General features: G+C 36.6%; 2 protein-coding genes across 4 annotated transcripts in view; both read left to right on the top strand.

Moving 5' to 3' along the window:
* Positions 1–3,951: 3,951 nt before the first annotated feature.
* On the top strand, positions 3,952–32,786 carry hrh1 (histamine receptor H1). Of its 3 annotated transcripts, XM_046875312.1 has the most exons (4): positions 3,984–4,068; positions 4,208–4,238; positions 4,356–4,404; positions 30,716–32,786. In XM_046875312.1, exon 4 carries the CDS (start codon positions 30,807–30,809, stop codon positions 32,400–32,402), a length of 1,596 nt encoding a protein of 531 aa, XP_046731268.1. In that variant the 5' UTR covers positions 3,984–4,068; positions 4,208–4,238; positions 4,356–4,404; positions 30,716–30,806; the 3' UTR covers positions 32,403–32,786. The 3 variants fall into 3 exon arrangements, with proteins under 3 accessions (XP_046731267.1, XP_046731268.1, XP_046731269.1); XM_046875311.1 differs by lacking the exons at positions 4,208–4,238; positions 4,356–4,404 and having other exon boundaries at positions 3,952–4,068; XM_046875313.1 differs by lacking the exons at positions 3,984–4,068; positions 4,208–4,238; positions 4,356–4,404 and adding an exon at positions 16,475–16,524.
* Positions 32,787–39,414: 6,628 nt separating this feature from the next.
* Positions 39,415–62,902, top strand: part of atg7 (ATG7 autophagy related 7 homolog (S. cerevisiae)) — a 114,233-nt gene continuing 90,745 nt past the window's right edge. Inside the window, exons 1-9 of the mRNA XM_046875725.1 lie at positions 39,415–40,202; positions 40,633–40,833; positions 41,881–41,935; positions 47,537–47,654; positions 53,143–53,220; positions 53,307–53,423; positions 57,815–57,961; positions 61,092–61,180; positions 61,548–61,669. Coding sequence (XP_046731681.1) covers positions 40,196–40,202; positions 40,633–40,833; positions 41,881–41,935; positions 47,537–47,654; positions 53,143–53,220; positions 53,307–53,423; positions 57,815–57,961; positions 61,092–61,180; positions 61,548–61,669 — 934 coding nt within the window. The 5' untranslated portion in view covers positions 39,415–40,195. The remainder of the gene's footprint in view (positions 40,203–40,632; positions 40,834–41,880; positions 41,936–47,536; positions 47,655–53,142; positions 53,221–53,306; positions 53,424–57,814; positions 57,962–61,091; positions 61,181–61,547; positions 61,670–62,902) is intronic.

The following is a 62,902-nucleotide window of genomic DNA, read 5'->3' as shown; positions in this document are numbered from 1 at the left end:
ATACACAAGGCACATTTAAGGCTTTAACACTGTACCACTACAAGAAAATAAACTTAAAACTATTAAATGTCTTATAAAATCCTGGATTTCATAATGTCTCACTTTCAACATTTGATATGTTATCTATATTCTATTGTGAATAAAATATATGTTTATGAGATTTGTAAATTATTGCATTCCTTTTTTATTCACAATTTGTACAGTGTCCCAACTTTTTAGGAATCGGGTTTGTTTGTGTATATATATATATATATATATATATATATATATATATATATATATATATATATATATATATATATATATATACAGGGAGTGCAGAATTATTAGGCAAATGAGTATTTTGACCACATCATCCTCGTTATGCATGTTGTCTTACTCCAAGCTGTATAGGCTGGAAAGCCTACTACCAATTAAGCATATTAGGTGATGTGCATCTCTGTAATGAGAAGGGTGTGGTCTAATGACATCAACACCCTATATCAGGTGTGCATAATTATTAGGCAACTTCCTTTCCTTTGGCAAAATGGGTCAAAAGAAGGACTTGACAGGCTCAGAAAAGTCAAAAATAGTGAGATATATTGCAGAGGGATGCAGCAGTCTTAAAATAGCCAAGCTTCTGAAGCGTGATCATCGAACAATCAAGCGTTTCATTCAAAATAGTCGACAGGGTCGCAAGAAGCGTGTGGAAAAACCAAGGCGCAAAATAACTGCCCGTGAACTGAGAAAAGTCAAGCGTGCAGCTGCCAAGATGCCACTTGCCACCAGTTTGGCCATATTTCAGAGCTGCAACATCACTGAGTGCCCAAAAGCACAAGGTGTGCAATACTCAGAGACATGGCCAAGGTAAGAAAGGCAGAAAGTCGACCACCACTGAACAAGACACACAAGCTGAAACGTCAAGACTGGGCCAAGAAATATCTCAAGACTGATTTTCTAAGGTTTTATGGACTGATGAAATGAGAGTGAGTCTTGATGGGCCAGATGGATGGGCCCGTGGCTGGATTGGTAAAGGGCAGAGAGCTCCAGTCCGACTCAGACGCCAGCAAGGTGGAGGTGGAGTACTGGTTTGGGCTGGTATCATCAAAGATGAGCTTGTGGGGCCTTTTCGGGTTGAGGATGGAGTCAAGCTGAACTCCCAGTCCTACTGCCAGTTTCTGGAAGACACCTTCTTCAAGCAGTGGTACAGGAAGAAGTCTGCATCCTTCAAGAAAAACATGATTTTCATGCAGGACAATGCTCCATCACACACTTCCAAGTACTCCACAGCGTGGCTGGCAAGAAAGGGTATAAAAGAAGAAAATCTAATGATATGGCCTCCTTGTTCACCTGATCTGAACCCCATTGAGAACCTGTGGTCCATCATCAAATGTGCGATTTACAAGGAGGGAAAACAGTACACCTCTCTGAACAGTGTCTGGGAGGCTGTGGTTGCTGCTGCACGCAATGTTGATGGTGAACAGATCAAAACACTGACAGAATCCATGGATGGCAGGCTTTTGAGTGTCCTTGCAAAGAAAGGTGGCTATATTGGTCACTGATTTGTTTTTGTTTGGTTTTGAATGTCAGACATGTATATTTGTGAATGTTGAGATGTTATATTGGTTTCACTGGTAAAAATAAATAATTGAAATGGGTATGAATTTGTTTTTGTTGTTGCCTAATAATTATGCACAGTAATAGTCACCTGCACACACAGATATCCCCTAAAATAGCTAAAACTAAAACTACTTCCAAAAATATTCAGCTTTGATATTAATGAGTTTTTTGTGTTCATTGAGAACATGGTTGTTGTTCAAATTAAATCCTCAAATAAAATTAATCCTCAAAAATACAACTTGCCTAATAATTCTGCACTCCTGTATATATATATATATATATATATATATATATATATATATATATATATATATATATATATAATGACTGTGTGTGTGTGTGGGTGTGACTGTGCCTGATTGGATATATGCCATTGTCTAGAATGTCTTTTCTTAAGTTGTAACTTTTGCTTCACTTGATCTAGGGGGTCCAAACGTTTTTCAACATTGCATTGCCTCTATGTGCCAAGCAAGGATCATGAAGACATGAAATGCCAAGTTAGGTTTGGAAGAACCTAAGTGGCCTGCACAGAGCCTTGCAATCAATCGTTGTTATTCACTTATGGAATAAATTGGAATTCCAGTTCTGTGTCTGTGGCAGGATATGAACAAAGGATTAGAATTCTACATTTAACACGCTATTTAACATGTTATTTATATAAAATGTATGTTGCCATTTATAGTTACCATTTAAAATGTACACAAACACTTTAAAATAAAATTTTTTGACAAGTCACTATGTAATTTTTTAATTATTATTATTATTATTATTATTATTATTAAAAAAATAATTATTATTATTACATACTTGGAAATGAGCTGTTTGGAGAGAACAGAAGAAGCCCTTCCACAAAATGCTTTTCAGGAACAAGCATCATTAGAGCTGTGTCTTGTGGTACAGGGTAAAACTGACTATTTTGGAAATGCACAGCACTGGTATGTTCTGCATAAAAAAGAATTGAGCACTTAAACTCACTGTAAAAAAACATTTATACATTTTCCAATGAAAATATATACTCATCGTCCACTTTATTAAGAAAACCTGCACATTCTTGCAGTTATCCAAATAGGCAATTACAGAAGCACAATATATAAAATCATGCAGATACATGCCAAGAGCTTTAGGTAATATTCAGAATGAGGAACAATGTGAGTTCTGTAACTAACTTTGGCATGGTTAGTGGAGTCCAATGAGCTGGTGTGAGTATTTCAGAAACTGATCTCCTGGGATTTTCACACACAACATTCTCGAGAGTTTACACAGAATGGTGTGAAGAAAGAAACATTCTGTGTGAGGATGGCCTGCAAGCTGAAACACCTTGTTGATGACAGAGACCGGCAAAGAATGACCAGATTATTTTTAGATGCCAGGAAGGATATACTGGATTAACTCATGTAATCACTCTTTTCAACCATGGTAAGCAAGAACACATCTCAGCACTCACAAAAAGAAAGGTCAGTGGATGTTTTACAATAGGAGAACAAATCAGTTTTCTCTGGCCTCTCTTCTTAACAAGGCTTTTCCTCCACAGAACTGTCTCTCACTCACTGTTTTTTATTTTCTGCACCTGTATAAATTATGGTGTGTAAAAATTCTCAATCGTACAAAGATAACAAAGATTACACTTGTTCTTGATCTGTATTGGCATGATTTTATGATACCTTACTGCCCATTCTCATTGTGTGTGTGTGTGTGTGTGTGTGTGTGTGTGTGTGTGTGTGTGTGTGTGTGTGTGTGTGTGTGAGTCTGTGTGTGTGTCTGTGTGTGTCTGTGTGTGTGTGTGTGTGTGTGTGTGTGTGTGTGTGTGTGTGTTGGTGGGTTGACATTGTAGTGTTAATGGGACTTGGATGCATCTGTCTGAACACGTTATTATGTCTTTGGGGGATCAAATGGACAGTTTTAGCCTTGTGGCTGCTTTTTATTTATTTGTTTGTTTGTTTGTTTGTTTGTTTGTTTGTTTGTTTAATAACTGGGCTGTCTATAAGAGTAACTTACACTTTATAAGGTTATTGGGGTTAAATGGGTGAAGGTGTAGCCAATGCATTATAATGTCAATTAAAGGTCCTTCTTAGTATGCAAAGGTGTGTATGTCTCTCTCTCTCTCTCTCTCTCTCTCTCTCTCTCTCTCTCTCTCTCTCTCTGTGTGTGTGTGTGTGTGTGTGTGTGTGTGTGTTTGAGAATTCACAATATAAGGGGTGATCATTGTTAATTTCCTGGGTGTGTAAAACATTAGTTAAGTAAGCAGGTCCTGGTGTGTGTGTGTGTGTGTGTGTGTGTGTGTGTGTGTGTTTAAGAGGACTTTAAGGGACCCAGTAGCAGCGGCGTTTCCTTCAACACACACACAGTCAGAGAAGAGACAGAAACACAGAGAAAGAGAGAGAGAGAGAGAGAGAGAGAGAGCGCGCTTAGCGCGAGACGTGCGCGAGCGCTGGTTTCCTTCCGACTCCACTGCTGTCCTTCATCTACACGGTAAGGGGGATTATTTGATTTATAAGTAAGGTCATGAATAAACTGATAGTTGTATTAATGACTGAAGGAGAAAGTCAGGTCATTAGAGAGGTGAAATACTGTCAAAAAGCTCAGGTTTGCTTGTGCACGCGCTCTACAGGTGGCGGCTGGAGTTTGGAGGTGACTCTCCGGTACGTTGCGTCTGCAGTTGTTTAATATATTTAAGATAACGAATAGATACTACCTTTTTAATATTTGTATATTATTTATGAATAGCATTGCATAATCCATAATATTTGCATGCACAGGTGTTGGGTGAAGTCAGATTTTGAAGTGCATGCCTTCCCTGAATAAAAGGTACTTCATCATTTGTACCTTCAGTATGTCTACTTCATTGGACATGCACAGTGCACAGTGTGTACATAAAAAAAAGATTTTAAACACATAAATGGACATTTATAGGTAAGGTGCAATCTTTAAATTTACACTATATATGTAACCTAATTGAGAAAACCACCCTTGTGACATGGCAAGGGTTTTATTTATTTATTTGTTTATGGAAAATATGAGAAGTATTGAAAAACGTACAGTACGGAATTAACACACTTTCAGGGCTGAATTCTGTGTTAAGTGTGAATACCAGCAGTGCTCACTCGATACGTTACAAACTTACACTCATATAGAACATCTTATTCATTTTTATCACCACATTATCTGTGTAAAGCTGCTTTGGGACAATGTTCATTGTTAAAAGCGGTATACAAATTAAAATTAATTTAAAAAAATGTATTGAATTGAATTAAAAATAAAGGAAATGTATTTTTATTTGTTGTGGTTTTGGATCCATGATCTGTATTTTCTACCTGATAGTTTATCTGGGAAGATAGATATAGTATTTTGATTATTTAGTGATTCTTAAAGTCTGGTTATATTTTATTTGGAATGATCTGTAAATTTTTGCTGGTTATCAGGTGCAAAATAGACACAAAACAAACAAAAAGTGCAGCCTTGATAGCACAAATCTAGCAACGAAGACAAATACAGTTGCTTCTGACAGTGGGTTGAAATAGCTTTTACAATATTTACTTTAAGAGAGCTTTATTTTGCAGCTTGTCTAATCAGGGCCCCGGTGGTTTTGGCACCGTTTTCTATTATCTCTGTAGAGTCTATGGACTAACATGAAGAAAAATAGCGTTATAAGTTTTATTACTTTGCATTTTATATTTCAAAGCTATAAAGTATCTGAAAAGATGTGTAAACTCTGGACCTGTTTATGGGACCTGTTATCTGAACTTCTGAACAGTCAAATAACTTAGACAATCATTAATCAAATAATGCTACCAGCACTTGATCATCATGAGGGCATCAACGATGTACAGTTGAGCTGTAGTACTTTAGTTCGGGGACAGTAAGACTACATACATCCAATCTTTTGCAAATCTTTTTCTCTAAGTTTTGCTCTGCTGTCCCCACTGAGATGTCTTGAACATGACTTTTAACTGAAGTTTTTTTGAAAATGCTAAATTTATAATTATAAAAAAAAAACCCTTGTGTTGTAGTGGGAACTGATGCTGTATATGTAGACCCATTCAGCTCAAAACAAACAAGATGTAGGATGATGATGATACTGTAGTTGTTGTGCCTGCAATCCAGTTTGATAGCATTGTCAGATTGCTTTTTTCAAAGATGATGGAGTGTTCACTTGCAATAGCATTCATTCAAAGAGATGTAAAATAACCAAACGCCTGAATGGAACGTCACAGATAGGCGTCACATGCAAGCACAGTATTGGGATTTTGAAACGTTTTAGCATGTCAATAAGCAGTTTTTGTATGAAAAAGTATGAAAAAGGTATATACATAAGGTATATCAAACTGAAGTTAGCATGTACAGCACAGACTTTGTGGACTTACTTTATTCCTTTTAAAGGCATAGACAATAATATGCAGTACCACAGATGAGTAAATAAATACTTATCTTAATACAATGCATACTAAATAGGCATATGGGGATATAGATTATTATTCTACCCTTAATGTTAATTCAACATTATGAACTAATTCACCTTGAGAAATAATTTTAGACCCATTCGTTTTGCTGCATTATTTTCAGTACCAGAAGAAGATGAACAATTATGCTCATTATCATTTGTTCACCTGCAACTCTAATGTGAGCTAAATGTTTAGTGGTTGATGTCCAAATTCATCCGTGCCCAGTTCAATTAATGAATGCAGCGAGAGACAATGACAGTAGTGAACTGTATCATGGAGAAAAGGCTATCGCATTAGTCTGGCAGGTGTAGAATGTCCTTAATCATTTCATTTAACATAATTAATATAGTGCAAAAGATTTCTGAGATAAGGCTTCATCGTGATGCAGGATGTTATTTTTTTTGCTCACATTCACCTCCTGAGGAGACTTGGTCCCATGCTTGTATTACTTTGAAGAAAAACAAAACAGATATGCTCAATCTCAAGTAATTCATCACCACAACAAAACAGCAGGTGCTCTTTGGTAGTCCTTTGAAGCTAGCATCACTTGCACAAGCAACTTGCACAAGCAACAAAGAAGAAAAATGTTTGGATCAGAATTACATTCAGAGCCCCATTGAAATGCATAGAATGCATACTGGAGATTCAAAGCAAACATAGCCAAGAACTATTGTACGCTTAGGGCTAATAATTGGAAGTTTATAGAGTAATATATATGCTATACTGATACAGAAACCAATTTTCATATTTATAAAATCTGGATTTTTTCATAACTGCAAAGGTCAAGCAATTTACATTTATTCACATTGGAACATACAGTGGTCTCTGCAAATGCATCTTGGGTAGCATGTAATACATTTTTCATGAAAAAAAAATCATATTTGTATCTTATCGTAAGATTCTGCTCTCACATCTCATGCATTGGCCCATTACATACCCACACACATCTCCACGCTCATGTTTCTCCAGAATCATTATTATATGGCCACAGCTTCCTGTCTTTGTGGTTATTTTTTGGTTCCACCTTGGACCCAAATAACTTGTTTTTATAGCTTCAGTGTTGCACTGTGTAGGGGTGAGGTCTCATTTCTAAAAGATGGTCTTCTTTGGCTCCCTTTTAATAAATGTGTCAAGTGCCGACAGCATATGCTGGTGCCCTGAACCCCCACTCTCACTTTGCTTATAATAGGCACTTTTTGGTATCATATTGTTGAAACAGTTAAACCCACAACAGTGTCACACCCAAAATAAACTGAAATACATACATGCATGTATTTATAAGTTGAAATATTATACTTCCACATGCACATCGGCATGTGCCGTATGTATTGCTTGCGTCGGAACACCTCTGCGGTGTCTGTCAAGCGCCGACAGCATGCTAATGAACTACATACTCTAATAAGTAATAAGTACTTTGGAGAGTTCACAGTTTCAGCTGTCAGAAGAAGTCAGTTTCTAATAAATAAGGATAGTCTGACAGTCTGATTAGAAACTCTTATAGCAGATGTTGGTGCCTTCTGTGCACATAAAAAAAAAATTTTTTTCAATTAGTTATTCTTTTTATTTATTACTTTGTATATTAATGTAAACAGTGCAACCGTTTCAAACATTCCATTCACATAGACTTATTCAAACCATTTCCTCTGAGGCTCAATTTCCACGTTTTGAAGACTTGCACATGTCAAAATTGCTCTATATAAAGCGCTATAAGCACCAGCAAAAAAATTGCTAGTGTGAGATGAGGGAAGTTGGCAGGGCTTCAAATTGGACAGTGCAAAACATCTGCACAAATGTCAAAAGACTCATGCTCACATTCTTTTCAGACAAAAAAACACACTTCCTATGGTGTATTCTGGAGTGCACTGGAACTTAGAATTAAGAGCTCTTACCTGAAGTGAAATTGGCAGGTCTGAATCATTATTTTCAATATTTTCAATATTTCTTTTTAGTATTTTTAATTGTAGCTGTCACCTATGTCCCCATGCAAGTCCATCACACTCCACTAGAGAGGCTTATCCCAGATATGAAATACCTCTGCATGACTACATAATCATAGATCTAATGCTCACCCTCATTACAGGGTTCAAATAGCTATTACATTAGCTTTCAACCAGTGATTATGGGTTAATTAAGACTAGGGTTGGCTGGTGGGGGGTATCAGGGCTACATTCTCCCAATGTTTCAAATAATAACTAGACAAAATAAAGCTTGGCTTTACTTTCAGGCATCTTCTTATTTGCTTGGAATAACTGAATTATTTTTTTTTTTTTTTACTTTTGTGGAACCAAGATGTACATATGTATAGCACTACTACTAGACTGACATGACATAGTATGAAGATGTCAGACTCTGGCTGATTTCTTTTCAACAGAGATTGTAGATTTAGGCATTCTAACAGTGGAGGTCATGATAAGTGATTACACAGAGTGAATGCCCTCTGGATTTGTTGTCCATCAGATCTAATTGAATTAATGTATGTATTGCTGTCACATTCATACCATGTCCAAATCTATGATTGAGAATATGCATGTACAATTTAATAGCTGTAATAACTAGAATAGCAATAAACATGAATAGTATGACTGACTTTCTTGATCACTGATTATTTTTAAATGCCTCTGAAAGAGAAACTAAAATTAACTGGGCTTTGCAAACATTGTGCCTTCAAACCACTAATTGTTTTTTAGTTACTTAAACAAAATAGCTGGCTAATGGCAAACACATCTTTGCTGTTTTTCATGCTTGGAAAACTTTTTTCACTAACTAGTTAGATTAGTAGATATTTTAAGCAAATTAAGCAAACTTAGCCGGCGAAAGACGCTAGTTTAGCAATGATGCTAACAAAGAAACCTGAGTTGATAAAATGTAGAATGCAAAGATGCTTAATTTTACGAATTTTAATAATTTGAAAGTTTACGTTCCCTCTTCATGATGTGTGAAGTGCGTGAAGATCTGAGTCATGGTGTGAAATCTCTTTATGAAGCATGGATTTGTCCAAACAGCATTAAATTAATGTCCTCATGAACACAAAGTCAACAGTTTGAGCAGAGCAGCTACGTGGAATGGTTTGGGCAACAAAGGTCAGGAAAGAATGATTGATTCTATTTTGATTTTTGACTCATAATGTAGATGGAATAAAGCATAATGCAGCTTAGCAGGAATCAAAATTAAGGAAGCACATCTATACTGTATGCATATTTCTATGCACATTACTACTAGAGCCATTTTAATGAGTTTCTGTGTTCTACTCACTTACTTACAATGACATTTTTTTTATTTTAATAAAAGCTTTAAATATATAAAATTGAAGACTGTATAATGTACATTTAAACATACTTAACCATTACACTTAGGGTTGCCATCTTAGCAAGCTTGTCAATATTTTAGACCCGTTTCATGACTCATTTTAAATTAACTTAGCAACAATATTTTAGAAAAATATTAGGGACTGTTAATCTTTTTTTTTTTTTTAAGATTTTTTGTAGCATTGTCCTGTTCCAGACGCTACACAGCATTTTAGCTCACATCTCAGCAGCTGGGTGAGAGATTTGAGAGAGCAAGATCTGTTCACTCACCACTAGCCAATACTGCAAAAAAAATCTTAGCAAGAGACATTTACTCCTTTTAGACGTATTGACTAAAAGACAGGAGGTGGAGCTGGAGGTAGCAGAGCTGAAGATTAAGTTTTTATTGGGAGTGATTACAGTTTATAAGGGGGACTGCGCATGTAGGACGTTTTGGAGACAAAGTGAGAGGATAGATTGAGATGTTTTGGACATGTGCAGAGGAGGGACATGGGGTATATTGGTAGAAGAATGATGAGCCGCCAGGAAGAAGGAAAAGTGGAAGGCCAAGGAGGAGGTTTATGGATGTGGTGAGGGAAAACATGCAGGTAGTTGGTTTAAAAAAGGGCTGATGTAGAGGACAGAGTAGTATGGAGACCAGTGGCGGGTGGTCAGGGCCAGCAAATCCTTCTCTCCTGGCCTAAACATTATCAGAAGCACTGACCTACATTTACAACCTAAATTCTAATATTTTGTATTGTATTAATTTATTCGCAACTATTTACTTCATTTCGTAGCATTTCTATTGGCTGTACAGCTTCTAGTACGTGTACGTGGATGTTTAGATTTTTTGTCCAATCAGATTTCAACCTCTATGTGCTGCCATGTCAATCTAATTTGCACAGGGCCTGCAAAGTTAATATTGCTGCCTCTTTGACTATAAAAAATATTAGCAACGAGTCTGTTTCTTTAGTCAATCAGATTTCATATTCGCCTCACAGGGTCAGCTAGCTGGCACAGAATAGCATCAGCATTTTTCATTTCTTTGATTGGTTTGGTCAGAGAGAAACTGTTAAAGCCAAGTTTGACTGGCAAAACATGTGTAGCGCTCTGTACACAGTAATACATCTGAGTTACACTTTTTTTTATGCCTACGGAGGAAGAGAAATTGATTTGGTAATATAGTGGTTGTATTAAGAGGTGAATTAAGTCGGGTAAGTCCTCACTGAAGGCCCAGGTACCAAATGCACGTCCCGCCAGTGATGGAGACAGATGATCCAGAAGGCTTCTTTCATATGTACTATTTCTCTGTTCTATTAACAGATCTATTGTTCTATTCTATTCAATTCCATTGTGTTTATAGATATAAACTTTCTTTCGGCTTCTCCTGTTAGGGGTCGCCACAGCGGATCCTCCGCACGTTTTGATTTGGCACATGTTTTTACGCTGGATGCCCTTCCTAACGCAACCCTCCCCAATTTATCCGGGCTTGGGACCGGCACTGAGAGTGGCTGGGGATGGTTCCCTGACCGGGAATCGAACCTGGGTCGCAGCGGTGGGAACGCTGCGTCTTAACCACTAGACCACCAGGGGACCTATTGTGTTTATAGATATAAATGCATAAAATGATCTATCCAGGCTATTTCAAGCTAGAAAATAGTAAACATTTTTTAAATATGTTTAAATAATCTTATACTTGGTTTGTTGCAATCTTGTTATATAAATCTGACTGAATTTCAGATATTTGTACTTGCTAAGATGCCATTTTTTGCAGTGATGGGCCCTCAAATGAGCAGTCACTAATCACCATTGTTTTCATCTACCAATCACCGATCAACATTGGTTGTCCACCCACACACTTCTTTGTTCTTTGTTTTAAACTCTTTTCTTGGTGACAAGTAATACAAGTGAGCTATTCCATCTGTAATCATTCCCTTTCAGGCAATTTCCCAACTTCTCACTGACACTGCTTCATTTTGCCTGTGTTCCTTATAGCACAATTTTGAAAAAAATAATGGAGTTCATTATAGAATTTAGAAGACATAAATAGGTTATGATGCCATTATTAGTGGCATGGATACTTTCTGAGGAATAAGCTTTAACACAGTTTTTTCTATAGTAAATCAATTAAAATAGTTTATTCTATTCTATTCTCAAATTCATGTGCCTCAATGTGCAATGCCTATATGTTAACAATGTTGTCAAAGCAAAGAATATAGGGAAAATATGTAGCCAATATAACAACAAAACACAAAACACATTAAAATAACCTGAACATTAATTGAAATGAACAGATGTATTACAAAAGGTTCAGCATGCATACTTAAATGTGTATGTTGGAAATAGCATTTCCTGTTTTTAATTTGTTTCTCTATTTGGGTTAAAATTCAGTAGATGAATATGAAATGTGAGAATCAGAATTTCATATTGAATTCCTGGACATATTTACAACCTGGTACATTTGGTGGCCCAATTTCTTGGTGAACAAAAGTATAGGAACAGATTGACAAAGTAAATTCAAGTGAATAACAATTATTATCTGCTTACAAAAACTGAACCCAGCCATTGGGGTTGCACAAGCCAGTGCACTCTTAGTGCCGGTCCCAAGCCCGGATAAATGGGGAGGGTTGCGTTAGGAAGGGCATCCAGCGTAAAACATGTGGCAAATCAAATATGTGGATCATGAATCAGATTTACATACCCGATCGGTCGAGGCCCGGATTACCAACGACCGCCACAGATATCGTTAGCCAACAGGGTACTGGTGGAAATTGGGCTACTGTTGGCCGAAGTAGGAGAAGGGGAGAAGGAAAACATGCAGGTAGGTAGTTTGAAAGAGGCAGATGTAGAGGACAGGTGTATGGAGACGGATGATCCGCTGTGGCGACCCCTAATGGAAGAAGCCGAAAGAAGAAGAAAAAGATCTGCTTGCAAAAACTGCATGAAGCCGGTGGATGTAATCCACTGACATCACCAGACTGTTTCCATCTGCTCTTGTGACACTTTTCCAGCTTACACTGTAATAATAAAGTGAGAAAGCTATACCCATAGATTTGCAATAAAAAGGAAAACATCTAACATTAAATTTCCCAAAGGTTTTATGGCAAGAGTGTGAAAACATATCCGAAATGGAAACACTGCTTTTGATTACATCGATAACACTTTGCCGCTTTTCCCCTCTGAGAAATACAAGTTTCACTTATTTTCAGCTTTCAGAATTTTGAACTGTCTTATGCTTTCTCAGAACATGAAAATTTAAAAATGCACATGTGCTAGAGAGACCTTTGATACTCATTGATATTTACTGATTAAAAGGACAAAATAGGCTTATGATCAGTGTTGGCTCACCAATTAAGATTCTGCACTTCTGATCAGTAGGTTAAGTTCATATCCCATGATCCTATAAAAACATTGTTGGGCTATAAGAGCATGAGCTGTAATGTCAACACTTTACCTAATTTATTTTTATTGTAGATTATTAAATATAAATGTCATGACATTTAAATGAACATTGAATATGTCTATAAGGTTCTGGAGTTGATTAGACTTTTATTAGGAACCGAAAGCAGCTAAATGTATTCACAAATATGAGGGGATAAAAGAACACTTCCAAACACAAATGCAACAAGTTACAAGTATCTGTCCCTGGAAAAACTTAATGCTATGAGAATTTGATCAGTATTTGATTGGATTTGGTATACTATATGATAGTGTTTTTGTGCTAAAGCCTAAAAAGGCTTCTGATTTAGTTGTTTATTGTCCTATGTACACGAAACGCTCTGTTACAATACAATGAAGTTCATATTCTGAGAATCCTCCAAACTGACATAATTATTCCAATTATTATTATCATTACAGTGGAACCTCGGAGCTCGCGAGGGTTAGGGACCAAGACCGGTCGCAAGTTCCGAATTTTCGCGACCTTTTGATACGCCCCTTCCAACCCAGTAAAAACCCAAAGAACACTATACGAAATCGATTTAAATGAGTAAATAACACTATTTCACTCCATAACACTTAATTATTAGACTATTTTAACAATACTTTATGTAAATTAACAGCAATTACAATGCTTAATTAAAAAAAATAAAGTACAGGTACAGTAAAGTATGCAGTAGAGAAGTACAGAAAATACAGTACAATACAGTACAGAAAATACAGTAATGGGTACTCACTTTATTTAGTATGCTGAAGTGTGTTTTAATGAGATAAACCTTGATTAGAAATGTTAAAACTAGCGTTTTGAGCAGCTCGCGGTTGCTCACGAGCCGATCTGAATGAGAGTCGCCGGTCGGAATGAAAGTCGCGAGCATGCGAGGTCGCGAGCGCTGAGGCCGCGAGCTCCGAGGTTCCACTGTACTCATTAAACTTTTTTTACAATCCATTTATAACAGGTGTTTTATTCAATAGTTTTATTTTGCAGAGCACAGACATCTGATTTTAAGATTTGGGAGTTTGGGTATAGCCCTATGTACAGGAAACACTTTCAATTCTGAGAAACCTTCCAGCAACATCTGACATTATTTATTCAGAACATTCAGGGGTCGCCACAGTGGATCCTCCGTCTCCATACTCCCCCTGTCGTCTACATCTGCCTCTTTCAACCAAACTACCCGCATGTCTTCCCTTACCACATCCATAAACCTCCTCCTTGGCCTTCCTCATTTTCTCCTTAATGGTGGCTCCATCCTCATTCTCCTACCGATATACCCCATGTCCCTCGTCTGCACATGTCCAAACCATCTCAATCTCGCCTCCCTCACCTTGTCTCCAAAACTTCCTACATGCACTGTCCCTCTAATAAACTCATTTCTAATCCTGTCCATCCTCCCAACGAAAACCTCAACATCTTCAGCTCTGCTACCTCCAGCTCCACCTCCTGTCTTTTAGTTCATGTCACTGTCTTGAAAACCATACAACATCGCAGGTCTCACCACAGTCCTATAAACTTTCCCTTTAACTCTTACAGATACCCTTCTATCACAAATCACTTCTGCCACTCTTCTCCACCCACTCCGTCCTGCCTGCACTCTTTTCTTCCCTTCTCTAACACACTCTTCATTACTTTGCACTGTTGACCCCAGGTACCTGAACTCCTCCACCTTCTCTACCTCTTCTCCCTGCAACTGCACCACTCCACTGCCCTCCCTCTCATTTACACACATGTACTTGGTCTTACTCCTACTGACTTTCATTCCCCTTCTCTACAGTGCATACCTCCACCTCTCCAGGCTCTTCTCAACCTGCTCCCTACTCTCACCACAAATCACAATATTATCCGCAAACATCATAGTCCATGGAGGCTCCTGTCTGACCTTGTTATTAAACCTGTCCATCACCACTGCAAACAGGAAAGGGCTCAGAGCTGATCCTTGATGCAGTCCAACCTCCAGCTTGAACCTGTCTGCCGTTTCTACTGCACACTTCACTGCTGTCACACTGTCCTCATACATGTCCTGCACATCCTCACATACTTCTCTGACACACCTGACTTCCTCATACACTACCACAGCTCCTCTCTCGGCACCCTGTCGTACGCTTTTTTAAATCCTTCTGACCTTCTTTATACTTCTCCAACATTCTCAAAGCAAATAATGCGTGTGTGGTGCTCTTCCTCAGCATGAAACTATACTGTTGTTCACAGATGGTCACCTCCAATTCCCCTGTAGTTACTGCAGGTCTGCACATCTCCCCTATTCTTAAAAATCGGTACCAGCAGACTCCTTCTCCATTCCTCAGGCATCATCTAACCTTCCAGAATCTTGTTAAACAATCTGGTTAAAAACTCCACTGCCATCTCTCCTAAACATCTCAATGCTTCTACTGGTATGTTATCTGATCCAACCGACTTTCCACTCTTCATCCTCTTAATCACTGCTCTCACTTCCTCCTTACTAATTCCTGCTTCACCATCTCCATATCATTCAACCTTCTCTCACTTTCATTTTCCTCGTTCATCAGCTGCTCAAAATACTCCCTCCATCTTCTTAACACACTCTCCTCACTAGTCAACACATTTCCATCTCCATTCTTTATTCCTCTAACTTGCAGCACATCCTTTCCAGCTCGGTCCCCCTGCCTCGCCAATCGGTACAAATCCCTTTCTCCTTCCTTAGTGTCCAACTTCTCATACAGCTCCTCATACAGCTCATACAGCTCCTCATACAGCTTCTCATACAGCGCCTTTTCCAGAACATAAAGAAATATAAATTTAATTATTCACAAATGTACCTGAAAAGAAATATCAAAAAAGAATCATACATATCTGTAAAGTATACATATGCAATGTACTGTATGGTATAAAAAGGATGCCTTTAGCTTGTGCCACACTGATGGTGATATAGCTGATTTATAATGTTGCATAAGCAAACCACCACATGATTAGAAATTAGCAGAAACAATACAAAATTATTCAGAATGAACATATAATATGTTTCAAATAAGTTGCCCTATCCAGAAAATTTTTGAAAGTTTAGACATGTCTGGTTGAGAGTAGGTTTGTTTAATGAGACTGGAATCCTGTAGGACAAAATAAAAAATACAACAGTAAGAGATATAAAGCCTAACCCTTTTTTGTTTTTCAAAGACTAAATTTGTAAAAAATATTAGCCTTGTTGTATTAACAAAATATAACTCTTTGAGGCACATTAAATAATTAGTTGCTCACACTGGTTTATGAAAAGCATTTCACTGCATGTCGTACTCTGTATGTATGTCTGTGTATGTGACAAATACAATTTTAATTTTAATTTAAATTTGATTTTAAAAGAAAACATATATATGGATATCAGAATGGGTTTTGTTGTCAAGTGTGACACAAACATAAGGGATTTGTCTTGGTATAAATACTGTCTAGATACAACACAAGAATATTAATAATAAGAAAGATTTATACACAAGGCAGTGTCAGAATGTGATATCCAGGATTTGCAGGTTTTAAATACAGATTCGTGCAAGTGGGTAGTCAAAGGCAATTGTGGCAGTGTAGTCAATGTAGTAAATAAAAGAAAATAGAAGAAAGAAAACTTTTTCATTTTTCATGTATATTGCACATGAATATGTTTACAGTGTTGCCATTCACATGAATCGATTTAAATATTCATGAGATGGATGACCTGGGGGAAACAACTGTTCTCCTGCCTTGATGTTCTGAAGCTTGGTGCTCGGTAGTTGTGGCCAGATGGCAACAGTTCAAAGAGGTGGTGGGTCGTGTGTGTGATGTCAATGGTTATTTTAAATGCTTATTTCCCCTTTCTGGTGGTGTACTGTTCAGAGAGAGTAGCCTGAGGAGCACCAGTAATCTTCTCAGTAGTCTGGACAGTCCTATGTGGTCTGTTAGTGTCTGATTTGGTAGCTGAAGCAAACCAGACAGTAATAGAAGTGCACAGCATAGACTCAATGAGAGCCAAATAGAACTGCATCAACTGTACCTGTGGCAGGTTGAACTTCCTTAGCTGGCGAGGGAAAGACAATTTTTTTTTTATCCTTTTTTAGAATTGAGTTAATGTGTAATACCCACTTTAGGTCCTGAGAAATGGTATATTCCCAATACCTGTATATTACAGCTACAGGACTGTTCAGGATGGTAAATGGTGGGGGTTCATTAGGGTTTCCACTTAAATCCACAATCAACTCTACTGTTTTGAGCATGTTCAACTCAAGCTTGTTGTGCACCAGACATTCAACATTCTGCCTGTATGTGGTAAACTGTGAATCTCTGCTTATGACGAGGGACCCAGATGTGATCCTTTAAGGATCAAACAGCTTTAGATACTATAGTGGCATTGCATTATACCTCTAAGAAGAAGTTCAATGTATGACATGGTATTTACTACAAGTCATTCTGTGGCTTTATTGGAAGGTCTCACCTTGCACAGGAAGGATTTTAGTGACTCTCACTGTTCCTGCTGATTTGAAGGGGTCAAAGAGTTGTTTAAGGCCTTTTGAAGACATTTGTGTGCAAAGAATTAAGTGGTTGGTTGTTATATAAATGGACACCCAAACTGGAAGGGGCACTAAAATTGGCTAATGCTTATAAATGTGGATCTTGGCTGTGTTATCACATATGGGATAAGACCAACTGCCTTTTGTTGATACACGCTCAGATGACACTTTAGATTAGCTAATCTGGGGTCAAGCTTCAAGCTAACTAATCTAAAATAATCCATCCAATTAAGTAACTTATCTTTAGTATCCTAAAACAATTGCAGTTATTATGATTTTGAACTAGGATAAGATTAGATCAGTATTAGACATTGGGTTGTTCTTAGTTCTCTGATAGCAGTATTACATTGAGAATTTAAAAAGTTTCAATAAGACACGAATACAAACTTATTTTACATATTTTATATGTAGACAGAGATTAGAGTGGGTAGCTGTCAGGCGGAAGAACGTGCCGGAAACCGAAGTGCAACAAACAAAGGTTTTAATGAAAAGCAAAAAGGCAAAGGGCAGAAAACGGCGAACCAAACAGAAACTCCAGGTTTGACTAAACCTGGTAAATACAAAGAGTAAAGAGTTCGTAGAATTTATAAAGTCCAGCAAACCTGTAATCCAACACAGAACAGGATATCCGTAGCTTGGGTAGTCCAACATGGTTCTTCAGCCTAAACTGTAGAACGGACAATGAGCTAGTGGGGGAACGGAGGTTATATAGGGTGGTGGTTGATGAGTGCCAGGTGAAAAATACTCTGAAAAATAAGTGCAGTAGTTAGTAGTCAATACAATAAAAATTAAAAACATTAATTTTTGAGTCAGACCGTATAACTAGTAGTACCGTATAACTAAAGTATAGCTAAAGCAGTACTAGACCAGCTTTAATTAAAAAAAATAAATAAATTTGATATAAAACAGTTAACAATTAGAGCTACTTGTGCTTCAGAGGATATACGTTTATATTTTTACCATGATGTCCTCGTTAATGGAATTATTTTCATTTAACAAAAAAGCCACACATTTCTACTCACATCCTTAGAAATTCACAGCCGCCAGGCACAAACTCGTATCAATAAACATAATTCAATCCTTTACTTTATTTTTTCCAAGTAATAAAAATTTCTTTCTCAGATGTGAAAGTGCCTGTACACATTTATTCCATACGGAAATAGTCTCATAGCATTATTTTTTATTAATGTTATATCCCATGTGCTGATATTAGATATCTTAATAAATTCTCATGTAATACTCTTAATATCTTGTAATGAAATTAAATTTGTATTTGACACCAGAACTTGTAATTAACACTAAAGATGCTACAGCTACAGGGTCTGCAGTAGGTTTATTTCTTCCTGAGGTTCAATGCATGTTCTCACAATGTCCATGAAGGTTTTCTTAACACACTCTGGTTTCCTCCCTCATCCCAAAACATGCCAGTAGATGGGTTATCTAAGCTAAATTACTTCAAACGTCTAAATTAATCAGCCTCACAATGGACTGATGCCAAAACCTCATCCCTGTGTTTCTTAGATAGTCTCTGTATCCTTCAAAACCCTGACCATAATAAATTGGTTATTAAAGATAAACGAATGCATTACTCTGCACGTAATTCTTTGAATGGTTTGAAATTACATTCTATTATTTATATTTAAATATACTTTCGAAGATTTTAGTCAGGCAGTGAACATAGTGGATGAATGAAGGCATAGTGGTTTCAATATTTATTATCGAGTGATCAGGAACACACTGCAGGCTTTTATTGTACTTATTTTGAATCCCTTTACATTGATAAGATGAAACATAATGTAGTGGAAAGAAGTATCAGCAGCAATACGCATTTAAATGTGAAGGAGAAGAAAACCACAGCAGGCAAATGTCATTGCAATGACCTAACCTCTTCAGGAAGGGAAACTTCATCAATCACTGTCTCATGCTCATTATGGTATAAATAACAGGACCACAGGGTATTGATGGTTAATGAAAAGAAACACAGAGGAACAATTTGAGGATGGCACGGCACCTTCTTCGTTCATTTCCATCACGCTTAAAAAGTAGACGAAGGGTAATGGCAACACTCTTTGAATCTCAGAGTAAAATCAATCTATCCATGTTCAGTACAAATTAGGTTGAAGAAACTAATTACACTGTTGCACAATCGATCATATTTTAAACCTTGATACAAGGTTCTGTTTTTTTTTCATGATTTAAATACCATTAGATGTGATTGCTTGAAGCTTTTATGCTCTTTTCTCTTCATGATGTAGCACAGGGGTACCCAAAAAAGGCTTCACAATATATTATGGGGTCACTTGATTTACAAAGGGGGTTTCGAGATAAGCTACATAATATGATATTTAATGTGTAGTTTTATTCATTTATTTTATTATCGTAAGAAATTTTGTTCCAGCTTATTTAAAAGACTTATTAAAGACTATATTTTGTGTGCTGCTGCTTTGAAATGTCACTGGGAGTCATATTTTAATAAGCCACATTGAAATCACATTAAGGGTAGTTTTACTTATTATCATTTAGACGTGTTGCACTAATAATAAGAATTCTGAAATAAAACTGATACATTTCCCCGTACTTCTCTGTTCTTCTGCAAATGTATTAGTCTAGTCTGTTATTGTCATGTAATAAGGGTGGAGACAGATGCAAGGGCAGATGTTTATTTTATAGGTGAAACCATGCCATGAACTGAAAAACCTGAATCTGGCATACAGTGTAATCTGAAAATCTGATGGACATGAATGTTTTGACTATGTAGGGAATGTTGCATTTAATCCTGTAGATGTAAATAAGATAATTAATAGATCAAATAAGAAAAATGCTGTTTTCTTTGCCACTGCCGTTAAGGTTACATGCCAAGCATAAACCAGGTCCCTTTGCTTTGTGTTGGTCCATTTTACTCTTTTCTAGCAGGGTTTATTTTCCTTTATCCTTCTGTTCATGGTTTATTCATGATTTATTCCTTATGTTTTAAAACTTAGATGTGACAGCCGAAAGATAGTCACCTTTTCAAACACACTTCCTGGCCTTTTTTTAAAAAGATGTCAAGAAATGCAAGTGCAAAGAACATTATTTGTTTTCTTTTTCCATTCCTATTCAATAACTTATGCTACTGTTGTAATAAAATAAACAGAGGTCCTGAAATATATCACACACAGAAATTTGAAAATGTCTATTTGCGGACATTTGCAAAAAAAAAAAGTTAACGTTTACTACATATATATATATATATATATATATATATATATATATATATATATATATATATATATTTCTTTTTTTTGTATATTGTGGTGGTGTTTTTAACTAATTTACAATTATTCTTGGTTATTTTTTCTATTTTAATTATTGATGCAAATCGAGTATATATTTGGCAACCCATGTACTCGGACCATGAAATAACCAGAAAGCAAACTTTACTATACCAGACCATCTCTCTAGCTCATGTTGTGGTTCTTTTACATTTTGCTTAATGGTTTTGGGTTGTGTAGCCCCAGTCAATAATGAAGTACGAAGTGTAGAGTAGCAATTTACTTGCTGAGAGAGTGCTGTGGCACTTGGAATTATGCTCTTGAGTTTAAGTTCTTAGTGAAAATATTAGTAATAATACAAATAATTTAAGTGTAATAAATTATACTTATATTTGCTATATACTGTGCATAATATATCCATGTATTTGTAACTACATACATACATGAAAGTGAAAGGAAGCCCTGGAATGAAGCATAAGTTGGCTTTGATTGTTGTACATTTTGTTACTGTTTTTCCTTATGCTTTTGGTATTTCTGTATTTTAATACTGTTTACTGCACTCTATTTTCAAAGCTGAATCATAAAATGTATAAAATTCCCGTTTGATTGATATTATAGATAACGGTGGCATGAACAAGTGGTCTGAGAGTTCATCAACTGGTAAAATGTCAAGAGTCCACTTTAAAGTTCAATTGCGTTGTGTACACCAAAATCTCTTGGTTTCCCCTTTTACTTCCTGAGTGTTCTATGACAACATTTTAGTCAGCTGTGTTCTGCCAAAATATTTTAGCAAAAAATAAATAAGTTGATGTATACAGTCTTTTCCTAACCCTAAATATGAACAATGAGTAAATTGTTTGTTTCTTTAGTTTCTATTGGAGTCTATTAGTAATAACAAGCAAAGTATGTTTACAGCCACCATTTTAGCATTGTACAAACTGCATACTTATTACACGGCTCAGACAAATTGTTGAATTGCTCAGTATCTCAAAAAGTTATGTGGTTCTGGCACACTGTAGGATATTTGACAAGGCAGTTCAGAGCTTCTCAGATGATACAGAGGTAGTTAGTGTAAAAGTCCACATTATTAGGGAATAATTATCTCACATGCATAGGGGAAGATTAAAACAATTCTTTTATCTGATCATTTTTTAATTTCGTATTAACACTGTCTGTTTCTGTCTATGCTTGGTCTGCATGGTCATTAGGTTCCCTCTGGGTTCTCTGGTTTTCTCTTATTTAAAACATTTCAAACATATTCTAGGTGAATTGTCTGTGTTAAATGTTCCCTATAGTTGCGCATGTGTGGGTATGTTTCCCATTCAGTGTATAACGAATGAATGAATGATAATGAAGGAACACCATCTGTTAAATCTAACATGCCAAATGTCTGTTAAATGAAAATGTGCATAAGGATTTACCTTTATTATTTTATTATTGAGGGTAGTTCCAATATAAATTGTATATTTATTTTCTTAATATAAAACTACTTTCGAACAGTACAAATGCGATAACAAGGCAATTTCTTGTGGCAGGAGTTTGATGATCAAACGTGCTAAATGTTCCATGATACTTTGCTTCTTATCTACAAGAGCCTAATAGCAAGGTAAAGAAATAAACTTAACACAAATTTGTTGGGCCATGTGTTTCTTTCAACACTAATCCACTACTCTTCATTGGCTCATTTATTATTTTATTTTTTTGGTAATAGGTAATAACTTGCAGTTCCTGCAATATATTATTAGATTACAAAATATTAGAGTAAAAATATTATTAGATTAGAATTAATATATGATTTGAAAATGTAGTTTCAAATCACATTTACTGCTTCAAGTATTTTTACTAACAAAAAAAAAAAATTCCATGTGTCAAACCAGGTATATGTTATATTTTTTACACAGCACTTTTACTGAACCCCCGTTCTGTTGTTGTGGACAGTACCTGCGATTTTATGGGAATGACTAACAAGTTTTTCCTCTGCTCAGACAGGAAGTGACATCCGTTACAAGCTCATGAGTAAGAGAAACTGTATTCTTAGCTTGTAGCCTAGATAGCAAGTGTCTAGGCATGCAAATCATCATGATCACACATTACCTGCTAGTTGAAACCTCGTGCTGCCTCATCTTGATATGCATGGTCTACAAGTATTTACCTACTACCAGGAACCAATTATAAACTAATATATTTATTCATATATTGTCGAAAAAAATCTTTTTGGAATACCATATGTATAAATTTTGGTATACTATTTGTATATAAAAAAAAATAAAAAATTATACACTTACAAATGTTATCAATCGTTTCATTTATTGTAATTGTTGCATAATTCTGTTTTGCAGAAGGTACTTTTTTCTGTTTTTAGGATAGGGTAGGGGTGGTATTATATGTAACTTCTTGGGGAAAAAATAAAAAATTCAGCATCTTGTTGGCTGAAATTTTTGCAAACAACCTATCAGGATGATGTTGCCAGTTTGCACGTACAACAAATCACCACTCAGCTCAGACTCAGCATTTTCTCTGTAGCAGGGCCACAGACAGGGATTAAACCGTGAGCCTCAGGCGAAAGATCTACTCCAAAATATTTACAAAAATACCCAGACGAGTGCATTCCTGCAATATTTGGGGTGATACTTTGCAGTTGGAAGTTAGCGAACACTGATATGTTACACTAACAACATTCAATCATTAGTTGCTCAGCTTATAACCTCTCTGTAATAAAGCAAAGTACTAAAACCCCCAGATGTTTCCCAACACCTGGGGTGCTAGACAGGGTGCTAAATGTAATTTATTTTTGAGAATTGTAAGCAAGGCATGTGTGAAACTTCATTGATCTACGTTAGGTCCGAAAATCCAAAGAAAGTCATAAGTAAAAGATTTGTTGCATGGTAAGACGGAGCGCAAAGGTCAAGATCATGTCCAACAGGGATCGGACAGGGTGCGAAACGTGTAAGGAGGCAGAAGGTAGATATTAAGGTGACTGTCAACATTTTAGTGGACAGTCAAGTACGTGTTGAGACCGTTCCTTAGCAACGAGGCAGGATCGCTTGCTGTCTCTTTTTATTTCTGCACAAGGGGCCTGTTATGGTAAAGGGTGATGGCAAGTAAACTGGATGTAATCACATTGCTTTCGAACATGACGCATTACATAGAATCTTTCATTATGACTCATGGCCAATTATGCCTGTAGTATTTCCATCTCAGCTTGTTTACACACACACATGACGGTTTTGTTAGAATTTGTGTATGTAAAAAGTACCAACTACCAAGAATCCTCTTTTATCACTATACAGTTATCAACAATTTTTCCCCCTACACAACTGATAATTACTACTAAAAATTAGTTTCTACATGAATTGCTAATATTTAAGAAATATTATATTCAGATGGCATTTACATTATTTTTATGGCACATACTGCATTCCACTCACTGTGCACTCTGTTCTCTGGTTTTTATCACTCGTGGGTTGGTTTCACTGAGACCACTTTAAACTATTATCCCTTTTTCAACACTTTTGTATTTTTCAGGCTCAATATTTTTTATCGATCAGTGTATATGATTCCTTTTGCAAGTCTTTGCACTTTGCACTTCCCAGACACAGGTTATGCCCATGTCTCCTTTTAGTTCAGTCGATAATCTTTCCTGGATACAGCCGATTGTAACTAAGAACTGCTGCTGTAAACATTAAACTATTATGCTCATATAGTATTTTTTTTTAGACATGCAGTGGTGGACACGGAATAAATGTAATTCATTACTGTACAGATTGTAACTTTTTTGCATTTCTGTACTTTACTGAAGTATTTTTATTTGGGGAGACTTTTATTTTAACTTCACTACATTTCATAGTCAGATATCTTACTTTTTACTCAACTGCATTTTGCAAAATCAGTTGTTCCCTTTTATTTATGAGCGGATAAAAACTTAACTGGTCAAGCACACAGCAAGCCACTAATCAGGGTAGAGAATGCGCTCTGTTTTGAACTTGTTTTGATTACCACTTGGTGGTAGGTGCTTAGCATGAATATTCAATTCAGCGTCAGTTCAACAGCAAGCAGAACATTTTGAGAGTATATATGAGCGAATAAACAATGGAAGAAACTAATTTGCCACAACACTTGTGTCCTTATTTGTGTGATATTTTTTAAAGTGGTTGAAAAGGAGATTTTTTTTTCTGTTTGTATAAATGTGTAAATGGTACTGATAAGTGTACTGTGTAACTTTTTTGAGGAAGCATAGCATATGTCGTATATGTGTTTTATAGCTAGAATGCTTTTCACTAAACAAGAATGTATTCAAATGAATCTCATGGCTGAATCTGGACTTTTAACAAGAAACATAGCAAGAACATCTCACACAACACTCGACACTGGGCGCCAGAGTTTGCAGAAATTACAAAATGTGTGTTTTCCAAAGAACTGGCAATCAAGTATGTTTTATAGAAAAAATTGATATTGTTTGAAAAGTTGGTAATTATATTTAGAGCTTTGTTTTGCCACCCTGTAGTGTTATAATCCCACTATCCGCTGTCACTCTAAAGCAATGGGTTTCTACTGAGTCTGGTTCCTCTCAAGGTTTCTTGCTCATGTCATCTCCTAGAGTTTTTCTTCACCACTGACACCTCTGGCTTACTCATTAGGGATTTAAACCTACATCCATATTTATAGAAATACTGAGTTTCGTCTTGCTTGTCATGTCCATGGGTTTCTCTAGTTTATAGTTTTCTTTTTCCTAGGCCTGGTTAAAAATGTATACTCTAGTATATTACGTAAAATAGCATGGCATGTCTTTACACATACAGATGTGGAAAATGTTTTTGGATTGCCTATAAAAGAAAAATAAATCACTGGCCTATATTGATGTTTCAACCCATATAGTTTTCTTAAACATTTGCTAAAATGTATATTGGCAAGCCACTATGCATCTGGAAAAATGTCCTTTGGACACATGAGAGAAAACTAGGGCTTTTTTGACAAGGCACATCAGCTGTATGTTCAGGGATGCAAAAATAAATCTTTTAAAATAAGAACATGGTACCTACCGTGAAACATAGAGTAGGCTGATTATGCTTTGGGGCTGCACCTGGCAGGGGGAGTTTTGAGTCTGTGAAGGGCAAAGTGAAATCTCAGGAGATTCTGGAGTGAAATGAACTGCACAGTGTCAGATAAGCTCCATCTTAGTCACAGCTCATGGATAATCCAACAAGATAATGACCTTAAACATAGAGCTAAAATCACCCCAAAATGGCTTAGACCAAAATACTTGAATATTCTGTAATAGATTTCTATAAACTCTGATTTGAATCCTATTAAACATCTATGAAACGAGTTTAAACATGCAGTCTAGAGAAGGTAGCCTTCAAGGCTGACACAACTGGAGCGGTTTTTCATAAAGAGTGGCCCAACCTACCTGTTGGCAGGTTTAGGAGCCAACAGAAATTGCCTGTTTGCAGTGATTGCCTCTGAAGTTTGTGCAACAAAATAGTAACCATAATTTTTGTCCATGTCATGTTCATGTGTTTTATGATTGAAAAAATATTCTGTTGCATCAAAAATCAGTCAAATTCTTTTTTATTTCATATGGAATCAACATTGATGTGCAAGTTATTTCTGAGAAAATTGTTGGGATTTTTTGGTGGAGGATACAACAAATTTGTTCACATTTTTATTATTTCTCACATAGCACACATGCAGTTGTCATTTTATCTTCACATAGACTGTGAGGCTTTGTGAATAGCTGTATGCAAGCAAAAAAAAAAAAAGGTGCCACTATTTCCATCTAACATACTGTGGCCACATTCTGATGGGCTGCCTGATAAGTGGAGGACTGTGAAAAATCAAAACATAATTGGTTCAGATTGCGTTTTCAGATCCATTTTGCTACAGACTCAGTCACATCACCACAACATGGAATCACACAAAGGGGAAATGCTGTTTCACTCTGTTGTAATTTTGTACACAGTTTTTTGTCCCATGTCTATAGAAATGTATATAGTGCTGAAAAAGAAAAGCCATGTCAATATTAACAATAAAACAGCGTACAATAATTCAAATCTAAACCTGAATCATTTAAGATTAAAGCACCCAGGACACACAATAGTATGTTTACGCAACATTTCTGCCAAGACAAATAAATGCTGATTGCAGATTCCAAAAGTAATGTTTATATGTACCCCAAGCAGTCCGATTTCAATATTTGCATTACACATATTGTGAATAAAACTTTTAGACCTAAGTAAACATATGCATTACTTAAATTGTTTCAAATCTTCACCACCCCATCAATCCTGAAGGATATATACAACCCCAATTCCAATATAGTTGGGACACTGTGTAAAATGTAAATAAAAACAGAATGCAATGATTTGAAATCTCATAAATTCATATTCTATTCACAATAAAACAAAAAAACAAATCAAATGATCAAACTGAGCATATATACCATTTTAAGAAATAAAAAAAAGGTCATTTTGAATTTGATGGCTGCAACAGGTCTCAAAAAAGTTTTGACAGGGCCATGTTTACCACTGTGTAGCATCACATCTTTTATCCGTATACATCTGGGAACTGAGGAGACCAGATGCTAAAATTTTGGGAGAGGACTGTTGTCCCAAAGGTGTCTGATAAATGATTCTAGCTACTCAACAGTTTTGGGTGTCCTTTGTTGTTCATTTAATGATGCATTTTCATATGGTGAAAGGTCCAGACTGCAGTCTGTACCTACAATGCAATTATAATAGATGCAGTATGCAGTTAGCACTGTCATACTCATATATGTAAGGTCTTCTGTAAAAAAGATGTTTGCTGGATGGAAGCATATGTTGCTCTAAAACCTGTATATACAGTTTAGCACTGATGTAGCTTTTCCAAATGTGCCTGCTGTCCATTCCAAAGTCACTAATGCACTCCCATAACATCAGAGATTTTTAAATGGGGCGCTGATAACAAGTCAGATGGTCCCTCTCCTCTTTAGTCCAGAGGATGTTGTGTCCATGGTATCCAAAATCGATTAAATGAGTTTTGGCCCAGAGAAGATGGCAGCGTTTTAAAATCATGTTCATGCATGCCTTCTTCTTTGCATGATAGAGATTTAACCATCATTTATTAAATGCATGGCAAACTGTGTTCACGGACAATGATTTCTAGAGGTGTTAATGAGCCCATGCAGTAATTCCCATTACAGAAGCATGACCGTTTTAAAAGTAGTGCTGCCTGAGGTCCTGAAGATCACGGGCACTCAAAACTGATTTTCACCCTGGTCTCTTGTATACAGAGATTTATCCAGATGTTTCTTGTTTACTTTTGATGATATTATGTACTGTAAATGATGAGATATTCAAGTGTTTTGGAATTTTATGTCGAGGAACATTATTCTAAAATAGTTTTCTTTCACAGATTGGAGAAACTTTGCTTTTTTCTAATTATCTTCCCAACAGTGGTTTATTTCTCCCCATGCTTCCTGCTGATGGTCTTGCAGCCCATTCCAGCACTGTGCATATCTACAATCTTGAAAGCTCCTTGGTTTTGCCCATAGTAGTGGAGGTGTTTGATTGGAAGAGGTTGATTCTGTGACAAATTTTTAGAAGTTGGTATGGGATGAAATACGTATGTCACTTGATGAAATACAAATTAATTTATAACCTTTCTTCAATGTTTTTTTAGGGCTTTTTTATATTGTGTCTCTTTCTGTTAAAATAAACCTGCCATAAAAATTCTAAACTGTTCCTTTCTTAACTGTATACAGATCAGGGATAACATTATGGCCTGTAAAATGTATTATCTCTTCATAATGGCACCTGTTAGTGGGTGGGATGTGATAGAAGCAGGAAAAGTGGACAAACATAAAGATTTGAGCAAGTTTGAAAAGGGCCAAATTGTAACGGCTGGATGATGTCAGCGCATCTCAAAAACTGCAGCTCTTGTGCAGTGTTTCTGGTCTGCAGTGGTCAGTATCCATCATGGGCAGGGTCCTGGGCAGCCAAGACTGACCTGTTTTTGTCTGAGCTGAACAGAGGAGTTACTATAGATCAAACTGCTGAATAAGGTAATGCTGGCTCTGATAGAAATGTGTCAGAAAACACCTTTGTCAGTGCATCACAGTTTGTTGTGTATGGTACTACATAGCCACAGACCACTGAATATTAGGCAGATGGTCATAATGTCATGGCTGATCTGTGTGTATAAAATAAACAAGCTTTTATTTGCCATAGCAGAGAGAGTTAAAGGTTATGCTTGTTTGCTCCAGGGCCCAACAGTGACAACTTGGCAGTTCTGTACCCATGACCTGGCCATAGAAATGTTGCAAAATCACAGCATAAGGGTCCATTGATGTGCACTTGGATTACTGTCTGTGCAGATTTTTGCATGTTCTCCCTGTGTCTTTGTGGGTTTAACCTGAGTTCTCTGGTTTTCTTCCACACCAGAATAACTGTCAGCTAGATTGACTATGCAAAATTTCCATTACATGTCAATGAGAGTGCAATTATGTGCATGTCCATGGGTCCCTGTCATGGACTGGCATCCCATCCACCTTAACCCTGACCAGGACTGGGCTAAATCAGCTCCATGCTGAACCCCTTTGTTAATTATAACTTTCTTTGTGATCATTTTAAAAGAGAATTCAGAAAACAAATTGTATTAAACAGTGTTTTCTGTCTGTGGTTTGTAAACATTGCTAATATTAAAAGTGTATTATAGTATTTTATAGGTTGGAGATCTATTTTGAAATACCTTATAACCTTTCAAGTAGTGTTTTTTAGAGGTCGACTGCTATGGCTTTTTTCTCTGGCCAATGCTGATGCCAATATTTAGAAGTCAGTGCAGACGACGACGGATATGATGCCGATTTTTTTAGCCGATATGTTTGCCCGAGTTTCTTGCATTTTGCAGATTACAACATAATTCTAACTAATTAGAGGTTACTAACTAGAGGTTTTGTTTTTGTTTTTTGCCAGGCTGTTTCATCTATGCCTTTTGCTTTTGGTTCATTGTGCACTGCATCCCTAAAAAGTAAAACCAGTCACCAAAATACAACACTGTTATTACTTTTTAGCTGTGCAATAACATTACCTGTGTGCAATATTACATGCAATATGTGCAATATTACCTGCAATACGTGCAATACCACCTGTGTGAAATACTACCTGCAACGCATACTTTTTTCTTCCGTTATTCTATTTATACATTGTATTGTGTATATACTGTATATTATATTATATATGTGTATATTCTTTTTATATATTTGCATTTATTTTTATTTCTTTCCTTTGCTGCTGTAACAAAGAAATTTCCCCACTGTGGGACGAATAAAGTTCTTCCTGTTTACCCATGCAAGTAAATTCAGACCCCCTCAATATTTTTTGGCTAATTAGATTTTTTAGAGGTGATTCACTGTATCAGGCTGGTGCAGTGGCAGCGTTGCAGATACAATGCAGCCTCTATGCTCCAGAGTCCCTGGTTCGATCTTCTGCCTGGGTTACTGTATGTAGGGGTTTCTGGGGATTCTCCAGTTTCCTTCCTTCTACCTGACATGACGTGTGTGTGTGTGTGTGTGTGTGTGTGTGTGTGAGATCGAAAAGTATTGCATCTTGCGATGGTGTCTGGTACTGCTGTCCAATTCAATGTGCACCTTGCTCCCAGTGTTTCTGGGACAGACTTCAGCTTCATTGGGTTAAAGGAATTTATGGTTTGTTTTTTTTCTGGTTAAAATATTTATGCCTTACCTAACATTTTTCAAATCTGGAAATGAAAAACATTTATTTTATTTCATCATTAAAAATAAATCCAGATTTAAACAAGAGTAGTTCTGCCTTTAAAAAGTTTAATGTAACACTAATATAATAACTCATTGACTAAACACAGGACATCATTAACTGAGTCAAAGCCACTTGTTTGCACAATGAGAACAGTAAAAAGTGTTTGTTAATAGCTGTAAAATTGTCAAAACACAAATGGATTATATGTTTTTTTTTACTGAGCTGTATGTGATAATCAGGGTCACAGTTCAGGTCCATGCCGTATTTCCATTCATTCATTCGTTCATCTTCAGCAAGCATTGTATTCTTTTAAGATAAGATATACCCATGTGGTAGAGGATAGAGATTTTAAGCACTCATGTACATGTAATTATAAATCAATGTGTCAAATGTGGGTTTTATTATTCCCTAACATATTGTGCTTTTTTTTTTTTTTTTTTCTTTAGGTATTCACTTATGGACTTGCCAATGAATGATCAACGTGTGGATACCATTATCCAGAACTTTGACATCAGGTGACAATACTAGAAAACTCCAATGGAGACTAAGTTGGACAATCAAGTTAATAAAATTCTCCAAGGTCATGCCAGCTTCAATTTCACAACATATTTAAATGGATCCCTTTCCCTCCACCATCATGTAAACAATGCAGTGCTGGGGATCATTCTGGCCATGTTGTGTCTCCTGACGATCATCATGAACATCCTGGTTCTTGTAGCTGTGAGAAAAGAACGTACTTTACACACCGTGGGGAACCTTTACATCGTCAGCCTCTCTTTAGCAGATCTAATAGTTGGGGCGACGGTGATGCCACTCAACCTTGTCTATCTACTGGAGGACGAATGGAAACTTGGTCGTGTGGTGTGTCAATTCTGGCTGGTAATGGATTATGTGGCTAGCACGGCCTCCATTTTCAGTTTGTTTATCCTTTGCTTGGACAGATACCAGTCTGTCAGGCACCCGTTAAGGTATCTGAAATACAGAACGCGAGGAAGAGCGACACTAATGATTTGTTTTGCTTGGCTTCTCTCCATGATGTGGATTATACCCATTTTGGGATGGAGGATGTTTGCTAATGTTGACCGGAAACCTGAACTAGAGAGCAAGTGTGACACAGACTTTCGCTTCGTCACATGGTTTAAAGTGCTGACTGCCATTCTCAACTTTTACATCCCTTCATTCTTGATGCTGTGGTTCTATTCACAGATTTTCATTGCTGTTCGTGAACATTACAGGCAATGGGAGAGTGTTACTATTGCTAAGGTTGTGGCAGATGAAGAGCTAAATGTGCAAAGCTTAAAAAATCAGAGAACTTTCTGTAAAATGGCAGAGGAAGAGAATCTAGCCTTGCAGACTTACTCTCAGAAAGACGGTATGTTAGATCAGTATACTCTGGAGCAGCTATACATCTCAAGGGACACCAATGAGGAAAATGGTGAATCTGTTGCTGAAAAAAAGCCCAAAAACAGGAAAACTTCATTTTTCAAAATTACAAAACCTAAGAAGAAAACTGTGAGGGACCCCCATGAGGTTTCGTCAATAAACCAGGAGGAAAATTCAGAAACACCTTCAAAGGATTCATCATTAGCTCTCGGCTTTTTGCAACATGAGGACAATGCAGATGTCAAAATGTTTGTATCTGTTACCGATTGTAACGTATTAGTGCCGAATTCGGTTGCTAACATTTGTGAAATAACTCCCAAGACTGATGTTCACAAACACATTACCATACTCTGTAATGATGATGCTAATGCACAGTCGCCTGTATCGCAAGGGTCATGGATGCACGACGATGGTCCAGGTATAGACTGTAGCAACACCCTGACTTTGAAGCAAACATGGCAGAAATTCTGCGAGCAGTCCAAGCAGTGTGTCCAGAACATGCGCGTTCATAAGGAACGGAAAGCGGTGAGGCAGTTGGGCTTCATCATTGGTGCCTTTATGGTGTGCTGGATCCCATATTTTATCACCTTCATGGTCATGGCACTGTGCAACACATGCGTACATCACGACCTCCACATGTTCACTATATGGTTGGGCTACATCAACTCCACCCTCAACCCCTTTATTTATCCACTTTGCAATGAAAATTTTAAACGCGTATTTAAAAAGTTCTTTCGTATAAAGCAGTGATTTGTGTTGTTGAAGATTGTGTGTGTCCGGGGAAGCATTGTTATTTTGCCCTTATGTATGTAATTGTGTATTTTTATGGGTTGTAGACTTTGTTTGGACTGTTATAGTATTTATACTTATGTTTATTGGCTTTTTTGGTGCTAGCCAGTGTTGTTGTATGTTTGTAATCTGCATCAGATTAAGGCGTCAGTACAAATACTGATGGTAAACGTTAAATACATTCTCTGTGAGTTTCGGTGGTTTAAATGTTTGCTTGCTTTTTTCACTTAACAGGCATTGTTAAGTTGTGTCTTTTGCTTTTGTCACATTTTGCAGGTATATTGTGCTTGTCTGCACAGTTGACAAAATAATCTGAGGTTTTATGGAATAAAAATGTATAAATAGCATGTTTGTGGAACTTTGTATGATTCTTAAAAAACAGTTACTTTTTTCCTGTTTTATAAAAAACTACTAGCCACAACCACAATACCAGAATTAAGACTTATCTCTATTCAAGTCCTAGGTGTCCAATCCACTTTTCTCTTATTGTAGTTATATCCCTTTCCAGTTTGTTTTACTGTAGTTGAAAAAATATATACTGTACAGTTAATACCAGTGTTATAAACGTGTGGCTTAGTACCAGAAATATAATAATGTCATATTAAAATATGATATTAGCGTATAATATTTGCTGCTCAGTTTAAATAAACTGCAGTTGTTACACTGAACGATATACTTTACAATGACCAGTGGCATCAAATTGATGGTTTAAAGTTTAAGGTCATTCCTTCGCAAAGTTTGTTGGCATTATCGATATTCCTCAACCCTATCCTCCGTCGTCAACCCTGACCGATACTACAGCTGCACAGTATGACTTTGATATTAGGAATTCTCATGCCCTGCCAACTAAGCTAGCCAGGTACTTTACTATATACCAGGGATTTATCCTGGGCTTATTTGAGGTAAGTCACTATCGCTGAAGCTAAGACTGCTGCCAAAATGTATCTTGCTGATATTGCTCTGGAGAAACCCATCTGTCAAATTAAATGTTATTTTCTATATTTATGCTCTCTTAAAGCATTTTATTCTTGCATTGTACTTACACTGTATTTTCATGTATTTTTAATTCTCAAAAAGCTACAATTTATTCTTCTGGTTGTCTGAAAGATCCTGTAAAAGTAGTTATCAGGGCTTTAAGACATGCAGCTACAGTATAAAGCTCTGATCAATTCATGCTACACATTTGGCCGTTTGTTTTGCATTTGTTTGTCTAACGATTTTTAGTCCAGAGGTCATCAGAGATGCTGCAGAGGCTTGATAGTTAACAAATATTGACTCTGATAGGGTAAATACCAAGATGTGTTTTTTTCTGGCACATTCAACTAGATAAAGATTATATCCATTAATATTTAGACTTATCATTTGACAGCCTGGCAGCCTTTTAGAGTGCAGGTTTACACAGGACTGACACAGGCAATGTAAAAACGGAGGCATGTTAATGAAAGGAGGTGTATAGAGCTGTTCTTTTCTGAGCCATGATGTTCATTTAATGGAGAGATTTTACTCTTTGTAGGGGAAAAGTAATGATGCGTCGATATCCAATTCCAAAGAAATCCAAAATCCGCATTTTTTCGAATAACATTTGTTGATCCCATGGTTGATAGCATGCTCCATTCAGAAGTAAAAGGAAAAAATGATGAAAAATTAAACACAATATAGCGGAAAAAAAAGCTGAAATGTCTACTTATTGATAAAAAAAAATGTCCTGTGAAAAGAATAAAACAATTAATGATGTATTTAAAATACTTTTTTTTTCTTCTTTTTTCAGAGACTAAACAGCAACAGGTTTCAAGATTATACTGCCCAAATCAATGTCCTCAGCAGCTTTATGAGACCTGGGACTACTTTTCCCATCAGCCACTGCACCTTTAAACTAGGTGTCTGTCTGCACCTGAATCACATTATCTATTAATCAGCACTTGTATTTACACTCACCTCACACCACAATCGTTCTCCTACTGGATGTTGTTGGTTTTTCATTGGCTTCCATGGTCTTTAGGCTCAGGTTGTACTGTAGGTTCTTTGTTATAAGGTCTTCTGTTTTCTTTATACTAGTACTAGAACTAGAAAACGGTCAGCATTGGCATTATCATATTTTTAGTTAGACTTTGTGTATTGTCTTTTTATTTGTGTATTTGTGTATTTCAGATAGCATTCTCACAGTCATACTCTATAGTTATGGCAAAATCTCTTGATCTCTTGTACAAATGTAGTCACTGTGAAATGATTTTACACAGCCAGCATTTTCACAGTGACTTTCATAAACTGTTTGAACGCGTCTGTTCTGAATGCTGCCAAAGAAACAAAAGAGACAAACAGTATTTTAAATAGTGTTCTTATGATCTAATTATCATTAAACTAAAGTGTTATTTTTCTAAATAGGTGGCTTCAAATCCTGACCGACCAGGGGATACGATTGGTGTGTGGTTTTGCATGTTCTTCCTGCGTTTGACTGGGTTTCCTTCTGGTTTTTCATTATTTCCTCCCATTGTCCAATGTCATGCAGTTGGATATGCTCGATTGTCCAGGATACAGTTCCACTAAAGATAAATTAAGGAATATATTTCAAATGTTAATTCTTTTTTGACTAATAAAATATTGTGCCACTCTAAAACCAATGGAGGAAATAAGTACAGTCAGACCCCGACCTACAACCACTCGAATATCGGAGATACAAGGTCACTTTTGACGAAAAGATTATACTAAAACGATATATTTTTTTACATAGTACAAATAAAGTAAATTATATATATATAAATATAAAGTAAATTATATATATATATATATATATATATATATATATATATATATATATAAATATATATATATATATAATTTACTTTATTTGTACTATGTAAAAAAATATGAAAATGTGTTTACAGTGCCTCTTTATGTCTGTGTCGGAACGCATCATAGAGTAGTCACTTTTCTCAACTTACGACTTGTTGGACTACGTCGTAATTTAAGGTCTACCTGTATAGGTAAAATGTGTGTTGTTTTTCCTTTAAATCTTATTGACTGTAATGTATAAGCATAATATAACATTTTTTAGACAATTGCAAGGTCTTCTGTCAGCATTCATTTGGTGATAAATACCCAGGGTTACTGAATATACATATACAAAACTTTGCACTACAATGGGATTAAATGGCCTTAGAGGCTTTTATTTATATTTCATCTTAAACTTTAAAATCAGACTATTTAACTAAATGCATATTCATTCATTGTTTAGTAGCTGTATTATCATGTTCACTGTCATTTTGGATATAAAGCCTGTCCTGGTATGAATGGAATACAAGTGAAGTACAGGCAAACATTCTCTCTCAAACACACACACACACACACACACACACACACACACACACACACACACACACACACAAAGACAGTGTATTAGGGCCACTATGGGATTAAAAACTGGAAGGGGAGGGGCAGGGAATTTCCAAGTTTAAACCTCAACATTTTTTTGAAAAACAAAAAAGAAAACACACAAATGTACAAGTCAACACAAATTCTGGAAGAATCGAACTTAAAGACGTTTAAGTTCGATGTATTTTAATGTTTACACACTTATTTTAGGTTATTTGTGCATGGTCCTACAGTCATATACTCGGTAGAAACATCTGCATTAATACTAAGAAGTGAAACTAGAGCTTTTGCAAAAAGTACCATTAAAATGATTGTGTTATGAAAAAAGCATAATTCATGTGGAACATTACCTTGCAAAAATAGATAATTGGCCAATTATTCATGCTACTGAATAGATGTTTCCAAAAAAAGTGCAAGCTTAAATTAAGTCTTAACAACATACTTGGAAATTCATGAAATTTCCATGCAATTATATTTATCAGCCAAGCAGCAATAGATTTTTCTGTCTCTAAATTGTGTTGGAAGGTCCTCGTTGTGAAAAGTAAAACATTTTTGACTATAGTAAAATGTAACTATTATTTCCTATTATAAGAATACAAAGATAAACCTACTAGGATTATTAGACCTATAAACAATTCTACTCATTTATAGGTTTACATTATTTTGTCAGATAATTTTGCCAGTAAAAAATTGCCTAAACTGTTCAAAATTAATATTACACTATATTTTAGTGTATTAATACTAAAGGTGGTAGAGAGGTGGTTACTGATTGGAAGGTTCTGGGGGGTGTCAAGCCCTGCTATTGCCAAGCTGCCACTCTTAGGGCTCTTGAGCAAGGCCTTTAAACTTCTGTGCTTCAGGGGTGCTGTAACATGTCTGACCCCAGCTTTGTTATTGGGATATGCGAAGAAAAAATTTCACTGTGCTGTAAAGTACATACTAGAAACATTGCACTATGAGAGACTATACCCATTGTGCTGAGTGCTTGCAGCACTACAGTACACTTCTATGTTCAACTTGGTTTGATTGCCTGTCTATTAAATAAAATGTTCTTTATATTGCAATTGCATCCATCTATTCCGACATTCACTATATTCTCGTTATTTCCAGTGTACAATTGTACAGTGTGCAATGTAATTTTGACTAGTGACTCATTCGTTCAAATCTTTCACCTCACAGCAAAAAAGTATGGATTAAGTACTTTTTTGAAAGGAAAAATAAGGAAAAAAATTTCTGAAAAATCCTCATAATTAGTTGCACCTATGTTATGTAATGCCTTGCTGCCACAGATATCGGCACTGAGGTTTGTTCAGGCAATTAACACACTTTGACAGAAGTTGTTTACATATAACGGTAAAGATCACTCAGGTTAATTAACTCAAAATGATGGGTTCATTGAACTTTTAGAAAATGCTTTACTGATGCAGGTTCATATCAAGGTAAAAAAAAAAAAAAAGTAATTGAGAACTTTGCCAACCGTTCCAATATAGAAATGTAGTTCTGGACAGAAACATTAACTTATAATCATGTCTATAATAAATGGGTCTGGTTGTTAGGGAAATATCAGTATGTTTCAATCATGTATCTGGATGTCTATATAAAGAAGCAAATTCCATCCAGCCAAACAGCAGGTTATTATGAGATCTGCCTTTTTAAATCTTAATATACTCTGTATGGTTGAGCTGGGGTCATTATACAGGCCTTTTAACACAAGTATAAAATTTGCTTATTTTAATCGATTGCTCTGCTTTGATCAAGGATGGATATAAGTGCAGTTAAAGTAAAAGCATGTTTTAACTTTATCTCTCTAAAATTCAATTAAAGGTCTGACTCCAATATTTGATTCTGTTAGATACCTGATTTTGATTATTACTTAGCTTTAAAACATTTTATTTTAGGTATCACAAGGCTAAAATCTAAGGGTTCAGTCTAAAACAGCTTTATGCTAAGCTTTGACTTAGAAATTTCTGATGTCAGAGGATTTTATATCGCTTATTTACTAAAAAATTATTTGGTAAACTCTGAGGTTTCTACTGACACACAATCACTGGCTTTTCCTATTTGCTTGTTGGAGGTGGTTATTGAAAAGGGCAAGTATTAGATTTTACATTAGCTTGTCAGAGCTCGTTCCGGCTGTTCATTGTTAAATAATTGCCTGTCCCTAAACTCATGTGTTTTGTCGCCTGGTAGAAAATCCTGGCTCACTGCTAACATTTCCTTTCCAGATGCTTTCAGGCTTCTCAAGACCTTGCTGCCCTCAAACACCCACTTGAAATGAATTCAGCACATCTGCCCTTTATAACACAATTTTGCCTTCCGGGCTGTACTGACATCCAAATGGATTGACTTGCAATCATATGATTAGTGTGACTGCCAATGTGTTGGTTACCAGATACATTTTTGCATTCTGAAGTTTTTGTATGCATGTCATATACTCTCTTCTGTAAATTGGTGGTGCTTTTAGGAAATGTTGGTGCCATTTTTTTTTCACAGAAGCTTTGTTACAGGTCTCTTAGCTCCAGTGAAGGTAAAGGCCATCATACAGAGACAACTTTGTGCTTTGGGTGAAACAATTTGGCGAAGAGCCACCAATGTGTGATGGTCAAGTAAACGTTTGGCCATAAAGTGTGCATGCGTTAGTGGAAAAGGGATGATACTGATGATCTGATTCGCTTGACCTGAAACAGATAGGAACCGTCAATTGTATAGTGTTTCAGTTGACAGTCCAAATTCCTTGATCTGATTCATGGTCCTGAACATGCATTTTATTCCACTTTAGCACATGCAAAGCATATCTTCATGGAGCTGGCTTTGTGCACTGGGACATCATCGTGCTGGAACAGGTTTGGGTCGCCTGTTCAAGTAAAAGAAAAAATTTACCCTACACAAATTTATCCCTTTACAATTGTGTGCCTTCAGCTTTGCGATAACAGTTTGGGAAAGACCTACATTTGGCTGGGAAAGTCAGGTGTCCCAATACTTTTGTCCATTTAGTGTATTTTCTCCAGTTTTCCAACACCTCCCAAATGCATACTAGGTAGACTGGCTACATTACACTAAACTGCTCCTAGGTGTGAATGAGTGTGTGCATGAATGTGCAAATACATTCTCCTGGAAAGAAAGTCCATTAGATGATGATGCATGGCTGAAGGGGATTTGTGCCAGAGCATTAGTGAGATCTGGTCCAGACTGTGTACAGTGGGGGTGATATCAGGGCTTTTTTGCAGGTCATTCTAGTTCCTTCACTCCGATCTTGGCAAATCATGTGTTAATAGAGCGTGTTTATTTTTCGAAGGAGCTTTGTCACAGGTCTCTTAGCTCCAGTGAAGGTAAAAGTCCATCATAAAGAGACAACTTTGTGCTTTTGGTGAAACAATTTGGTGAAGAGCAACGTGTGATGGTCAAGTAAACGTTCGACCATATAGTGCGTTAATGGAAATGGAATGATACTAATGATCTGATTCGCTTGACCCGAAACAGATAGGAACCGTCAATCGTATAGTGTTTCACTCTGACAGTTCAAATACCTTTAGAGCTAAAGGTGTCTGATGTAAACTATGCAGAGCTACAGGAATGTGGTAAAGCATGTGTGAAAGAAGGGTGGAGAGATCTCTCATGTATCAGCCACCAGAAGGACATTTTGCTGCTTGTAAATCCAGTAACTAAATTGATGTTTTACATTTAAAAGCTAAATCTCCTCTTTTTAACATTGTATTCCCTGGATGATTTTTGGCTCGGTGTTTTGCTTCTGCTTCTGCTGTCACTTCATTGGAGCGAAACGTCGAAATGAAACGCTACGGCGCCTACAGGTTTCTCTCCGTGTTTTCTTGTCTCCTCGTGAGCGCGTTCTTGTTCGCGTTTTGGTTTTTCGTGTTTTACTCCATCATGAACTCGCCGTGAAAAACGCTGAACGCCAAGTTGGGCGCCTATGCAGGTTTTTTATTAGCTTTATTTTTTGTGGAGGATCGGCCCAGATTTAGCGGTGTTTGAGCGGATATTTCTTCTATAATTGATTTTTTTTTTTTTGGGGTGGTTGAGTGGTTTCTCCAAACAACAACAACAAAGAGATAATATTAATCAATATCGCGATGTCATGTTTCTTAGAGCTTTCCCAGCACCTACACAGCGTCCCAGGAAACAAGCTGGTCAAGCCATACCCATGTACACCTCTTGCAATGTGCGGCTCTATGAAAATTAAATATGCGACTGGACTCGTGGGAAAATGTCATGCATTTAAATACTGATTATCCAAAACTCATCCACACACACAACACGCAGCTTTTCGTACAAATATTCGGATCATAAAAACCGTGAGCTAGTCCGCCTTTCCCCATCACACTGCGGCTGCGCAGGAAGGCGGTCACGTGATTCAAACAAGGAAGTCCATGTCTGGTGAGTGTTTTTGCTTTCATTTTATGCGCTGAGTACATTTATGAGTTGTTTATTGTTGCTGTTGTTTGTTTTTTTTAATAGCAACGCAAAAAGTACATATGTGTCATGATCTATTTTTGTAAAAGAAATGAGTTGTTAATAAACTTAAAAGCTGATCTCAGCCTTTGTGCTGTGTGCTGCTGAGCTGAAGGCAAAGCTGAACCTACTGAGTCACTTACATTACAAAAACCACAGTATGTGGAACAGCAGGTTGATTTCCCATCATAACAAAATCAAACCGCACACAACAAAATAAAAATTAGATGAATGCAATCGAAAAGCACGGGCTTGATCAAAATACGTGGTGCACAAGAAAAGCAGAGATTGCAAGTGATTGATTCAAGGATGACCATTTAATACAATTCTGTTTATTCTTGGCTTTTTAACACAGTATTTCCATCAGACAAAACTTTGCTTAATTCTCCAATGGCTGCTGAATCTGTGGAAAAGGCTGCATCCTGTCCCAAGTTGCAGTTTGCCCCTTTCTCTAGTGCCCTAGAGGCAGGATTCTGGCATCAGCTTACCCAGAAGAAACTCAATGACTACCGTCTTGATGAAAGTCCAAGAAGCATCAAGGGTTATTATTATAACGGTAAGGAAATGTGATCCACTTTCTCACAGATTACGGTTGAGTGGGGAAAGTGGGAAGTTTTGACATCTCACACCTCCGGGGTCCTTGCTTTAATTATGTGACCATGTTAATATGACCATGTGGGCATTTCTGTACATGTTCTCATTGTGCCTATGTGGGCTTTTCTAGATTTCTGCGTAGAGCTCTAAAAAAAATGCCATCGGTGTAATGACTATTCTACTGTAAATCCACCCATAGATCCTAAATGTGTGTGCATAGTACCCTATGATCTAGTGTTCCTGATCTCAACCTTTACCCTGATCAGGATGAAGCCAGTGTTCTGACGAGTTGTCCCACCTATAAATCAGTCCTACCAACATTCCTTGTGCATGTTCACTTCACTTCTATATGATCATGAAATTAAGCTTTTTTTTTATATTTGATTATACACACATCCCTGTACTCACAGTTTACTGCTGGATTCATTGTCTGATTAGGTTGCAGAAAGAAAGTGGACAAAATGGCATACAATTCCTGTATGTGGTATTGTTTCTCCCAATATCATAAAAAGCTTTGATAAGAGGACAATTTGTGAGGACACTGTTTTTGAATGAATGGATGTGTGAATGAATGACTCAAAATAGTTTTCGGTAACATTATAATAACTAATCATAACCTTGACTTGGACTAATAGTCTTTTGTTTAGCAGGCATTTATCGGGGATAATCCTCAATTTTACACTTGCATCGACAATTACTGACAAATAAGCGACTTTTATGCGATAGAATTGTTTCAATTACAAATCTTTGTTTATAGACACACTGATAATTGTTCAAATGATGTGCAAAACTGCATTCCTTTGTTCATGGTATCTGCCAAAAAAAGATTTGATAGATAATAAGATAATACAACATTTTTATTATCTTGTATTTTATGAATATCATGTTTTTTCATATGTAAAAAGATAAAAAGATGTTTTATTTATGGGTGATTCATTGTAATTGCATAGCATTGATTCATATGGAATGAACTGTCATGACTAAGAAGTGTGTTTTCTGTGGAAATAAGGAGACCCATCTGGCCTGCCGACCCGCTTGACGCTGGAGTTTAGTGCCTTCGATGTGTAAGTTATTTCTATTTGCTGAATTGTGTGAATTTAATATAACATATACTCATAACAAAAATTCAATTATAGCATAACATAATCAATTATATTTTAGTATTTTTAGTATGACGTACAACAAGTACACACCGATTTACAGTACAGCATGTTTTCCATAGCAACCGTACTGTTGGCCTAGCAACAACCTCCTCCAAGTAATCGCAAGTTTGGTACCAACAGCGTGCTTCCCGGTCCGCATGAACGCTTTGAAATTCCCAGTTTCTTATTTCATCCGTGCTCTGTTTCATACTAACCTGCCAGTGTGTAAAACCCTTTTGAGAATGCACAGCAGAGGGAATTGTTCCAGTTTGCATTATCATTTATATTATGGGTAATCCGTGGCTCTCCAAACGTCTATGTGTATTTCATTAGAACTTTCCAGATTGTTTTTAATGCAAAGTGAGAAGGGCTATTAATAGGTAAAGCTTGAATTAGCTCCTTTACCACTCACATGGTGGATGAACTCTTTCAGCTTTATCCAAGCGAAACATTAACATTTGATTTGGCTTTTTGAGCCTGGAAAAACCTGGCCTGTGAAGGCTAAATTAGTTTTTGTGCTAATTAGAAAAAAAGGTGTAAACATACTGTGTAATTAGATTTGTTCTGATGCAGGATGTGAATCTTACACAGAAGGATGTCAGAAAAGTTGCTAATTACAATATTAGGCTATGGCCAGATACGTCTTATGGGGAGGTGGGAGCTCAGTGGTTAAGGCATTGGACTTTGGATCAAAAGGTCACAGGTTCAAATCTGTTGCCGCTGCTGGGCCCTTGAGCAAAGCCCTAAAACCCTCCCCTGCTCAGTTGTAACTCGCTCTGGATAACAGCGTCTGCCAAAGTGACAGTAACAGTAGAGAAGATGTTCGACTCCCACACACTCACAGTCAAACATGGAGGTGAAAGTTTTATGGGTCGGAGTTGTTTGGAGCAGGGAGAGTTGCAAATTCCAGGTGAAAGGGATCCTGAACCAACATGGCAATTATTCCACACTAAAACACCATGCAATTCCGTCTGGACTGCAGCTAATTGATAGTTGGCTTCACTATACAACAAGACAATGACCCGCGTATGACCAAGCATTTTTTTTAGCAAACAATCGAATGGAGTGTTATTTATCATGGAATGGCCTGCCCTGTCACTGCACCTCAATCTCATTGATCTGCTCTGAGATGAACTGGATCACAAGGGCTTAAAGAAATATACAACAATAGAAGGACACATTTGACAAGATTTGAGAGGCATGGCAAAGTATTTCAGATGAATGTTTGGAGAAATAAACTGTCCAGATGTCAAGATTGTGTAAAGCTGTTATTCTTACTAAAAGAGGATTTCTCACTAAAAATAAACAACTGTATTTTTAACATCTATATTTGTTTGGTCGAAGTAATTATATTTTTTGTCAAATGAACTAGTTTATTGAATATTAACAGAAAGAACATACATTTGTCTAAATACAATGTCTTTGATTATGTAACTGACAGAAGAATCATTTTCTAAAGGCAATTTGATCTACTTTCATTCAGCCAAATGCATCAAATGTATTGACAAAGAAGTGGAATGTTCTATAACGGTCAAGTCTATCACCGGACGTGAATGCAATATCATGCATTTTTCAAGCTGAAGGCAGAACTGAAAGCACAACTTCTCAAAAACAAGCAGGAACTGAAAACAGCTGCAATAGTCCTGACAGATCCTCACCAGGGAGAGAAACCCAGATGTCTGTGAGATCTAGATTCAAGCTGCCATTAACTGCAAAGGATTTATTAACTTGTTAATATATGATTGTTAGTTTGTGCATCTACATTTATTCCCTTAATATAAGGGTGGACCATTTATTAGATGCGATTCGATTCGACTTGTTTGTCATTGTGCAAGGTACATACGCAGAGCCAATGAAATGCAGTTAGCATCTAACCAGAAGTGCATAAGTGGCCTATTTACAATAAATAGCAGTGTGATAAATAAAGGTATGGGGTCCATATGTACAGGGGTGAGGGTGAATAATGTACAGAAGGTGCAGTAGGAAATAATATATGTATATATAGTAATATGCAATATACTGTGCAAAGATTGTGCATAGATGTCGAGAGTTAACATGCTTAAAAGAAATGATATAGTTATGTACAAGTGCAAGAATGTTTGTATGATACAGTATATACAGAATATAAGTGGAATATACAGTAGTGCAGTGATAAACAGTGATATGTTAAACAGTGCAAAAACAACACAAAGTGACAATGCAGTAGTTTATGGTGACATTGTATAGTGATCAGCTGTTCAGTGCAGTCATAGGTCTGAAGCAGTGCAGCTGCTGTACAACACTGAGATGCAGTTAGTGAGGATGCTCTCAATGGTACAGCGGTAAAAGTTATCCAGTATCCTGTAGCACAGACAGGACTTTTTAAGTCTCCTCAGGAAATACAGGTGCTGTCGTGCCTTTCTGAACAGGATAGAAGAGTTCAGAGACCAGGTGAGATCCTCAGAGATGTGGACTCCAAGAAACTAAAAGCTGGGTAATTGCCGGCTCGTGTAAAGTCCACGATGACCTCCTTTGTCTTCTTGGTGTTGAGTTCTAGGTTATTGTCCTCACACCATGCTACTAGGTGCTGGATCTCCTCCCTGTAAACAGTCTCATTATTACCTCTGATCAGGCCTACCATCGTGGTGTCATCTGCAATCTTAACAATGCTGTTTGAGGCATAGACACAGTCGTAGGTGAAAAAAAGTGTATAGGAGAGGAGACAATACACATCCCTGAGGAACCCCAGTGCTGAAGGTGAGACTGGAGAAGGTGACAGTGTTGAGTCGGACAGACTCTGGTCTGTTCACAAGGAAGTCTAGGGTCCAGTTGCAAAGATGTGTGATGATGCCAAGCTGTTTCAGCTTCACGATTAGCTTGGAAGTGCTAACTTGTGTTAAAAGCTGAGCTGAAATCAACAAACAAAATCCTGGTATAAGTGTCAGGGTTGTCCAGGTGAGTCAGGGCAGAATGAAGCACTGTGGAACTGGCGTCGTCAGTTGCAGCAGAGTGCTTTGGCACTGGCATACTGGTAGCAGACTTAAAGCAGGTGGGAACAGTTGCTTGGGCTAAGGACAGATTGAAGATGTCCGTGAAGACCTCAGCCATCTGCTCAGCGCATGCTCTGAGTACACGGCCAGGGATGCCGTCAGGGCCAGCTGCTTCCCTGCCCAAGGTAGCACGCACTTCAGAGGTGGAGAGTGTGAGTGGCTGCTCACCCGGTAATAGCTCTGCTTTGAGCATGGGCTCTATGTTTCATTATGTATTTGTACAGTGCATCCGGAAAGTATTCACAGCACTTCATTTTTTCTACATTTTGTTATGTTACAGCCTTATTCCAAAATGGATTAAATAAATATTTTTCCTTAAAATTCTACAAACAATACCCCATAATGGCAATATGAAAGAAGTTTGTTTAAAATCTTGCAAATCTATTTAATAAATGCAAATTTATTACAATTAAAAAAGCGAGAGAGAAAAAATCACATGTACGTTAAGCCTTTGCTCAATACTTTGTTGAAGCACCTTTGGGACCAATTACAGCCTCAAGTCTTTTTGAGTTTGATGCTACAAGCTTGGCACACCTATTTTTTTGAGCAGTTTCTCCCATTCTTCTTTGCAGAACCTCTCAAATTTCATCAGGTTGGATGGGGAAGTCGATGTACAGCCAATTTTTTTAGATCTCTCCAGAGATGTTCAATCTGGTTCAAGTCTGGGGTCTGGCTGGGCCACTAAAGAACTTTCACAGAGTCGTCCCGTAGCCACTTTGTTATCTTGGCTGTGTGCTTAGGGCTTAGGGTCGGTGTCCTGTTGGAAGACAAACCGTCTTCTCAGTCTGAGGTCCAGAGCAGGCTCTGGAAAAGGGTTTTCATCAAAGATGTTTCTGTACATTGCTACATCCATCTTTCCCTCGATTCTGACTAGTCTTCAGAGGTGGCAAAAGTACACACATCCTTTACTTAAGTAGAAGTACAGATACTCATGTTTTAAAATACTCGGGTAAAAGTTGAAGTACTGATTAAACTTTTTTACTCAAGTGAAAGTTAAGAAGTCTTGGCTCTGACATGTACTTAAGTAAAAAGTAGTTTGTGTCGCTATTATGAGGGAAAAACCCACAAAACGCCACCTAGAGGGTTAATTGTGTAAAACATGGCGGATTTTGTGTTTGATTTGAGACTTGGCGCATAAATAAAACAAAAGTTTACTGATTAAAAATATTTTATATTTTTTGTAATATAAAATGTGAAAAAAGTAAAGCACTGTGAATACTTTCCAGATGCATTGTAAGTGCTGTACACTGTTACCTGATTTAAATGTAAATACCTTTCAGAATGAAGCTGAAGTGATGTTTCCTATGAGACACTGCACACTCATGTCGTTATGCCAGGTCATGTGATCACTCAACTCATTCACATTCACACTTCATTAGTACTTGTATACATCCTCTTTGTATCTTGTCTCTCCATGATTTTCACCATTGTTTATCACTTTTTCAAGTTCCAGGTTATTGTGGTTATTGTTGTATGGTTATGGTTAATTTGTTTTGTTTGTTTCTGTATTTCTACATTTGCACTGCAAATAACCTGATCTGCACTTGCTTCTGTCCTTATATTACATGACAATTCCTTAAAATTAAAGATGAAAATCTGCACTTTAATCTCATATTTATCATACATTTCTGCTCTATACTGTGGTAGACAGCAACAGTACCTTTGAAGCCAGTGTCTAAATGTTTATGGAACTGATCCAAAAAATGCCTTTTATCCCAATTCCTCGAAATGATCCTTATCCAGAGCCACAATTATTTCATTTATACAATTGAACAGGTAAGATTTAAGGGCCCAGCAATGGCAGCTTTCTGGTGCTGTGATTTGAACTTATGGCCCTAGGTCAAAAACCTCCACCACTGAGCTTCCACTTTCCCAACAGAAATTGCCAGACTTGTTGTAGAGTAAATCGTTTTGTGTGTCTTCGAATTCAACGTAAAAGTTTTCAGCAAATTTTTCTGTTTTGTAATAATTGCGATGAATGTTTTTACTCCTTTTGCTAAAAGTCCAGCTGTAGTTTTATGGAATTTGTACGTAAGTGTATTGTATTTGCAAATGATTTTCACTCTCAACAATATGAATGTGTTTGTGTAAAACCATGCCAAAACACAAGAATGCAGTATTGTCTTTAATGGGACTTCATGATAATTGCCTTCATGATAACCTTTATATAACAATATCACAGATTATGCTATAATCATAATATTGTATTATTTGTGTGATGCTACTTGTCATGTTCATGTTTAAATTTATCTGGTAAAAAAAGTATGGATTGTGCCCATCTTTAAATCAATTGCAATTAAATGAATACTTTATTAAGATTTTTATTTGGGGGGGGAAAAAGAGCAAATGTGATTTTAATTTGATCATTTTCTTATTAATAGTGAATGACTGTAACGCTAATGACAGATTGATGAGGAATTATGATAATATTCTATATGTATAAACAGCATCCTGTGTCAGGCTGATTATCTGAAATGAGTTTGTTCATGTGCAGCAATGGGCCCACTCCAGCTTACTGCTGTGCTGCTATGGGAACTCTGTACAACACCAACACACTGGAAGCCTTTAAATCTACCGACAAGAAAGCACTTCTAGATGAAGCAGCTAATGAGGTGGGCCAATATTTAATTTTCATCATATAAAGTGCCAGTTTGGCTAAAAAGAGAAAACATGAGGTTGGCTTCTTCAGTGTAGACTGACCTAGATTACCTTTATCATCACACTCATTTCAAAGGATATTTTTGGCTCAATAATTTTCGATTTCATTTTAATTACATTTTATTTGTTTAGTATTTCTTAACAGTAGACATTGTCACAAGGCTGGTTTGCAGAAATATGGATGTAGGTTCAGATGCTTAATGATCAAAAGAAGAGAATGACAAGAAGAAAAAAAAAATCCCTGAAATGAGGGATTTGAGAGGAACAAAAAGGGAATTCTCTTTTGACACTGGACAAAAGTGCCGGAATGAGAACAGGATAATCTTTTTGATTACAGCAGCAGCTCCTTAGTTCAAATTTGCATAATTCATTGAAACAATTGTCAGAACTTCAACTGTTTTTTTGGAAGTGTAGTTGTTAAGGGTACGCATGTGGAGCCATCAATAAAACATGATACCGTAGCAATGTAAAATAGCAATGTAATAAAAATTGTTTTGAAATTGTGCTACTATTAGAATGTCAAACCTCAAAGTGCTTAAATCTGCATTGCAAAATAAAAGCAATTGAAAGTGTTATATTTTTGGCAAGATTACGATTACAATAATCCAAATGTAACATATTTAAAGCTATTTCTTTGAATTACATCTTTAATAAGAATTTAATATGATATAATTAACAAAAATGTAATAATTTTGCTTAATTTTAGAAATTATATAAATAAATGCCTAAATGAGTGAGAGTGTCAATAGAACAGGAAGAATATTTCAAGTTTGAAATAGCTGAAAATGGTTTGGAAAAAGGATTTATATTTATATATGGTTTAATGCATCGTATATTAGATACACCATATTCAAGACATTAACTGCGAACTCTGCTGAGGAAGAAGATTTTATCAGTTCTATTTATTGCCTCTGCAAAGTGCATGAGTTTTATCTCCAGTGCAATATTGAAGAATCAATCTTCAGTGACTATACGTCTTGGCTGATTAGCTACAGTGGTGTAAAAACAGATTTGCCACCTTTCAGATTTTTATTTATTTATTTGCATATTTGTCACACTTAAGTGATTCAGATCATCAGTCAAATTTTATTATAACACAAGGATAATCCGAGTAAATACAAAATACAGTTTTAAATGATGATTTTATTTATTAATGGAAAAAATCTGTCCAAACCTGCCTGGCCCTCTTTAAAAAAGTAATTGCCCCTAAACCTGATTGTGCCACTGTTGGCAGCAACATCTGCAATCAAGCATTCGTGATAACTGGCAACAAGTCTTTCACAAAATCAAGAGGTTTTTTGGCTACTGTGAGACATGCCTTTGTGTACTTTTTGGTTAGCAGTGGGCTTCAATTCAATTTAATTTATTTTTATTTGTATGGACATTGTCTTAAAGCAGCTTTACAGAGATAAAGAATGAATATGATTGTTCTTTATAAGAGTAAGTTTCTCCCTAATGAGCGAGCCGGTGGTGATTGTGACAAGGAAAGACTCCCTGAAATGGCGAGAGGAAGGAACCTTAAGAGAACCCAGACTCAAGATAAAACTCATCCTCATCTGGGTGGTAACAAATGTTTGTTCATTAAAGTAAAACATTGTTGAGGTAATAATCAAATGCAAACTGTAGTCTTGACAGTCAGTGTCCAACCTCAAAAGCTCCTGTGTTACTCCGTAATTTCATTGATCCCCAGGCTGTAGATGTGAAACCATCCCCAGCTGCACAGAGTGGCCTCCAACCAAAGAGAACACCATCCAGAGGCAGGCCGGGACCAAGCGTGCAGGTCTGAGGAGAGGAGAGGGACAGGAACAGTAGTCGCTGTTACCTCAGGAGCATGTTTAACTCGACAGAGAGAGAGAGAGAGAGATTTGAAAAGTCGTGACAGGAAAAGAAAGATATGGATTATTAAGTATCCGTATAAAAGTTAAAAAAACTGTGCAGTTGGGGACTCCGTCAACAAACCCGAGTGACCGTGTGAGAGTGGGGGGACAACAGCATCCAAATATCCCAGTTCACCGAACACTCTAGTGTATATCCATGATCCCTCCAGATCTGTTCCTTTACCTAAAAAAAAAACCTACAGATAAAAGGTCTGACTAAATATATGTTTTCAGCCTCGACTTGAGCACTGAGACTGTCTTTGAATCCCAAACACTAATTGGAAGGCTGTTCTATAACTGTGGCGCTTTGTAAGAGAAATATCTGCCCCCTGCTGTAGTCCTCATTATTTGAGGTACCATCAAATAGCCTGCACCTTGTGGGGGATCATAACGTTACAGAAGTTCACTTAGATACTGCGGCGTGCTTTATACGCCAGTATACGAGATTTGATGGGGGTGTAGAATCATTATAACAGGGGTGAGCTGGTCATATTTTCTAGATCTGACAAGGACTCTTGCTGCTGCATTCTGGACTAACTGAAGCTTATTTATGGACTTACTCAAACACCCAGACACCCCCATCACCTTGGAACTCTCCTAAATAAGGAAAGTGAGACCTGTAGTTCTTCAGATGTTGTTCTGGGTTCTTTTATGAGCTCCTGGATGAGTCATTGTTTCATTATTGGAGTAGATTTGGTAGGACAGCCACTCCTTGGAAGGTTCACCACTGTTTCAAGTTTTTTCCATTTGTGATTAATGGCTCTCACTGTGGTTTGCTGGAATACCAAAGACATAGAAATGCCTTTGTAACTTTTTCCAGACTGATAGTCTATTTTGTTTGTTTCTTATCTGTTATTGAATTTCTTTAGATTGCGGCATGATGTGTTTCTTTTTTAGATTTGGCACGCCTCACTTTGTCCAACAGGTTCTATTTAAGTGATTTCTTGTTTCAACAGGTCTGGCAATAATCAGGCACTGGTGTGGCAAATGAAATTTAACTAAGCTTTCCAAAAAATATGGTGATTCACAGATTTAGCCAGGAGAGATGGGCAGGCGGGTTTGAACAGCTTTTTTTTCCCTTAATAAATGAAATTAGTATTTGAAAACTGTGTTTTTTATTTACTTGGGTCATCTTTGTGTAATATAAAAATTACCCTGATATGCAATAAAACCTACTTTTTTATACTTTATTTACAGCACTGTACATTTGGTGATTCCTAAATATTAACTGACTGATCGATATGAAGAATATTAGACCTCAATGATCCTAATGACCCCATCCAATTTTTTTTTTTAGATGGCTTGAGCTCCAACTACACTATTTTTGTTCATTTTTTCCAGTTTTTTTTTTCTCACAATGGCTAGAATTTTCACAATGGCTCTATATTTTATTCTACAGTTTATGGACAAATGATTGTGGACAACAGACCATAAGATTTATATATGCTTTTTAGAAAATCCCATTCCAGTTTTACTCACCAGGTACTGTTATATTGACCTCAACTCTTCTGGAAAGATGTTCCACTAGATTTTGGAGATTCGTGGAGGTTTTTGCTAATTCAGCTACAAGGACGTTAGCATTGTCAGGTACTGGTGTAAGGTGAGGGGGCCTGGGGTGCAGTTAGCATTCCAATTTATCCCAATTGTGTTCAATAGGGTTGATGTCAGAGCTTTACATTTACAGCATTTAGCAGATGCCCTTATCCAGAGTGACGTGCAAAAGTGCTTTGAGTCTCTATTAATAGCCACGATTACATGTATACTTTTTTGTCATTCTAATTGAAATAATTTAGATTGAAAGATTCGGTGGACTGGTGTTTTTACATGTGCCTGTGCCTTTAGTCAGAATGACTTTGTGACATACACACATTAGCCCATGTCTTTTTTGCTGCCTTTTTATTCCAATTAGCATGGAGTTCTGTTATTTCGTATGCACATTATTTTTATGTAACGTTGCTCTTAATCAAGCAACATCATGAATTTGTAGGCGTACTACTGCTGAAAGGTATGAGGAAAAGACGGGTGCAGGAAGCTGAGCTTATTGGTTGCTGTGTATCTCTATGCAGCATCTTAATACTACCCTTATATCTCTCCAAAAAGCAGAAGCGTGTGGATGATGGTCCGTAGTAAGGACTGGTGGGAGCTGGTTGTTTTGCTGGAGTTTAGTGACCCGGAATGGAAAATAAACTTTCGCATGAGTCGCCGGTCATTCACACATTTGAGTGGACTGGTAGAGGGAGAAATCGATTTAATGCATTTACATGGCAGAATTTTTTATTTGTTTCTGTTTATAGTAAGATTTATCCCACCCCTTCTGAAATGATTACAAATGATTGGGTTTGGGCATTTTTATTCTTATTTAAGGTGTTTATATGGAGCATTTTCATTCGGATTGGACTTTTAAACCCGATTAGAATGCTCCATTTAAACACACCTAATAAATAAATCAACACTGGTTCACTAGATTGAGGAAGAGAAGAGAGAGAACTGTTTGCTAGTTTTCCTGTTTGCTAGATGTCCTGTTTGCTAGTTGCCCTGTTATACTAGCTCAGCTGGTTTGAGAACAGGTTAGAATTTTTGCACACCTACATTCCACCACATAGGATTTCACCATTGTTTAGACACCCTAGGTTAGAGGGCAGGTGCCACCCCTTGTAATTTTCTGATAGCGTAGCCTAGTGTAGTCAGCTAGTCTGTTGCTGTTTGTTAGTCAGGTTACGCTTCCAAAATACAGCCTAGTGTAGTCCTTTTTCCTATGTTCATTTCTTTGGCACTGTCCATGTTTACTTGACACTTTTGAACAGCTTGAAATCTGCTTGTTACATCACTACACTTGACCATTAAAGCAACAACTACTTTAAACTCTTGCCCTACTATTTTTGTCCAAACAAACCGCAACAACTAAATGGTTATTGTTCCTACACTCCCCTAAGCCTAGCCAAGGTGGGAACGTAACAAGTGGGTTACTCTCCTGAGAGAAATTATAGCACACTTTTGTAAACAAAGACACAAAACAAACAGGAAAAAAAGTGCTAATTTAAGATTTCAGGAAGAGGTAGAAGATAGGCAGAGTCTATAGGCCCTAGAGTCTAGGGGAAGCTCAGTCTAGAGGAAGGGTCTTGATGTATACCTACCTCTTACCCTGAAAGTAGGTGGGACCAGTCAAGCAGTGCCAGAAGAAGTTCTATAGCTGGCCACTCGAGCTCTTCAGCCCATGCAAACCATATTTTCATGGAGCTGACGTTGTGCACAGAGGCATTGTCCTGTTGGGACAGGGTTGGGTCTCCTAGTAAAAGAAAAATTTTATTCTTCAGAATTCAAAGACATTTTATACAGTTTTGTGCCTCCAATTTGGTGTTAACAGTTTGGAGAAGAACCACATATGGCTGGGAAATGTAGGTGTCCCAATAATGTAGTGTATTTTTTTTTTATTTCATTGTTCATTCATTTTTCATACTAATTGAATTGTAAAATAGATTAAATTTTATTTTACCTCATTTATGTTCTATTAAATTACATACTCTATACTATTTTTATTCTTTCATTGACTTGTCATGACTTTCAGATTTGGACAGCCATACAATCTGGTGCTGCTGTGGAAGACCCTTCAATCCTGAGCAAGTTCATCATTTTGACATTTGCGGTATGACATTTTATACGAAATTTAAAGGTTACATGGTAAATGCAGAGTATCCCACTAGTTTGTCATCACTTGTCTGCCTTATGTAGGATCTGAAGAAATACCACTTTTACTACTGGTTCTGTTTCCCTGCGCTCTGCTTCTTGGAAGGAATTAAGCTTGTGAAGGATCCGGTGTTACTACAGCAGAAATTCTCTCCTCAGCAGGTGAGCCGCCCAATCCGATTACTGTTCCTAATTTTTTTGTTTGCTGTGGCTGAAAATATCCATTACACAAGACACCAGGCGCAATCTTGTTTTTTCTAGAGGAAGGTTTAAAGATTGCTTGTGTAAAACAGGATGAAAATGAGCGAGGGGAGGTCAGTGTAGTATACACACACACACACACACACACACACACACACACACACACAAAATCAGTTAATTTCCAAGGACACATCAGTAAATTTTGCTTTTCATACTCCAAATGTCTACAAATGTATTGGAGTCACATGTTTTCCAGACCATGTTTGCAATGGTGTGAAGTATCTAAGTGATCTTCTCTAAATCTGCACTTGACCCCATTTACACCTCTCCAGGATGTCTTTTACTCCCACCTGAGATAGACACCAAGTCTAGGGGATGCATTAAAGAGTAAAGAATGTGTAGGTGATGTAACACGGTCAAGTACAGATATAAAGCAGATAAAAAATATACACATTTTTGTTAATGAAGCCAAGATTATTCATGATACATTTTTTACTCCTTCAATGTGATATAGCAAACAAATTGAACTGAAAAACAAATAGAAATGTTTTAGTATGGAGGGGATTGTAACCATAACCTGGTAGCTAAAGTGTACACACCCCTTGAGCTTATACTTAATTAAAGCACATTTTGCTGGTAACACAGCACTTATAATGCAGTTTCTAACAAATATGATCCAGATCTCTCAAATAGATAGATAGATTTCTTTTTGTAGAGAAAGTCATTCCACAGGATTTCGAAGGTTTCTGTTTTAAAAAATAAACATGCTCAAAGGTGAAATCTAGTGAAAATCTAATCTGGTTTTTAAACATATTGGTATTTGTTGTTCTTCATTTTATTTCCTCTATTGTGAATAGAGAACCAGTCACAGCCAAACATACAGTATCTTTAAGAATTATGCCCATCAAACTATAACGCATTTCACCACATGTTTTGGAGTAAGTCTGTTTGTGGTTTGATCAAATTTAGGTGGACACAACCCCATACCATGAACCCTTGCAGTATGCAACTGCACTTTGGATATTTATTCAAACAATCTAAGATAAAAGTAATTCATCCATGAATAATCTGACAAAAGTTTGTGGACACTTGACCATAGGATTATATGTGCTTTTTGAACATACCATTCTACATTTAGTCCAAAGCGACTGTGTGCCTCCAACTTTGTGGTAAAAGTTTGAAAATCTGCTTTAAGCAGATTTGGTGTGAAGTGGTCAGTAGAGATAAATTGAATCACAATACCAGGTATGAATGACTATAGTGAGTCTGAAAATGATTTTAGGCCTCCTGTCTCAATGACAATGCAAAAGTCTATTAGCATTTTAATTATATTTACATAATAATTAATGGAATAGCATAAGATTACAGCTACATTATTCCAGCTTCAAAAAAAATCTATTAAACCTGCAGTGTCCCATACAGTCCCTGGACAGTAGACCTCCAGTTATAAATCTGGCCGAAATTGATATGCATTCCATCTCATTCCTTTTACTGTAATAAAGTTAATCTTGCACAATGACTGCAAATCAGTGACAGGTCTGTCTTGTCGGTGTCAGACAGAAGGACTTGTTTATAATTGACCATTTTATTTGAAAGGCAGGCAGACAAATCTTAAATGTCTAGCAAAAACATTGTAAAAAAAAAAAAAAAAAAACAGAAAACCATGCAGAACAGGGCAGAATCCTTCACAAAACCAGGAAACAAGAACAGGATTAGAAACCAGGAAAGCATACACAATAAACAAAGGCTTTGGACTTCTGGCAAGTGAGTGTGAGCTGTAAAAACACTTAAATATTGCACTTCGGTGTGCATGATCTGCAGTCGAATGATTGTGATTATGAAAACGAGTGTGAGTAAAGGGATTTAGTAATGTAATCACAACTCAATTGACCAAATGCAGGTCAGTTATTACTAATGCAACTAAAAGAGCATTTAAATGTCCTCAATTACTTATAACATGAAGTATCAAATTGTAAATTTATTAGAGAATCTGTAGGTTATACACAAGTACATGCGATATTTACGGCCTACATCCAGATTTAAAGTTAATAAACTTAATAAATAAACAAGTTAATAAACAATTTAATGCACTATACGGATAAAAAAATTTATTGGGACACCTGACTTTTCCAGCCACTACTTTTTTCCCACGCTTTGAACCCCGCGACATAACATTAGACCAATGAAAGACCGGTGATTTTTAAATGCACGACGATGCCAAAAGATAAACTCCCGAGAGAAATAGTTGTGAAAGGAAGGAGGAAGACAGTGAACAATGACTTTCTTGGTAGGCTACTGTTTAGATACAAGCCGTTGTAGCGTGTTGAGTCAGGGTCATGGGAGAGCTTGCTAACTCCAGTTGCAACAGAAATCATATAAGCACAGACAGGTTTCCAAAACTCGTGCTTTTTTATTTTTCTTGGCAACAGTGTTACAGTTTAGCAGAGGTGGCAAAAGTACACACATCCTTTACTTAAGTAGAAGTACAGATACTCATGTTTTAAAATACTCGGGTAAAAGTTGAAGTACTGATTAAACTTTTTTACTCAAGTGAAAGTTAAGAAGTCTTGGCTCTGACATGTACTTAAGTAAAAAGTAGTTTGTGTCGCCATTATGAGGGAAAAACCCAAAAAACGCCACCTAGAGGGTTAATTGTGTAAAACATGGCGGATTTTGTGTTTGATTTGAGACTTGGCGCATAAATAAAACAAAAGTTTACTAATTAAATATATTTTTATCTGGAGTTTATTTATTTATTTTATAAGTAAGTAAGTAAAGAAAGGACGTCGTGGATAAATTACTTTTTTTTTCGAAGGTTTTAATCTCCCCTCTTCTATATTTAGATATTTATTTATGTATTTACATTTTTTATAAAAATGATAAAAACAGAAATGCGCGCTGAATTGATAGCACGTTAATAAAATTTAGTGCCGTTTACAATAATTTTAATTTTGACAGAAAACATTTTAAAAAAAAATTTAAAAATTTTATTTTTTTATTTTTTAATTAAAAATTTTTAATTTTGACAAAATTAAAAATGTTGTTACCGAATGAATGTATGCAGGCTGAAGATCCACATATAGAACACAAGCAGAGAAAAGATGATGATGATCATGAATGTCTCTGTTCTCAGTCATGTTTACATCACTGACTCCCTCTGTCTCATCCACGTTAACCCCAAAATTCTTACTGCCTTCTGCCTGCTGATTCTTATCTTCGTAAACTAGTCTACATCTGTGGTGAGTGAGAGTCAGGACTTTATACACCAGCGGATTGAAAAAGACGCGCAGTAACAGGAAATTGGTTGTTCGGCTGAAATCGGCACGCAGTGAAAATTAAAAAAGAAATTTTTTACCAAATCAATGGAGTAAAACTAAAGTAACGAGTCGGTTTTATAAATGTAAGAAGTAAAAAGTACAGATATTTGTGTAAAAATGTAATGAGTATAAGTAAAAAGTTGTCTAAAAAATAAATAGTGAAGTAAAGTACTGATACCAGAAAAATCTACTTAAGTACAGTAACAAAGTATTTGTACTCCGTTACTTCCCACCTCTGCAGTTAGGTCAAAGAAACATAGAAATGAGCATCAGAAAATAATAAGGACATAATCCTTAGCCTTGCACACATGCAGTAATACTGGAAAAATGCGGCGGCAGGCTATTCCCAAAATACCACAACATATTTCACCCGTTACACCGTGTAACAGACACTGTCTTTCGTTAAAGCCTGTGTAAAGTTCATTAGTTTCAGTGTAAACAGTGTAGGCTTAAATGACAGGTGCGGCTTATTTATGTTCAAAATAAAAATCTTTGTAAAATTCAGTGGGTGCGGCTTATATATGGGTGCGCTTAATATATTTCTTTTACTTGAACTAGGAGACCAAAAATCTCTTCCTATGCACAATCCTCAAACTCCATGAGGTTATGCTTTATATTTTTTGGAGTGGAAGTTCTTGAGTGGTCTCCTGTAGTGTTCTATTAAACACCATTGGGATGAATTGGAATGCTGACAGCACCCCAGGCCTCCTTATCCTACACGAGTCCCCAGTTTTACTAATTTCCAGCAACTCTCCATACACACACTCCAAAGGAATCTAGTGGAACACCTTTTCAGAAGAGTGGATGTTATTATAACAGCAAATAGGGACTAAATATGTAATGAAACATTCAAAAAGCACATGTGTATCTTATGGTCAGGTATCCACAAACTTTTATCCATATAGTATATTAATCTGCACTAAAATAAAGATGATAATTTTTGTGTTTAAGATTAAAAAGGGTGTATGTTTCCAGTGCTTTTGGCTGTTGTACATCTTCTATTTGAAACATTTATTCTGTTTTCTTCATTTTCAGGTGTCTGCTTTTCAAGCAGCCTATGACGGGCTATGTTCATCTAGTGGAACCACAGCTGTGCCATATTTTCTTGTGAAGTACTCTGAGGAGAACGTTGAAGTGGCTCTGCTGAAAGACTGGGACTTATTCTTCACAGATCTAAAGAAGGTACAATTGAAATCGAAGACGTGGCCTGTAAAGGTGGCCGGTTAAAAAGCTCTGAATACCAACAATTACTTAAAGTGCACTCTGGGAACAGGCTGACTGAAATAGACTCACTTGAACAGTCCTTTGTTGAAAGCTATTTTTTTTTTTTTTTACAAAAAAAAGCTTGAATGAAAAAAGGTTTTAGATTAATTTAGCCTGTAATTAGACTCTCTTCTGGACACTCGGTGCCATGAGGATGTGTACTGTGATCTTTCATATGTTAGTGTTAAATGTTATATAGAAGTACTCAGTAGTCAAGTACATAGTGAGCGCAAAAGGCAAGTATTCTGTAGTGCACATCTTAATGACAGCATGTTATCGTTGTGCTTTTATTATTGATTTTTGTGATAGTTGCACTTTTGAAACCTTAAACTTTTTCTAGTTTAATTAAAAACTAAAGGGCTCGATTTAGGACATCCACATTATTTTATTAGCAAATATCTTAAAGTGATTTTTTAAATCCCACAGATTAGTTGAATTTTGAATTTATTTGCTCACGATAGATAGATAGATAGATAGATAGATAGATAGATAGATAGATAGATAGATAGATGGATGGATGGATGGATGGATGGATGGATGGATGGATGGATGGTTGGATGGATGGATAGATAGCAAGGGATTACATGCCATGTAGATACAGTTTCTGTGGGACACATAAATCTATAATGATTGAGAATCTGGAAAATAAATACACTAGCAGGTGTAATAAACAAGATCTAGGTGGATGACTTTTCTCCATTACTGATTATAAAAATGCTTTTGGAGGAGACACGAGATGTCTTTACACTACAACCCCAGTTACAAAAAAGTTGGGACGCTGTGTAATATGTGAATAAAAGCAATGCAATTATTAGTGAATCTCATAAACTTATATTTTATTCACAGTAGAACAAAATGTACACATTTCATATGTTTTCTGATGAAATGTACTAAAGAAATGAGGTCATTTAGAATTTTGATGGCTGCAACATGGCTTGAAAAAGTTGGGACAGGGCAACAAAATGCTGGAAAAATAAGTGTTACTAAAAAGAAACAGATGAACATTTTTGCAACTAATTAGTGTAATCGACAACAGGTCAGTAAGATGACTGGGTATAAATAATGTATCTTAGAGAGGCAGAGAGAGTAAAGATGGGCAGAGGTTCACCAATCTGTGAAAAATCTGTGTTTACAAATTGTGGGAGAAGTTCAGAATAATGTTCCTCAACATCAAATTGTGAAGATTTTAAGTATTTCATTATTTACAGTAAATAATTTCACAAGATTCGAAGAATCTAGATATATCTGTATGTAAGAGAGAGGGATGAAAAATAAATATTGTATCTCTGTAATCTTCAGGCCCTCAATCAGCACTTCATTAAAAACAGGCATGATTCTGTAATGGAAATCACTGCATGGGCTCAGAAAAGCCACCATCTTCTCTGGGCCAAAGTTTAATTAAAATGGACTGATGCAAAGTGGAAAACTGTTCTATGCTCATAGAAATCGGATTTTGAAATTCTTTTGGGAAACCATGGATTTTGCATCTTCTAAGCAAAAGAGGAAATGAATCATCCGGATTGTTTTCTGGGCTCAATTCAAAGTCCGCCATTTCTGATGCAGTTATGGGGCCTTTGTTTCTTAAAAAAAAAGACAGTTTGCACATCTGGAAAGACACCATCAATTTTAAAAGCAACAGTATATAGAGGATTACAGCAACATATTCTTCCATCTAGATAATATCTCTTCCATATTTTAGCAATACAGTGCTACGCCATGTACTGCATCCATTACTCAGAATGGTTTGTAGTAAAAAACAATGTCCCTGAAAGGCAGACCTTTCACCATTTTTAAAAGCATATCATGAAATGAAAAATATGACAAAGAAGATTGTTAAAAAGCTAGAATTCTGTGTCAGACATAGATGGGAAATATACCTCTCTCAAAACTAGTCTTCTCAGTTCTAGTGAAGTAGTGCTAAACATGGATGTGTTATAGAGAGTATAAAAGATGCATTTTACACAGCATCCCACTTTCTTGGAATTAGGTAATTAACCTACATTGGATCAAAATTGCACAAACAAATAAAACAACAGAAAATGTAGGTTTTGTGTACTTTTCAAGAGAAAGCTGGGAAATGCTAAGGTTAAGTTACTGTGCTTGTTTTTGGAAGGTTATGACTGTGGACACTCCAAAAAAAAAAAGTGAAGATGATGTTGCCTATTTGCCTATATTGTATTATACATACAGACAGGTCCGTTCATAAACATTTGACAACTTTATTGCTATTATAACTGTCACCCTCATTAGATTGGAGTTGAATTGAAATAATATATAACTGTAAATGTAAGTTTCACCAAATTCACCAAGCACAAAGGAATGTTCTCTGCTTTTTTGGGGAAAAGAAATTAGAAAAATTAACCATCGAAAATTGTCATTATTAATACTTACTCTTAGACATTACTTTTTCAGTATGATGTAACTTTTTTGTTTTTTAGCTGTTTGGCAAACTCTGGCTTCCCCTTTTTTTTTTTTTTTTTTTAGAATTTCCAATGATCTACATTTTTTGTTAAACCCTCTGTATTTGCTCTTGTGTAGAAGGTTTCTTTTCATTATTGACTTTGACCTAAATACACCCACACATTTTTGATTCACCAATGCATTCTTTCATTTGAAGAATGTTCCAAATAGTTGAATTGGACACACCTAATGTTTTTGCAATCTCTCGGATGGGTTTGTTTAGAGTATTCAGTCTAACGATAGCCTGCTAAATTGGCAATAATTGCTCTTGCTTTTTTTGGACCTTACATTAGGAGTAAACAGCAACACATTCCAAATATAAATGCCACCACTGACATCTTTAATTCTCCAATTTGTAAGTGAAATAGTGTTGCGTAGTAACGCAGAGCACCCGGTTGTCCAATTACTTTTGATCTCTTAATAACTCTTTTTTTTTTTCTTAATTTTTTCATGTCAACTCTAATATATTCTTGTAAGCTGATGAAACTAACGAAATATTTCACTGTTAAAATCTTTTCATTTGAACATTGCACATAAGTTTGCAAACAAGTTTTTGGATTGTAAAATCTGCTTCTGACTTGTTTTGAAGGTAACCGTGGGTGTCTATGACCCATGCACTCTGCCTCAACATCCTGGCTGGCCTCTCCGCAATTTTCTGTTCCTCCTCGCCAGTAAATGGTGAATTCACGCCATAACACTTCACAGCATGTCATAACACATCCCACTGGTAGTATCATTTATATCAACAAACTCGCACTACATTCCAGAACGCTGTTCGATATTTAGCTACGTCTTTTAGCTATTTTTGCTACATTTCATGCATATATTCATAATGAACATTTCGATTCAGCTGTAAATCGAAGCTTTAGCGAACAGTCACTTTGCAATTGAAAATGAATTAATAAAGGATTATAAGTTGAGAACAAATAAGACAGCGAGTGACATAGATGTTTACACTAACATTGTTGTAATCCATTTCTCCTGCTCTGTTTAAGGATGTTGCTGTAACTGTGTTTGTGTTTGTGTTTGTTTTTGTGTGTTTTAGGGGTTCACAGCTGGACGTGCTTGAAATTGTGTGCTTCAGAGACAGGACACTTCAGGGCTGTCGCTCAGTGCAGCAAAGCCTAGTTTTAGAGGTCAAACTGCCCAGTCTGTCTCCGTCTGCAGGTAATTTTCCCTCCCTGCTCTATCCAGAATAACCGCACACATGGTGCACACTTGAAATGCTAATACATGGTTCTGAACTACCTCAGCAGAAAGGTTAAGCCTTTGTTGTGTGCCATGAGCCTAGACAGTAACCTCTGGAGAATTTCTCCAGTGTTTCAAAGTTTTTCAACAAACAAGTCAAAGAAGTCCTTTACCTTTAAGACTTTCTTAAAGCTAATCCTCAGTCCATTCTTTTTATAAAGGGCTTAGGCACATCTGTGAAGAAATGTTTTCAAAATAATGAAATGCATTTTCCTGCTGTATTTTAAATGTACTTTTGATTTCTCATTTCTGATTGCTAAGAGATTGCTGATTCTTTTAATGTAACAGCAGCTCTGATATTAGCGCTGTCTGTAAATCTTAACACGGGTTTATATACTAAATGTGCCAGTTCTAATGCACCGCTTGTATAATTAATTCACGATGTGGTTCTTTCTCAAACTGTTACCACAACGTTGAAGGTACACGATTGTGGACGTTTATTTTGGATGTGGTAGCATTAAGTTTTCCCTTCAACTACAAGAGGACCCAAAGGACCCCTGTTCCTGCTTCTCAATGCCTCAGTGCACAAAACAAGCTCCATTAAGATATGTTTTACATAGGCTGACTGGTGAAATCATGAGTGACCTGCTATAGAGCTCTGACCTCAACTCTATTGAACACCTCTGGGATTAATTGGAACGTTGACTGCACCCTAGGCCTCCTCACCTCACCTACTGTACATCAGTAACCTGACTTATACCCTTATATGACATATACTCTTATACTAACCTTTGTTGCTGAATGAGCAAAAATTTCCCACGAGCACACTCCAAAATCTAGTGGAACATCTTCCCAGAAGAGTGGACATTCTTGTAACAGCAAATGTAGACTATATATATAATAGGATGTTTAAAAATCACATGCAGATATTATTATATCTCATTATATAATTATATATATATTTTTCCATTTTGACGAATGAACGGACGGAGCATGAATTACTGTAACCATGTCCTGTGGTCTGAGGAGACTAAGAAAAGTCTCAGCATGTGTGTTCAGCATGTGTGGTGATGCCCTGGTGAGGAGAAAATTGTGTCTTACCTACAGTCAGGCATAGTGGTGGTAGCATCATGGTCTGGGGCTGCATGAGTGCTGCTGGTACTGGGGAGCTGCAATTTACTGAAGGGGAAACATGGATTCCAACATCTACTG

The sequence above is a fragment of the Silurus meridionalis genome, chromosome 19 (assembly GCF_014805685.1).
Source record: "Silurus meridionalis isolate SWU-2019-XX chromosome 19, ASM1480568v1, whole genome shotgun sequence".
NCBI classification, from domain to species: Eukaryota; Metazoa; Chordata; class Actinopteri; order Siluriformes; family Siluridae; genus Silurus; species Silurus meridionalis.
This window is presented reverse-complemented; position numbering and strand designations above follow the sequence as displayed.

Coding starts and splice junctions, on each gene's coding strand:
- hrh1 (XM_046875311.1), top strand. CDS start 30,807: ATGGAGACTAAGTTGGACAATCAAGTTAATAAAATTCTCCAAGGTCAT.